Consider the following 60,948-nt stretch of genomic DNA (forward strand, 5'->3'; position numbering starts at 1 on the left):
ACTAAAGTTTTTCTTTTGGTTATTTCAGCTGAGGAATCAGGCTGCCACTGAACTTCAAGCCCTGAAAGCAGAACTAATGCAGAAGAAGTCTCAGTGCTCATTCGGTGGGCTTCCCACAGCCTCTGCTGATCTTGGATAACATCTAGACTCTATTTTAAAATGTAAAGTGGATATTACATCCATTAGTACCTGAGTAGCGAGATTAAATTTGAGCTCTTAAACTTTATTCATGAAGGCAATGAAATCTCCAACCCACTCTAGTTTCTGTGCATCGTCTTCTGGAAGCCAACTAAATTAGGCTTTTTCCTCACACCACAAGAAGTATATAAAGGATGTTATACAGTCTGTTGTTTTAACTTTCAGTCCTCTAAAATTGAATACATGTCTTTATTTTTTATTCAAAAGATCACATTGTCAATCTTTGAATACATTAAAAAAAATTAATGCAAAAAGTGAGTGAAGTCATTTAGATGGTAGGAATGTCTTATTTTCATTTTAATGAAACTGATTTTGATAGTCTTGAGAGATCTCTTTTATTAGACCTAGGCAAAATGAGAAAGAGTTGTAAGTTCATAGGACATTGTCAGGGATGTACATTTTTTTCCAGATGAGTGCATTCCACATTTCAGCACTTTGCTGCTGGGCGACAGGGTCATCGCTGTAGTCGAGGAGATTTCCGTTCCACATGCCGATCCCTCTCAAACTCCGCTGTCCTACGTAGGCAGCCTTCAACGAAATGCTCTCCGGATCATCGTACCACACCTGATGGATGTCTCCTTTGCCATCCTGTAGAATGTTCATTGAGAGGCAAAATGTTAAAGCTATAGGTCACTAAAATGTGTGTTCAATGTGCATTTTTGTATGGCTGAAGTAGACCTTGTAATTGTAATAGGGAGCTTGTTGGATTTCATCCCAAAGCCTCCCAGACATGGAGCTATTGATTTGTTTCATTATAGTGCTGTAAGGGATTTGCTTTCCAGAGGCATCACTGCAAGGCGCTCCTCTAAAAGGCACTTTAGGAATTGTACAGATGCCCTCCTATAAGACAGTAACAGAGGACAATAAATTATTTAAATATGTTTAATAAAGCTGAACAGAAAAGAACATAAAAAATAAATTTAATACAACAGTATTTTAAAGTGCACAAACTGTATCAGTCATTTAGGCTCATTAATAAATAATGCATTTTAATTTTTGGTAAATCACAATGGTACAAGAAGCATAAAACACTTCTGTATATGCTGTTATAGGAAAATAATCCAGGAATATTTTCTAATAATAACATGCCAAATCTGAATTATTTTCTTGTTTGCAAAGCATGAATACACAGCTAACACATTAAAATTTAATTAATATTGAAGCTAGGACAGATTTTTTTTTTCTTACCTGAGACAAATTCAGGCACAGGTAGTCATAACCATACCATGGAACTCCCATGACTAGTTTTTTGGAATCTATTTTCATCCCCAGGTATTGATCATATGCTGTAAGTCAAAGCAAGAAGAAGAATAAATAAGGTTCAGCATTCACTGAGCATTCTTCAAAAAACACAGTTGTGTTTCTTACCCGTCAGTGTTTGATTTAAAGGTGCGTTTGCCGTTGCAATGCAGTCCCCCCAGATCTGACTCTGTTCATCATAAGACATGACAAAAAGCAGGTCGCACGAATCTGCGATTGCTTTGTAGTCATAGCAACGCTTATCGATGCACTTAGGTGACCAAGCCACATCAAATGAGACCTATGATTTATTATCAATAATACTAGATGTTAGCTGGAGAAATTATAGCTGAGATCAAGACATTTCTTTCGTGTTAACTTTCTGTTTTCTACCTGAGAGCCCGGAATTTCTCTATGGAACGTTTCTGTGGCCTCCTTGACAAGGGCTGTCAAAGCATAGTATTCAGGTGAAGACTCCTCTACAGCCTGCTCAATGTCAAGGTTGATTCCATCCATGAACTGGCTTTTAGCCAAATTGACTTTTTCTGTAATCCAAGCTGTCCTTTTGGAATCATCCACAATATCTGAGAGGGGCACATCACCTGGGATAGAAAGAGTTATTACCATTATTTTTTACTTGTTGGCTAGAGCGTATTCATTTGTTTCTGGTGCAGATTAAACAATCACTGGTGTATTTTAAAAAATGTTCTACCTTTCAAAACAAGTCTTGCCCCTTTCGAATGAGCGTAACACATTAGCTCAGCATCATACTTTCCAAAAGCAGCTATTGTCGTCACATGGGACCAGTCATAAAATTTCCATGCCTTACCCCCAACATCAAATACGAATACCTGTGGAAGAAAATAAAATATGTACAAACACTGGGGTGGAGGTATTTGACATACCTTAAACCACACAAACACTGACAAATATTTTAATGTCAAGACTTTATGACCCACTGCATGACATTTATTGTAGGTACATGTGACGTCTGAGTGTCATGTGACTGTAATTCTGAGCTTCTACTTTGTCAAACTTTTAATCAAAGCTCAGCCTTGAAATGTGCGAAATCATATTATAAGCAATTGTATTCTCAAATGTAATCTAAAAACATACATGTGTGTGTGCATGGAATATGCTATTTAATCCACAAAGCCTTTCTGGCTATGGTTTTAAGATGTTTGAAACGTGCGGACCAAATGACCCACTGTGGCGACCCAAAAAAGGGAGCAGCTGAAAGAACAACAACGACGACAACAACAACAACAACATATAATGAGTCCATGTAGTAATCAGAGGCCAAATTGTCAGTTCACTAATGAGAAATATCAATAAGTCTCCCCATTCTGACTTAATTAGTCCTCTAACTAGTCACTGGGCCATGACCTCAACCACATATGAAATCCTCATGTGGTCTGATCAGTTATATTGATAAAAATGATGTGCTCATGCATTTCTGGTGGGTGCCAGCCATTAGTATTCACAGTGATGCCATGAATTTGTCAGCTAATTTTGCCATATATTATTAACATGACCATAAAACACCATTATGACAGTTTGACTGGAAATCATTAAAATAAAAATGATAATGGGGAGAGACATTTTATTTTATAAAGAAGAAAATTTGTAAAATATACATTACAGCATGGCAAAACTTTTTGTATATCTCAGCTTATATACTTTTTGTATATCTACATTTCCTCTGGAGGAATCAGTTGTAAGGGCATTGCTTGAGGAGACAACAGTGTTTAGTGGTGCTGGGGCTTGGACCTCTGACCTTCTGGTCAGTGACCACTGAGTGAAGCTAGATGGCTTTCTGATCAAAACGAGGCAGCTGAGATGGCTGATTATTCTGGTGTCGTGTCACTGCAGCAGGTACGAATAAAATGTGATGAAAGATTTACATAAATTTATCGGCTGTGCTTCAGTATATTAATTACGAAACTTGCTGGACCTGTGCTGGGACAGACGACGTCCACTAGCCGAACTCCTGATGTATACGGAGCAAAAATACTCACTTCAAACTCATGCTGTTGCTGGACAGGCTGACAGAGCTCCTCTTGTTTACACGGACACACTGCTGACGAACCTGAAAGGGTCAAAGCGACTACGAGCGACACTGCCAACCACATCGTCCACCCAAAATCACAACACTGTACAATAATCACGAGACAATCCAGTGTTTCTTTACTTCCTCAATATGGTGCGCGAGAGGGACAACTTTGTAGAGACTGCGTTTCACGTGACTGGGCACTGTGAGCATAATGTCAAGTAAGAAGTATTTAGCATAATTATTAGACTTTCAGTTATTCAAATATAGGACTATAAGATTATTAAATGTCTTTCTAACCTTTTATGACTGCTAACTGATATCACAAATACTTCAATTCAGTCCAAATAATATTTCATACTACAAGCAGTGTTATGATTTCCACATTACGTTTGTTGGGCACTCACTAATAAATTATGCCTGGTTATAATTTATAAACGATTTGGGTCATACGCATTTTTTATATATTTATCTTATATATTATATTATATATATATTATATAATACATATATATATTATTATATATTATATATTTATCTTTTATATTTGTGTCTGTATAAATATTTGAGGAAAAGTTACTTCCTGTTCAATCGCTGTTCAATAATTTGTAAGCTGTTCCTACTAAATTTCCCATAATCCTTTATGTTTTCCCGCCAGTAAATTGTAACTAATCAAGGTTCTTAATCAACAGGTACGTGTCTTGTTTGATGGACAGGTGTTTGGGCTAAAGGTGTAAGGGGCAGGAAAAAGGAGTATTAGGAAATATTTTATAAAGTAATCAAATGTAGGCCCATGTACAGGTGGTTCAAAATTTGAATACAGAATAAACACATTTGATTGATTTAAATGTGATGTTTTAATTACTACTGATAATTCATGGAATTTACAGCAAAGCTCCACTAAATAACAGTGCTAATAATTGGAGGGCGTGGCGGGACGTTGGCGATCAGCACTACAGATGGCCTGTCAGTCTGCTCCATGACCAATCTCGGGCCCTGGGGGCTTCAGCCCCGTCTAGCCCTATTGTTACTGCACCCCTGAGTGCTTGCATTGTTTGAGCGAGACACTCCTACAATTTGACTGAACTGTATTTTTTTTCATGGTATTACTGTGAAGTAATGTGGTAGTCTTATTGGGCTGAACACATACTGATAAGGACACATCTAACTTGTTTTTTTCTTTTGTTGTTATATTTAATAGTGTTTTCTCTGCCACTTGGTCTAAGTAAACCTTGTCTGCTCTCAATTTACCTTGGAAGAACAGTCTGCTAGGCAAAGTAAAGGTTTAATAAAATATAGGTCGAAGGTTTAGTTAATGGTCTGTTATTATAAAACAATTATATTTGTTTAATTATTTCGTATCCATTTACAATAAAAAAAAACAGTACAGAACATCATCGACAGCTAGAGATTATCTATGCTCGTTCTACTCTTTGGTGCTTAACTGGGATTCAGAAAGGGCCATAAAGGGGTTAGATATTCTATATTTAATTCAGAATACATTCTGCCCTCTTTTTCACTGAACAAAATTATATATCTTAACTGGCTGGCAAATGCATTGAGGAGAAGGCCATGGATGCATTGCCATCAAGACTTGTATGGGTTGACCACCCTGAAGGATCTGATCAGGCACAGAGATGGTTATTGTGCATCTGTTGCAGTCCACAGCTAGCTTTACGGAAGAGATGATCAGGCTGATCAGGGAGTTGGGCAGATTAACCACACTTTGTGGTCTGTGATAATTAAATGTGGATCTGAGTTTATTTCCGCGATGATTCAAAACAACTTTGGCGCTTGTCAGAACTCAGAGTCCCCCTCTGAGTGGACATATAGGGTGCTTCTGAAGTCTTCTCCAATGACCTATTATTTCCAAATACTTCCAAAAACGTCACTAATCCATAAAAATAAAATAAAGAAATTTTCTTCAGGCTTGGATGAGAAGAAGCAACTGGCATTATTTTAATCACGACAATCCTTAACAAAAATAACACCAAATGTCACTCAAACACACAGTGTCAGGCCCCTGCACAAATACCCCAGTATATATACATTCTGGCCCAGTTACCCAGCCTTACTGGTTTCATCTATTTTGGGATTGTTTTGACGTTAACTAATTTTTCTCCCTATCAAAAAACAACCCCCCTTTCTTTAACCTTCATCTATAGCTGAAAATCATGTGACATGCTATCTGCAGGCATGTAAAAGGCCTACGTGTTACGGTTTTAATTTAACACGTGTTAGTAGTTGCTGAACTTTAGGCCTTACTAGTTATACCTTCAGAAACTCATTTAAAACCAAAAACATTTAGTTTTTATTACACTTATAACCTACATTATAATGTGTACTTGTTTTTGTGAGGCTCATTGTGGTTGCCTGGCAATTACTTAGGACACTAAGAATTTTCTAAGAACTAAATTTTTACTTCATGCACTACCCCGTATCAGGCCCTAGTTTCACCACCTCTGTGCTTGACTGTCATTCACTCTCTGTCATCTTTATACAGTAAATTCGGTATTTTGGTGTTTTCCTCACTTATTTTAGTTATTACCAGCCACTAGAATGGTTCTTTTTTTTTTTTATACACAGCTTACGGGCCTACATAAGCATCGTATCTCTTCAGCTTCTATTCACTCTGTGATGTCCACCTACACCGTACTTCTGCATAATGTGTGTATAGTGTATATGAATTTTACTTCTAATTTTACATCCGGTTGTTTTGCACCCTCATACTGTCATATGAGTCTTATATCTTATTGTTGTCGTCTCTGCAGACTGTTATGGCCTTCATCTCTCCTATGCTCACTCTGTTCCTAGCTATCTGTCTAGACCGTGTTGACCAACCTTTCTGACCTGTTTTCCTTTCTCGAATTTGCTAGAAACATGGACATTAGATGTGGTCATTAAATATATACTATTATAAACTACTCCTAGTTAGATGGTTAACTTTTGCCATAGCTTATAACTCATAATTATATTGCTTAAGCACGGATTAAGATAAGTGAGATTAATATATGTAAATCAAAATAAGTAAAGATTAGAATTAAAATGAACTCTGGATTATGGATTACATTTGATTTAGCTTAACTGAGTAAATAACTGTTAACTTTTTTAACTTTTTAATCTGTTTAACTGTTAACTTTTTTTTATGATTAAAGTAAATTAGACTTGCCTTAAAGATTAAAGGAAAAGAGTCAGATTTATGAAAATCTTGCCAAGCATTTACATCTGCTGACCCATTTTATGTCTGAGTGCAAAAAGAAGTTCCACATCTGCCTTCTCCAGCTATGAACAAAATAAGCTGTGCTATAAGCATAGTCTCTGAAGTAATCACTCTCACAGATAAAATCTTTCTATGCACAGACTGGTAATTAATTTTGCAGTAATTCGGTAAAAGGAAATGTTTCACTTTGTTTGACCACAGAAATAAAACAAATGTCCCATGGTAACTGAAACAAGCTTATAATTCAGCAGTCTTTGCCATGTCTGTGCTTTTAGAGGTAAATAAAACGCATCGGTCATAAAAACGCATATTAACCAATTCATCAGAACTGACATACCATGGTAGTTCTTTCAGTTGCTCTCCCAGATTTTTCACCAGTGCTTTACATTGCATTATGCTACCTGTTGTCATCGGAATGTCCATGATGTCTTCCCCTGTCATTCAGTAAATTTATTCAGGACATGTTTGTCACAGAACAATGTAATCATTGTCACACTTTTCCTTTTTCCTTGGGCTTCATAAAAACTGCTATGCTGCTGTGCTGCCATTGGAGATTATAGATTTTCCATTTTTCAGTTGTAAAACTGTTCAACAACATTTTTTTTTTTTACAAGGATTGTATCATTAAAGATGACACAGATACACTTGGGTGAAATGTGAAAATACAAAAATTATTTGTGCTACCATGTGTTTTACTGTTTGCTATTTTTGAACAAACACAAGAACAGTACCATAGCATCACTAAGTAGCTTATTTAGCTATATTTATTAACCCAGTCCTCACCATAGTATTGGAACAGCAAGAACGATACATTTCATTTTGTTTTCTAATTAGTTTAAGATATTTGGGTTTGAGATCAAGAGACTTAACATGAGATTTTTATGTTTATTGTATATTAAGTATGCTAAAATAATAAAGTAAGCACCTTTAACCATACCATACATATGTAAAAAAAAAAATACACCTGAAAATACATTTTTGCCTTTTGGATGCTCTTTATTTCATTAATTAATTTCCATATTTATCATCAAATAAGTCAGTTTGTTCGAACATCATTTAGCCATTTCTCAACAATGGCCTGAATGTCAAAATTCTTGAGAGCTGGAATGCTTCCATCCTGTTCAATGGGCAGGGCAATAGGAAGAGGCATGGCAAGCTTTGACAGTGTCATCTGGAAGAAAAAATACATTAACGTGTTAAATATTTAGTTACAAGTATCAAATTGTGCAAAGACTTAATAATCCTTCTCACCTTTGGAGTTCGCAATTGGATGTTGAGAGACTTTTGGGTGGGTAGAGCAAAAATAAGTTTGATCTCCCTTTCATTATTATTAGCTCTATCAGCATTAACTCCAGTGAGGGGAGCAACATAGGGTATGTACTCCATTGCCCTGTTGGTAGAACAAAGAGAGTAATTTTATTTGTAAAATGACTTGGCAGACTGCAATTGATTTGCTGCTCTGATCTTGACGCGGTACCTTTTGACATAGGGGATAACAATAGTTAGGATTCTTGGTTCTCTGTTCCAGTCCCATTCCAAACGAGCAGCAGGATGTGTCTCATGCAGACCGGTTTCAGCCTTGACAGTTACAGAATATTCCTGGCATTGCTCACCAATAGCAAACCTGGCCTAATAGGAGAGTCCATACTCAATGTAAATAATGAAACAGATTTCATATAATGAAAGTGTTTGAAAACTCTTCTCTTAAGAAACTTCTGTAGCAACTTACAGCGACTTTATGCTTGCTTGGTAGAATAGCATCAGCACAGATCTTCCATTTGTCATGTTCAGAGATGGAGGCAAACACAACCTGTACTCTTGAAGTGGGCTTGTCCAAGTAAGCAGCAATCTGGTATCCCAGCTTGCGGTCAGCTCTAATGGCACGAGCGATGATGGCAAAAGCAGGAGGAACAGTATCTCCAAGAAATTTAGCCTGAAATTGTAAACATGGAACTTTGACATTTAAAAAATGTTTTGGGTGTTTATTAAGATGTCTAACTATTAATGCCATATGTCATTTTACCTGTCTCTGTATGGCCTCAATGCTGGATGCACTGCTGGCTTTCGACATAGCCTGAGGGGACAAGTACTAAAACAAATATTAATAAGCATAAGAATTAATATTAATATTTACCTCCAAGAAGTATTAAAAAGATCAGAAGTTAAAAGGATTCTTTGGGATTTACCTGATCCTTATGGAACTTCTGGAACTGACCATATGAACTAGTATTCTAGGTAGAATCATTAAATAAGTAATGAAAATCATATGAAATGATTACATGCTTTTGAATTCCTGCTTCTCACTTATTATTGTTGTTATTAATGTTAATATTGTTTTAAACTTTGCACATGAATGCTGTAAACATTACAGCTGGATGTTATACATTTATCTGTTCAGTGAATATAGTGGATTAAGTATAAGGCCTCCTATCTACAACAGTGATTTGATGAAGTCATACCTTAGACACACGAGCACTGGAAGAACTCCTACTGCTGCTAGTACGCCTGCTGTTCCTGCTACTCCTACTGCTGCTGCTACTCCTACTGTTGCTAACACTCTTGCTGCTGCTGCCAGAGGATGAGGAGCTCTTTGAGCTGGAGCTGCTATTCCTCTGTCCACCCTCCAGAATTTCTCTCAGTTTCAACAGGATGGTACTTTCTTCAGGATTTTCAACATCAACAAGGCTGATTTCTTTCATAAGCTTCTCAGCTGCCTTAGGGCCAACTTGTACCTCAAGCTCCAGTCTTTCAAGGGCAGGACCATCACCTGAAGCATAAAAAACAGTATTTCTTTAATGTCTTTAAACTTGTATGAATTCAACTACAGTCAAAGATTTTGAATTCTTTAATTACCTCTTGCCACTGAAATTTTAGCTGAGTGTTGTCCAATAATATAATACAGAGGATTTGATGCCATAAAGCCAGCATTCTGGGAGGCAATCTCAACACATCCTTTGATTTGAATATAAGGACAAACACCACACAAGGTCTTCTGAAATGAAGCAGGAATCAACCATTGTGCAGCATCAGAGGATGCTGGAGGAGCCAGAGACATGACTCTCTCATTGGGGAGGTCCTCAGTGTTTCTGGACACAGCAACGGTCTCAAAGCTGAGGAAACCACAGAGAATTAGATTTTTGTTGTTGGTAGTGTCTTTTTTGTTTTGTTTGTTTGTTTGCATTTTTGTTTCTTCTTTTATATGAATCCTAATTTTTATTTTTATACTCAGATTGAAATGATCCGTTGTCATTCTCTTACCTGACAGCAGCAATTTGATCAGGAACAGCAGCAGGCAGAACCTCCAGCTTTACATTGCCCTTTGGAAGGTCAGCTCTTATGTCCACTTTTGATGGTATAACAGTTTGTATCTTTCCTCTGGCCATAACAGCAGCCTGAATCAAGGCAGTGTTCACTCCAATTACAGCAAATGTCTGGAGGGCAACGCTGAAAGCAGAAGAAGGTTCCTGTAATGTCATATAATTTTCCCAGTTCTATTGAAAAATTCTGTTTGTAAATTGTCATTTTGAAAGTGTACCTTGGTCTGGCCTCAGCCTGCAACTGGAAATCAGTCTTCATCAACTGATCAAGAGAGAGTGTCTCTGGATCCTCAGGTAAAGAAGGAGTAATAGTTCCCTGAACTGAATGTAAGAAATCATTCTGTCAGACAGATGAATACATTTACATGCTTGACATTTGTAGGTTAAAAATAAGTAGAAAACCGTACCATTGAGAGCTGCAGTAGCAACAGCAGCAGTGTAATAACCAAGCTCCATTGGTACACCAAGAGAACTAGGCAGAATACGACGCACCTCAGCTGCCAGCAGGGGCTTGGCATACTGGAAGGCAATACCTTTCTGCAACGCCTTAACAGCCTCTTTCAGCAGTTCACGACCTTGTGGTCCAGTGGCAAGCTGTAGATTTATTACAAGAATTTAGATTTTTTATTATTAGTTTTTGCAGTTATTTTCAGGGTTGTTCAGACTATAGCTTGTACTAATTATATTTTTAGTTGAGTAAAATATGTGTATGCTCTGATAGTGTTTCCAATGCTTAAATATCAAAAAATTTGGAAAGTATATTAAATTAAATGATCGAAATATGAAAATACCTGTGCTGCTTGTTCGATGATGACTTTGATGAAGGTTTTGTCAATGTTTGCAAAAGCAACTTCCTGTCCAAGAACTTTGACAAAGATGGAGGCCAGTGGTTGATTTGTTGGAAAAGAATTCCAGTCCATCAGCTTGGAGTACAAAGAGAGGAAAGGCATATAGTATAAATAATGTTATAGTTCAATCCTGATGATAAAAGAATAAAATCAATGTTAAAGATAACTCACTGCCTTAAAGGTGCGCTTTATTTTAGTGATGTGATCAGCATTTTCTTCTGCTGCAGGAGTCTTCTGCAGAGCTTCCTGGAGTCCTTCAGTTCTCACACCAACCTGGTTGAAAGAAATTAATAAATGGCAGTTCCAGTTATAGAAAAAGTATAATCTTAATTAATTGAAAAATATTAAATTGAAAGGCATATTTTTACCTCAAGAACATCAGCAGCAGCTCCAGCCAAGTAGGCTCGTGCTTTAGTTATTATGGCTCTGGGCAAGATGGTGGCAGCATCATTGATCATATAAGCACTACCAGCAGCACCAACCATGAAAGGAGCTTTGAACAGAAAATGAACAAACAACTGTAATGGAAGAACTGGTTTTTTGTTTTCTTTCTGAAACATGCACATTTTATACAATTATGAATCAATATTGAAACATACAGATGTAGAGATCGAAATGGATGGCTCTGCTAAAATAGAAACTCAGTCTGTCCAGTTTGGGGCTCAACATCCTGAAGGCAACATTTGCTGCAGCAGCCCTGCAAAATCAGTGAAAATTATTATCTTTGGACTAGGTTTGCTGTTCTGAAGTAATGGTGCTGTAATATAATAAAATATATTCTTACACATGCATATAATCAGGAGCCATGCTTCTGGTCAGAGACTTGATATGAGAATAAACAAAACTGACAACATGCATGTTGGTCTCCTTCTCCAAAGCACCACCAAGTGTGGCCATAAGGGCTACTGATGGTTTGGTCTCGAAGAGCACAATACAAGCAACCATGCGCAGTTCAGGATGGAGAGCCTTGTCCATGAAAAGTTGCAGTGCCACTGGCTGAACCTGAAACAAATAAATTGTGTGATTTAAACTTCTGGAACAGGATCATTTTTAACATCTCTTGTGTTCAGACATCATCACATACTAACCATCTTTGGTTCCTTCTTGGCAATGTTCCTAAGAGCCAGGATGGCATCAATCTGGACCCTCAGGGAAACGGCAGCAGCAGCGTTTCCAAATCCAGGCAGGAGTTTCATGATGGTTTTAAGGCTGGCAGGATGTCCAGCATTGCCCATAACTTTAAGAGCCAGTGTGAGTTCACGGTGATCACCCTTGGAAATAGCCTCAGCAGCACTTTCATGGATTGGCTAATAATGAAAGTTTAGATGCAGAAATTTAGTGTTCACTCATTATACTTATCATATGAACAATTCTTCTATAACTTTAACTATACTCTTTTTTTGTATTCTTGTCTGAGACCAAGGAAAATATTTGAAAAAGAGTGAGACCTGTTAGAAGAGTATCGTAATATTGCAAAAAAAAAATTGTTTAAACAAATGGAAATGAACAGACAAATTTACCCTCAAATGATCAGCAGAACATGAAGGAACTTCAGCACAGTATTTGGCAATCATGGAACCATAGCCGAGCATGATAACTTTACGCAGCACTGGATTTTTCTTGACTTTGGGGTTTGAAGCCAGATTCTGTTTAATGAGGAGAAGATTAAAATAATTTATAATAGTTCTTCTGGACATTAAATACTTTACATGAACATTTTCCACTCACAGCAGTGAGGTGGATAGCATCTTGATTAGCGGTGGCCATGTGCAAAGCAACTAGAAGGGTCTGAGTGAATTCATGGACAGCAAACTCATCAGCTTGAAACTTCGCCTTGATGAATCTCAAAGCTACTGTTGTACCCACAACAGGAAGTGCATCCAAAATCCACCGCCTGCCACAAAAAGGATTTTAGAAAATCAAATAAAACTTTACTTTAAACTTTACTTTTATGGTTATATTCATATAACCTCACCTGTGAAGAGGTTTGGTCTTGTACTGAGCCCAGATGGCTTCAATATTCTCCAAAGTAGCTACACGCATGAGCTGGACAAGTTGGACAAACTTCAGAGGAGCGTCCTCATGAGCCATAACCATGTTATTTGTAACCAGATGCTGCAAGACCTCTACAATCTGTAAGATAATAAACAAGAAAGTATAATAAAATAAAACAAGTTCTATTCTGTAAGTCAGATATAGTCTTGCTCTAATATATCTAATATTGCTTAAATCTAACCTAATAAGCATACCTGGGCCTGTGCATTATTGATCTTCAGAAGTTGAATGGGGGTTTGAAGAATCTCAGTAGCAAATTCATACCGCAGGGATCCACGGCTCAAGTATTCACCTGAATGGGGAGCAATGGGGGCGTTCTGCACTTCCTGTAAAGTCAGCATTTGCCTGAAATGATAATTATCACAGTATTATTGAATTCAAGAGTATAAATATATGAATTATGGAATTATATTTCATAATTGCTGTGCCATGACATAAATAACAGTGTATAGATCATACTTGGTTCTCATTTGAGCTGCTCCAGTTTGTGTGTTTAAGAGTGAGAACTGATGAACCTCTTCAACTGTAGCCTCAGAGACCAGAGCTCCTGTATCAGTGGGCTTCATGATGTACCTGAATGTTGCAGTCCCAGTCAGACTCTTAAGCCTCTGTGATGAGGAAATTACATTAAGAAGTTACAGAAAGTGTTACTGTACCCTTGCAAAGACACACAGGATTCATAGCTTTAGAAATTACCTGCTGGCATTCATCACAGGTTTCAGTGTAAGCTAAACCAATATCTTTCATAACTCTTTCATGGCAGTTGGTCAGGTCTTTGGACTTTCTCACAGCAATCTGATGGGTCTTTACATCCTCACTGATCATGTAGTGGGTCTTGCAGACTCCCTGAGTTCCAGCCTTTGAGAATGAAATAGATTTAGCTAACATGTCAGGTCAGAAATGAACACCACCGATGATGATTATCACTCATGTTTACCTCATGCAGCTCATACACATTCTGTGTGTTCTTGAGGTTGAGCTGAAGGATGTTGAGGATACCTCTGTGCAGATTCAGAACAGTAGCAGAGACTCCAGCAGGGGCAAATATTTTACCTACCACACCGTTAGCATACTCATATTTGATGGGAATGACAAGCTGAGCATTTAGTGCTGAGGTGAGCTTTGCAGCAGGTTTAAAAGCATCCTGAGGCCAGATACCAGTGTACTCGAAGAGCTGAGGGTCCAAGAGCTGTGGGTAAAAGAATTGCAACATTTAGTTTCAGTCTGTGTATGCCTGGCTTGTTAACACCTTCCATCCAAGAAAGAATATATTTACCTTAAGGAGGAAGGTATTCTGTGCTACAGCACTGATGCGAACCTTGCTGCTGATTTTTACACCAGCCTTGGCCAGACCCTCCTGAGGCAGACCTCCCAAGAGCAAACCCTCGTATTTGTATACATAGGTCTTACCTGCAGCAAACTCTGGAACTTACGAAATATTTTACAGTAAATTACTATGAAATAAAGTACCAATGTGTCCCTACTATTTTAAAGCATTCTTAGAAATTACTACTTACCAAGGGTAACTTGATGACTTGCTAAATGGAAATAGGAATAAATGTTTTTACTATAGTCATATTCTAAACTGTTGTGATATCTTTAAGTATTTGAATTTATTAATTTTTTTGGCAAATTATAAGAAAAACAATGGCTTACCCACAAGGGCCACAGTCAAGGCAAGCACAACTGCTCTCATGGCTGATGGTTTGTAATGAATCCACCAAGAACCCGTGTTTTTATTGTGTGAAATTTGCTGATTAAGTTTTACCTTTGGTAGATTATTAACTCGTCTGATATACCGTAGACTAGATATGATTTGATAGCTGATAGAAAGTAATCATTCTGGGTCAGGTTAACTTACCCTTCTGTCATGTTGAGCCAGAACCAATGTCCAGAAATAAGTTCCAGTACTTTTTTTTGGTTTTGTTAATTTTTTGTTTTTCTTAAAATTGCATTTTTTTTTAAATAAAAGAATACCTTAATCAATAGATACAAAGTCATCTCAATCAATTATAGTGAATATTTGTTTGAAAATAAATTGTGTAACTCGCAGCTTTCCTCAGCATACTGTATACAATATTAAATAATAAACACTTGATTTTGAGATACACTAACTGCAGATCCATAGTTAATGAATCCACCCAACAGTCAGTCTCTACCATCACCCTCATAGTGTAATATTATATTGTATATTGTATATATTATATTGTAATATTAACATTTTATTCCAACATTAAGTTAACTGCTATAAATTTAACTATATAATTTTTTAAACATTTGAGCACAAGGTTATTCTGAGTACAAAGTTATAATGTTATTTTGATAATTTGGAATATTTAGAACACATATTACAAAAGGAATAGTGGAGTAGAGTGACCTGAACCTCATAACTAGAATAGCATGACCTGAACCGCACCACTGCCCTGTTCAGTTAAACATTTATACAGTTGCCTAATCAGGTTTTTTTCCACCAGAAGGCACAATTTTCTTCAAATTCAAACAGAATTGATTTAATCATTTTCATTTATTATAACAAATTTTTCTACCAATTAGCCCATTAAAAAGGTAATGAATGATTTGCTAGCTTTCCATGAGGACATCACTCATGTACACATGTAAATGCATGCATCTTAGCCATAATGAAAAATTTAATAAAAGATATTTTTTTGCATGTACCCAAAGGAGAGATTTGAGGCTTTGATGATATTTAACAGTATTTAACGTTAAGTGAATCATTAATTTAATCATCTCAACTCTGCCAAAAAATAAAATTAAAGAAATATTTTTTTTCTTTTTATAGATAATTCTCTTTGCTTTTTTTGTTCACTATATCCTCTCTTATAGCCTGCTAAAAGTAATTCATACACTACCAGTCAAAAGTTTGGACACACCTTCTAATCCCATGGTCTTTCCTGATGTTTATTTCTTTCTACATTGTAAAACAATGCTGAAGGCGGCCGAAATCCACAATAATGTCCTTTGAACAGTTGATATTGAGATATGTCTGCTACTGACGCTCTGTAAAGCCTTCATAACGCCTCTAATCTGAGGTGCTGTTAATTGGTGATTTCTGAGGCTGGTCACTCTAAATGAACTTCTCCTCTGCAGCAGAGGTCAGTTTTGGTCTTGCTTTACTGGGATGGTCTTCATGTGAGCCAGTTTCATCATGGTGCTTGATGGGTTTTGCAAATGCACTTGACAATACTGTTCTTGCAAGAACTATTCCAGAACACCTGACCTTCGTGTCTTAAAATAACAACTGACTGTTTTTGTTGTCATTACATATGGATTACTGAAGTCCATGTGTGTTATTTCATAGTTTTGAAATCTCCAGTATTGCTCTAGAATGTAGAAAATAAATCCCTAAACAAAAAACACTGAATTAAAAGGTGTGTCAAAACTTTTGACTGGTAGTGTCTATGTATTCATCAAGTATTCCCAACATGAATATTGAAAATAGAAAAAAAAAACACACACACAAAAGAATGTTGCCCACTGGTTGAGTTTCTGTATTTCCCAGAGCTGAATGCCTCATTTGATCACTTTAATGGGCAATGCCTTATACAAACAGCATTAGATATAGACCTTTTTCCTGCTGAACAAAGTAAGTATACATTTTCTTTTGACATAAAAGTCAAGAATTCTAAAATGGCAAATTAAAACAAAGTTATGCATAATGTATTGTTGCAAAAACATGTTTAACACAAAATAGAAAATAAACACTAAACTGATATTTCTAATAATTATAATTAATAATTCTTATTAATTGCTGAACATGAACATATGATAAACTTTATGCTTAATCACCAATATCAAGAACACTTATTTCTAAGAAATATGAAAAAAAATTAAAAAAAAATCTTATGATGTAAACTGATGTAGTACACACAGTGTGAACAGATAATACAAAAACAAAGTGTGAATAGATATAAATGAAGATATAAACAGATAGTTTAGATGTAAACAGATATAAATGTAAACAGATTATACAAATGCTAATACAAATTGCATTATACAAACAGAAAATGCAATTGTAATACATGTTAGTGCAAGACACAAGTCTAACAGAAATGTAATTTTTTTTACACAATATAAGAATAAATAAAAACTTTGAAATTAGCAAAAATATGGATTGCATAGCTTCACAGACTCTTCTTAGATTAACACCAAGAATCAAAAAAGACCACAGGCCACAGGGTGCAGAGTGCATGTCTCCATGACCAAGACTCAGATACAGTATGTGCAGAACAGAACTAGCTGGACAGCAAACACGTACATCATGGATGATGCCCTTCTGACCGTTCCCATTCTCTTGGGGTTGGATTTTATCATGAAGACTGCAGCAGTGCTGGATGTAGCTAACAACAGCTATAGACTCCCTGCAGGACAAGGGTATCAGAATCATTCATTTATACACCATCAGGAACAACCAGAGTTAACAAACAATAACCTATAGCTAGATTCAGTAGTGACAGTAGTATTGTGCCATACCACCTGAACTAGTAATTCAGTGCATAAAACCAGTGCCCCTTGTAACATGTCCTCCTCCCAGGGGGATTCCAACAACCAGCAGGAGTTGTTAAGAAGCTAATGGAAGCATGGCCATTCGTCACTTCCAATATACTGGATGAGACTGTCATTGTAAGGCACCACATCTGTACCACTGAAGAAGTACCAATGAAAAGCAGAGCATACAAGGTTTCACCATGATGATGATCCAAGATGGTGGCCCGGCTAACTTGTTTTGGCCACTCCGGATCAAAATGGTGCTATTATTTAGCCTCACTTTTCAAGGTTCACATTATGTGCTCCCTGGACAATAAATTGCACTACAGCTGACTTCAGTGGACCACACGGCGAGAGTTTAGAGACTGCTGTGTCTTTGTGGTGGTGTGTGTATCTACATAAACATGGAATAGTGCAAGAACTCTCTGCTTGTTTCTAATTACTGCTCATCACTAGTGGAATTTGTGACTTCAGGACTGTTTTGAGTGCACTGACTAGCAGATGTTCAGGTAGGCAGCAGTAGAAATGGCCTTAAAACGGCATCCCAGAGAACCCTAGGCCTCAGGTGCTAGGACTCCTTTCTGGCCCACTAGCCCTTAAGCGCTGGCCAGCCACCCAGATTTTACATGGAGGGATTTTTACCTTCTTTTCCAGCCTCAGCAGGCCAGGCATGGGCCATCTACTTTGCAAGCACTGCAACGGCTTAACCTATGAGATTGTAGGCCTTCCCTATAAGGCCAATGTGGCCCAACAGGGCCTCAGTGGAATGCCGACTTTCTCCATGAAGGGTAGAGATAACCTGCGAGTGTCTCTTCAACCCTAGGCATTGCCGAATACCCATGTTCATCAAGGTCCACAATGGCTGAATAGTCAGCAGTGGCTGAGGAAAACAGTCAGGCAGAATAAGGATTATTCCACAACCGCAACACCTCAGTGTGGAGGTATGGGAAAAAGTGAGATGCCTGCATAGAGGTGGAAGGCAGTGTGAAGTTAGTCAGAGACTGTCAAGCTCATAACGGACATAGTGAACACTAAACAATGTACCAAGAGCAAACAAATTCCTTGTGTGTCTGTGCACATCTGGTAAATAAAACTGATTCTGATTCTGATACAATCCAGATTTTTGCTAAATTAAAAGTTTTTATTTTTACGTATATATTTTTAAATATATTTTTAGCATACATACTGACTTATATATATGTATGTATTTGAATACTTACAAAAACTTAGGAAAATGATGAATTAAGAAATCAAATTAATATGCTTACATAATTAATTCAGACATTTGTTTGTTTGTATTAAGTGAAAAAAATAACATTCAACATGTATGTTATAAAATGTACAATTGTTTTTATTATTTAAAGACTATCAGAACTTGCATATGGACATTGGCTCTGACCTGACATGATAGGGGAGCAAGTTAACCTGCCATAAAATGATTTCTGGGTTGCCCAAACAGATTGAGACACATGCACATTAAAAGATACTTAGGAATGAGTTAATAATCCATTTTGAAGCGACTTTTGTCAGCAGAAAAATTCCAATAAATAGTCAGTCTCTCTGTGGAATCATCACAAACCACCAGCCATGAGAGCTGTTGTGCTTGCCCTGACTCTGGCCCTTGTGGGTAAGTCATGATGTGAATTTGGTCATTATATGATAGTGATGATAGATATGATAGTGATTTTATTTTCTAAAATGGAATTAATTCTATTCACTAAGATGAAAATTTTCAGAATATCAATGTGGTATAACGTTGTTCTTTTTTCTTTTTTGTTTAGCGAGTCATCAGATTAACCTTGGTAAATAAAGTTTTTTTTAAATACATGATATGATAGTAATGTAACATATCATGAGACTAAAAATGTTCTCCAATATGATCAGTTCCAGAGTTTGCTGCAGGTAAGACCTTTGTGTACAAGTATGAGGGTTTGCTCTTGGGAGGTCTGCCTCAGGAGGGTCTGGCCAAGGCTGGTGTAAAAGTCAGCAGCAAGGTTCACATCAGTGCTGTAGCACAGAATACCTTCCTCATGAAGGTAAATGTATTGTTTATTGCATAGATGTTGTCGACAAGAAAGGCATTCATTGTAAATCTGTATCTTGAACTAAATGTTGCAATTCTTTTACCCACAGCTCTTGAACCCTCAGCTCTTCGAGTACACTGGTATCTGGCCTCAGGATGCTTTTAAACCTGCTACAAAGCTCACCTCAGCACTAAATGCTCAGCTTGTCATTCCCATCAAATATGAGTATGCTAACGGTGTGGTAGGTAAAATATTTGCCCCTGCTAGAGTCTCTGCTACTGTTCTGAATCTGCACAGAGGTATCCTCAACATCCTTCAGCTCAACCTCAAGAACACACAGAATGTGTATGAGCTGCATGAGGTAAACATGAGTGATAATCATCATCAGTGGTGTTCATTTCTGACCTGACATGTTAGCTAAATCTATTTCATTCTCAAAGGCTGGAACTCAGGGAGTCTGCAAGACCCACTACATGATCAGTGAGGATGTAAAGACCCATCAGATTACTGTGAGAAAGTCCAAAGACCTGACCAACTGCCATGAAAGAGTTATGAAAGATATTGGTTTAGCTTACACTGAAACCTGTGATGAATGCCAGCAGGTAATTTCTAAAGCTATGAATCATGTGTGTCTTTGCAAGGGTACAGTAACACTTTCTGTAACTTCTTAATGTAATTTCCTCATCACAGAGGCTTAAGAGTCTGTCTGGGACTGCAACATTCAGGTACATCATGAAGCCCACTGATACAGGAGCTCTGGTCTCTGAGGCTACAGTTGAAGAGGTTCATCAGTTCTCACTCTTAAACACACAAACTGGAGCAGCTCAAATGAGAACCAAGTATGATCTATACACTGTTATTTATGTCATGGCACAGCAATTATGAAATATAATTCTATAATTCATATATTGTACTCTTAAATTCAATACTACTGTAATATTTCTCATTTCAGGCAAATGCTGACTTTACAGGAAGTGCAGAACGCCCCCATTGCTCCCCATTCAGGTGAATACTTGAGCCGTGGATCCCTGCGGTATGAATTTGCTACTGAGATTCTTCAAACCCCCATTCAACTTCTGAAGATCAATAATGCACAGGCCCAGGTATGCTTATTAGGTTAGATTTAAGCAATATTGCAGGAGCAAGAGTGTATGATAAAATAGTGCTTGAATTGTTGTTCTTGTGGAGTACACAGACAAAAGGATCAATACAAATGGTGAAAGGGACCAGTGCTGTTATAATAAATATTAGAATACTGCATGACCATCCAAATTAGGGGACCAGAGCTAACTGTTCTGAAATCTTATTAAAGGGATTTTCTATTTTGAAGAAATATTGTACTTTATCAGAATAGAACTTTTTATTTTATTTTATTATACTTTCTTGTTTATTATCTTACAGATTGTAGAGGTCTTGCAGCATCTGGTTACAAATAACATGGTTATGGCTCATGAGGACGCTCCTCTGAAGTTTGTCCAACTTGTCCAGCTCATGCGTGTAGCTACTTTGGAGAATATTGAAGCCATCTGGGCTCAGTACAAGACCAAACCTCTTCACAGGTGAGGTTATATGAATATAACCATAAAAGTACAGTTTAAAGTAAAGTTTTATTTGATTTTCTAAAATCCTTTTTGTGGCAGGCGGTGGATTTTGGATGCACTTCCTGTTGTGGGTACAACAGTAGCTTTGAGATTCATCAAGGAGAAGTTTCAAGCTGATGAGTTTGCTGTCCATGAATTCACTCAGACCCTTCTGGTTGCTTTGCACATGGCCACCGCTAATCAAGATGCTATCCACCTCACTGCTGTGAGTGGAAAATGTTCATGTAAAGTATTTAATGTCCAGAAGAACTATTATAAATTATTTTAATCTTCTCCTCATTAAACAGAATCTGGCTTCAAACCCCAAAGTCAAGAAAAATCCAGTGCTGCGTAAAGTTATCATGCTCGGCTATGGTTCCATGATTGCCAAATACTGTGCTGAAGTACCTACATGTCCTGCTGATCTTCTTAAGGTAAAGCTTCTGTTTATTCATGCACATTTGTATAGACAATTTGAAATATAAAATTAATCGTACAGTTATGGAAGAATTGCTCTTATGCTCAAATGCAATAGGAAGATTGTGAGGTTAATTTTGTTTTTTCATTATTAGCCAATCCATGAAAGTGCTGCTGAGGCTATTTCCAAGGGTGATCACCGTGAACTCACACTGGCTCTTAAAGTTATGGGCAATGCTGGACATCCTGCCAGCCTTAAAACCATCATGAAACTCCTGCCTGGATTTGGAAACGCTGCTGCTGCCGTTTCCCTGAGGGTCCAGATTGATGCCATCCTGGCTCTTAGGAACATTGCCAAGAAGGAACCAAAGATGGTTAGTATGTGATGATGTCTGAACACAAGAGATGTTAAAAATGATCCTGTTCCAGAAGTTTAAATCACACAATTTATTTGTTTCAGGTTCAGCCAGTGGCACTGCAACTTTTCATGGACAAGGCTCTCCATCCTGAACTGCGCATGGTTGCTTGTATTGTGCTCTTCGAGACCAAACCATCAGTAGCCCTAATGGCCACACTTGGTGGTGCTTTGGAGAAGGAGACCAACATGCATGTTGTCAGTTTTGTTTATTCTCATATCAAGTCTCTGACCAGAAGCATGGCTCCTGATTATATGCATGTGTAAGATTGCTGTACATTTTATGAGAACAGTTCATTCATATAGGTATGAATCTAAACCACAAGTAACCACTTTTTATGGATTTTGCAGGGCTGCTGCAGCAAATGTTGCCTTCAGGATGTTGAGCCCCAAACTGGACAGACTGAGTCACCATTTTAGCAGAGCCATCCATTACGATCTCTACATCTGTATGTTTTAATATGTTTTTGATTGCATTACATTCAGTATGTTTCAGGGGAAAAGGATTTTGTAAATACAAATGTTTGTACTTTCTGTTTCAAGCTCCTTTCATGGTTGGTGCTGCTGGTAGCGCTTACTTGATCAATGATGCTGCCACCACCTTGCCCAGAGCTGTTGTGACTAGAGCACGGGCCTACCTGGCTGGAGCTGCTGCTGATGTTCTTGAGGTACAAATATCCCTCTTAAAGGATATTGAGTTCATTAAGATGAGGGAATGTTGTCTTTTTTCGACCGCTGGCAATACCATTCATTGGTTTATGTCAACCAGGTTGGTGTGAGAACTGAAGGACTCCACGAAGCTCTGCAGAAGTCTCATGCTGTAAATGAAAATGCTGACCGCATCACTAATATAAAGCGCACCATTAAAGCTGTAAGCTACTTTTAACAATATATCAATGTAATTCTTCTGCTGTGTAGTTTGAGCTATACTAAATGTATGATATATACCTTTCCTCTGTTTGTACTCCAAGCTGAGGGATTGGAAGTCTATGCCAGAAAATCAACAACTAGCTTCCATCTATGTCAAAGTTTTTGGACAGGAAATTGCTTTTGCCAACATTGACAAAGCCTTCATTGACAAAATGATCATTGAACAAGCAACACAGGTATTTCCATTCATTCCTTTTATTTATGCAACACCAAACTGTTCTATAAGATTGCAATGAAAATTAGAGTAAAAATATATAATATAAATGAGTATTCTCTAACTCATATTTATTAGACTTGATGTACAGGTTGTAGTTTGAATACCCTTGAAATAAATAATTGGGATTAAAATTAAATCTGATCTAATGTACAATCTACAGCTTGCCACTGGACCACAAGGTCGTGAACTGCTGAAAGAGGCTGTTAAGGCGTTGCAGAAAGGTATTGCCTTCCAGTATGCCAAGCCCCTGCTGGCAGCTGAGGTGCGTCGTATTCTGCCTAGTTCTCTTGGTGTACCAATGGAGCTTGGTTATTACACTGCTGCTGTTGCTACTGCAGCTCTCAATGGTACGGTTTTCTACTTATTTTTAACCTACAAATGTCAAGCATGTAAATGTATTCATCTGTCTGACAGAATGATTTCTTACATTCAGTTCAGGGAACTATTACTCCTTCTTTACCTGAGGATCCAGAGACACTCTCTCTTGATCAGTTGATGAAGACTGATTTCCAGTTGCAGGCTGAGGCCAGACCAAGGTACACTTTCAAAATGACAATTTACAAACAGAATTTTTCAATAGAACTGGGAAAATTATATGACATTAAAGGAACCTTCTTCTGCTTTCAGCGTTGCCCTCCAGACATTTGCTGTAATTGGAGTGAACACTGCCTTGATTCAGGCTGCTGTTATGGCCAGAGGAAAGATACAAACTGTTATACCATCAAAAGTGGACATAAGAGCGGACCTTCCAAAGGGCAATGTAAAGCTGGAGGTTCTGCCTGCTGCTGTTCCTGATCAAATTGCTGCTGTCAGGTAAGAGAATGACAACGGATCATTTCAATCTGAGTATAAAAATAAAAATTAGGATTCATATAAAAGAAGAAACAAAAATGCAAACAAACAAACAAAACAAAAAAGACACTACCAACAACAAAAATCTAATTCTCTGTGGTTTCCTCAGCTTTGAGACCGTTGCTGTGTCCAGAAACACTGAGGACCTCCCCAATGAGAGAGTCATGTCTCTGGCTCCTCCAGCATCCTCTGATGCTGCACAATGGTTGATTCCTGCTTCATTTCAGAAGACCTTGTGTGGTGTTTGTCCTTATATTCAAATCAAAGGATGTGTTGAGATTGCCTCCCAGAATGCTGGCTTTATGGCATCAAATCCTCTGTATTATATTATTGGACAACACTCAGCTAAAATTTCAGTGGCAAGAGGTAATTAAAGAATTCAAAATCTTTGACTGTAGTTGAATTCATACAAGTTTAAAGACATTAAAGAAATACTGTTTTTTATGCTTCAGGTGATGGTCCTGCCCTTGAAAGACTGGAGCTTGAGGTACAAGTTGGCCCTAAGGCAGCTGAGAAGCTTATGAAAGAAATCAGCCTTGTTGATGTTGAAAATCCTGAAGAAAGTACCATCCTGTTGAAACTGAGAGAAATTCTGGAGGGTGGACAGAGGAATAGCAGCTCCAGCTCAAAGAGCTCCTCATCCTCTGGCAGCAGCAGCAAGAGTGTTAGCAACAGTAGGAGTAGCAGCAGCAGTAGGAGTAGCAGGAACAGCAGGCGTACTAGCAGCAGTAGGAGTTCTAAGAGCAGCTCTATGAGTTCTTCCAGTGCTCGGGTGTCCAAGGTAAAACATGAGCAGATGACTTGGCAGAAAATATATGGCTCAGCTTTTTTTCTTTTTCACTTGCCCTCTATAAGTCATTCATGTCAGATTACAATGTGTTCCATTGGTGAAATTAGTTCTTTACTGTTTTTCCTTAGAACACAAATGCATATCATCAGTTCCAGAAATTCCATAAGGATCGGGTAATTCCAGAGGAATCCTAAGAATTTTTTGTATATTTTAAATGTATTTAATTATTTATTTAATTTACAAGAAATAAGTTGTTAAATTTTATAATAATTAAAAAAACATTTTTTAGTACATCACATCACAGGGAACATCAAAGGCCAGCAGCTCATCTAGCATTGAGACTCTACAGAGAAAGGTAAAATAACATTTGAGGCAGGAGTTAATAGAAATCTTAATAGATACCCTAACTCCTTCTATCATATATCATGATCCATGTTCATGATCATTTCAGTCTAAGATACTCGGAGATGAATTTCCACCCTTTTTTGCCATCATCGCTCGTGTCGTTAGAGCTGACCGCAAGCTGGGATACCAGATTGCTGCTTACTTGGACAAGCCCACTTCAAGAGTACAGGTTGTGTTTGCCTCCATCTCTGAACATGACAAATGGAAGATTTGTGCTGATGCTATTCTACCAAGCAAGCATAAATTTGCTGTAAGTTGAAACAAGTCTTTTAAAAAGTCTTTGTAAACTCTTTTTTTTCTGCATTTAATTCTGTATTGTTTATACTGATCAAATATTCTCTATATTAGGCCAAGCTTGCTATTGGTGAGCAGTGCCAAGGATATTCTGTAGCTTTCAAGGCTGAAACTGGTCTGCATGAGACACATCCTGCTGCTCGTTTGGAATGGGACTGGAACAGAGCCCCATCTGTTGATATCCCCTATGTTAAGAGGTATTAAAAAATCAGAGTAGCTAATGTATTATTGTGTGTTAAAATTGAAACATTAAAAAGTACCATGTTAATTATATTTTAATATTCTTCTTCTCCCAACAGGGCAAGGGAGTTCATCTTTAATGTAGCTCCCCTTGCTGGAATTAATGCTGACAGAGCTGATAACAAAGAGAGACAGATCAATGTAATTCTTGCCCTACCCACTCAAAAGTCTCTAAACATTATTTTTAGGATTCCAAAGGTGAGAATTATGGCTAGTAAAGTCTTGGTTGGTTTAATATTTGCAAATAAATATTTAACATTTTAATGTGGTTTATCTTCCAGATGACACTGTCAAAGCAAGATGTGCCTCTTCCTATTGCCCTGCCCATTGAACAAGATGGATCCATTCCAGGTCTCCAGAATTTTGACATTCAAGCCATTGTTGAGGAATGGCTGAATAATAACAGAGAAAACTGACTCATTTCATTATAAGTATGTAAATTAATTAAATCAAATAAACAGCATCCAAAAGGCAAAAATGTTTTATCGATTTGTGACTTTGTGTCTGTATTTTATTGTCCATTAAGTTGGTCAAACTTCCAAATCAGAGCTTCTCCCCGGTACTCTATAAATGTAGAAAACATTGTGGTATATTTTATGTGCACCAATTAAATACATCATAAGAATGAACAACAATGAAATAAGCATGAACAACTTTTCCAAAACATTTTGACCAGATTTACACAAGTATTCAGACATCTTTCTATTTACATTTCATTCCATTATCTTTGAGATTTTACAATTGAATTAAGGTTGGAATGTGCTAAATTTATTTGATTATATCAATTGCATTCCATTGCTGACTTTTTACAATTGAATCATATTTGCACTGTGATGAAAGCACTTTTATTAGAGTTATTTTGGAAGGCAAAAATCAAGGCAAAGATGAAAGGAATTGTCTTTAATTAACAAAAAAGAGGACTGGATAGTAAAACTAATTCACTTTAATTCAGAGTAAGTCCAAAGTACCAACAAAAGACATCTGAATGTTCTATAAATATGCAGAGACAACAGCAATAAGTAGCAGCTAATGAGTGCACTGGAAGGTGCAGATTTATCACACTCTCTTCATCTGGGCTTTACAACACAATGCATCACTTTGGTATCATGTTTATTCTTTTACTGGCTTGTAATTTTATTAAAGCATACTGTGGGAGTAATTTTTGAATGGTTTAGAGTGTTTAAAGTGTGTTTGAATGTTTTAGAGTGTTTAAGGTGTATATGAATGCATTTTTGTTTGGGCAAGTATAAAACAATTGGAATCTGGGGACAGCATGATTGGGTTGTCAGGCACTACCTCAATTTATTGATCACCTCTGCTTACAGGTTTAATAATGTAGGGTTTAACACAACGTGTGGGATTAGAGGTTTGGGTATGGTCGTTAACTCTGAACATAGATTGCATGGCCTGTGTAGAGTAAGTGATGGTTGGGGTAACCAGTTTGGCAGGCCTTTTTAGTGTTAGACAAAACTTGGAGCTGTGTCCAGGGTCATTGAAGCCAACTATCGGTGTATGGGTACCTCAAGGAGGGGAGAGTTGGGCCCTCAGTCAGAGGTCAGAGGAGATAGAGCTGTGAGTACGTGAGAGAACGCAATTAAAACTGCAGGCTAGTCCAAATGTAAAGAAAAATAGAGCAATAAATTAAACCCAAGCAATTAAAGACAGAGCAGAGGCCCCGAAGCTCAACCATGCTGTATTCAGAGGTGTGAGTGAACTGCTAAATGGAAAAAGCTAGAAAGTGCCACTGATAAGAGCACAGATGTCCATTATTTTTATATGACTCACTGCATGAAAAGTGTGATTTTCATCAGTTAACGACACTGTAAATTGCCACAGAATTTCAGGTTAACGACTGTTCACAGGAATGTGCAGGCAGCACAGATAATTGTCAGGAACTGCCAAAAATTTACGTGAAATAGGCTTGGCAGTTGACCCCCCCATGTTCCTATCACCTTGGCCTGGGTTTAGCTTTCATATGTAAAAGACTACAGTGAGCTATGCAAATGCAAACCAGGGTAGTGTGGGGAGGGGGGACTCACTGATTGAGAGTGGGCTTATTACCCAAATGTAAAGAAAATCTAGTATAAAAAGCTGTCTTATTTTAATTATAGACTTTTAAATTGTTGCTTGAATTTTGAATTGAGATTTGTCTTACACCGTGTCCTAACTACACGCGACGTGATGAAGAGAAACGTGAGTAAAATGTATTTTTTCCATTTTAATCAGTTTTTGTCCTGACCAGCCTAACCAGTTTTTTTTTCTTTATTTTGGTATGGTTGTGTTTAAATGTTGTCTTGTTTTATTTATATAGGAGTGCTGTGAGGATCAGACTATTGTCTTAAAATGTTATACTATTTTTTTTACTTAATGTAATCATTTGCTATATACTTTGTTAGTTGTATACAATAAAAAGTATTTTCTGTTGTGTAATTTGGTCCTTGGAGCCTTAGAGATACAACATTTTGTTCCACTGTATGTTCCTACATGTAATGGAATGACAATAATGCTCAGTTGACTTCACTTTCATTAAATGTGTTAGATAAATAAACTGAATTGATAAAGCATTGAACAAATGTGGATTTTCTTCATTTTGGTATGGTTGTTCCTGGTTACGTCACTTCGCATGTGATGAGCCTCGGCCAATCAGGTGCTAGGTCACGGTGACACAGTATGTTCCTCCAATCACAGACGAGGAAACGAGACAAAGCGCGGAACCCAAACATTCAAACAGATGTTACTCTTTCCTGGAATTCGCTTACTGTTTATATTTACCCCCGCTCTTTATATTTACCCCCGGGCTTTAAATTTACTCCCGCTCTTTATATTTACCCCCGCTCTTTATATTTACCCCTGGGCTTTATATTTACCCCCGGGCTTTATATTTACCCCCGCTCTTTATATTTACCCCCGGGCTTTATATTTACCCCACTCTTTATATTTACCCCCGTTCTTTATATTTACCCCCGGGCTTTATAATTACCCCCGCTCTTTATATTTACCCCCGGGCTTTATATATACCCCCGCTCTTTATAATTACCCCCGCTCTTTATATTTACCCCCGGCCTTTATATATACCCCCGCTCTTTATAATTACCCCCGCTCTTTATATTTACCCCCGGGCTTTATATTTACCCCCGCTCTTTATATTTACCCCCGGGCTTTATATTTACCCCCGCTCTTTATATTTACCCCCGGGCTTTATATATACCCCCGCTCTTTATAATTACCCCTGCTCTTTAGTGAAATGAAACACCGTTTCTCCAGGACCCTGGTGCTACAGAAACATACAACATGGAGTTCAAACACAAGAACAACACAGAGAAAATATTTTGTTGTCACCATGTTGTTGTTCTTAGTCCTGTTTTTGTTATTTATGTGTAGTTATGTTTGGTTGGTTGTAGTTTTTAAAAAACCCATTCATTTTTTTCTAGTTGCTTGCAAGACATACTACGAGACCATGTGTAGAAATTTCCGGTCCAGCCAGAGCTAGCCAATGTGGCTACAGCTAATAAGACCTCAGCCCGGAGTCACCGGAGGAGGAAGAGGGTAAGACAGATTAGAACTAAATTTGTTTTACTTATTTCTGTTGCATCAGTTTAAACTAATAATAATGTACACGTAGCTTATTATATGTAATAATTGTGTTTTCAGCTCTTGGAGGCGAGGCAAAGTGTACTGGCTGCGGATGAAGTGGACTTCTGGAGGGGAATGACCGCTGACATCATGTCAGATGAAGAAGACGGTGCCGTTGATGGAGTCTCGGGGTGGATTGTGAGACCTCCATCGTTCCACAGCCAGGAGTTCAGCAATCTGTGTGATAAGCTGCAGACGAGACTAGAAGCCAGTCCAAAGTGTGCAGCACTGCATCACCGGCGTCTGTGAACTGGGCTTCCGTCTAACAGAACACCACCACATACCTACGACCCCGAGGCAACAAAAAGACATTTGATGCCACACGTGATGCCATGACAATAATCTCTGGCTACTTTTTGTATATTTTCTATGTCATATGTCTATGTAATAAAACTCTTACATTTAATCAGCATGTCTCTCCCAAATGTCTGTTTTCCTAATATTTACTATTAGCCTTTATGACACCTATATTATATCAACAATTTTTATAGATTAATATAATGAATATAAATAAAAATATTATTTATATAATAAATATATAACAAAAGGGAAAAGGGAGGGGTTTACTCAAAACAGTATTATAATTGCCCAGACTGACCAATAGCAGCACATGTCTCAGCCAATCACGGGTGATCTCTCTGTTTTAAAATTTGTGCTTTCATCCAGTAGGTACTGTAGAACATTCAAGGTGGTTTCATTCATATGCTAATTTCAGAGGTTGTTGGGATGTTCATTCGTGAGCAGCTCAATTCTTGTAACCAGCGCTGATTGCAAATAAAACCTTGTATCTGCATTCATCCAGTCTGCATGATTCGTCTTCTTTAGTTAGAGTCCTGCTTGACTGAGCTGTCGGGTCAATGTGGAGTTTGGAGTCAGATTTTAGCGAAGTATTAATAGAGTAGTATTAAATAGAGCATTATAGTTTCAGACAAAAAATATTTTCCACAATACCAACAGTTCATGTTTGCTTGAAATTTCAAAAACAGAAGGCCGAAGAGATCTCCGTCTCACACACTGCTTTATTTATGACTCATTTTTTAGCCCAGAATTCACACATGTACACATTCATACATACGGCTCTGAGTGCTCAGCTCTCTTTCTCACTGCTCTCACTCTCCATTCTTAAATCTATTCCAGCGCTCACTGTTGCGAGAGCAAACACATCATTGAAGAAATTACTCACAGTTGTTTGAAGATTACCGCTTGTTCTCCCAGACTCCACCATCCATTAACAAACCGGCGCTCGCCATTCCACTGCAGCTACATACCCCCACCACCCAACTTAGGCTCCCACTCTCAACTTGATAGGAGGGAAAGTCAGCCACAACCATCTGTGCCCCCATTCTGTGGACCACCAGGAATGCTAGGTACCACCAAGTGATCTGGTATCCTTTATATGGTGGAGCTACTGGAGCACGTCCAAACAGAGGGTGAAAGCCTGTTCCAGGAGATAGTATTGGAGGGTGAGGACAGGCCACTTGATGGCCAGACATGCCTTCTCAATTGTTCTGTACCTCGACTCTCTTACTAAGAGCTTTTGGCTGATGTAGAGCGCAGGGTTCTTCTCCCCCACCACCACCTGTGACAACACTGCTCCCAGCCACCTGTCCGACAGACCGGTCTATAAAATAAAAGGGAGAGAGAAGCTAGGAGAATACAAAAGCAGCTTACCACAAAGAGCAGAGTTAACCTGAGTGAAAGCCTGTTGGCACAGCTCCAGCCACTGGACAGGGTCTGATGGTCCCTTTTTAGTGAGGTCAGTCAGCAGGCTGGTGACATCCAAATAATCACCTCCTTTTTGGTCTTGGGTCTCAGACAGACTGTAATTAGTGTGATTTTAGCAATTTGGAGCCGCACCAGCCCATGACCCAAGTGGAAGCCTGGATACTGTACTTCCACCCATCCAGTTGTGCACTTCTTTTGATTATTTGTGGGTCCAGCCTGTCTCAGGTGCTGCACATGACACCACCAATCTTTAATGAAAATGATGTCATCTAGGTGGAGGAATATTGTGTCTTTGAGCCGCTAAAACATTGGCAGGGCTCCAAAGAACCCAAACAGAAGAGTTTTTTCATGGGACATGGGAGTCAAGGAGATCTGCTAGTTTAAATCCAGTGTAGAATAAAATTGAGAAGTGCATAACCAATTGAGTAGTTTGTTACTACAATGCATTAGGTATGCATCAAATTTAGACACTGCATTGAATTTCTATAGTTGATGGACTTGGGAACTAGGACCATCAGACTAGACCAGTCGATGTGCGACTCCTCGATAACCCTACTTCAAGCATGGCCTGGAGTTCGTCCTGAACTACTTTTCGGGCAGCCAATAGGGGGCAACCAATAGGGGTGGCTGCTTACAACGAAGACTTGAAAACCTCCACGTCATCTTGGTGAGTGGGAGGTGCAGCGTGGTGGCTACAGTGACTGTGGTGGTTAGTGTCCCCTCTTGCTGGAGTAATACACGAAACAGCTTGCACCTGCATCTAAAATACTGCCTGGAAACATTGTGCACCTCCAGGAGCATTTGGTGTTGTGCCTGGTGGAGACTGTCACGGTATTTCATTATTTCCGCCAGCAGCGGGCAATCCACGACAGTGTTAGCCTCCCAAAATCCCAGGTTTGAACACCAGTGTAAGAGTCCCTCAGTGCTCAGCACTCTCTCTCTCGCTGTTCTCAAACTCCATCCTTAAATCTCCTCCAGCACTCACTGTTGGGAAAGCAAACACATCATTTTACTCACAGTTTGAAGCCTACCACTTGTTTTCCCAGGCTCCAATCTCCATTGACAAACCGACATTTGGCCACAACCCCATTTAATTATTGTAATGATTGTTCTTTGTTGAGCTTGAGCAAGATAAATTGGTAGACACTTCAGGGTGGTTCTAGAGCCTTTTTCAATTACCAATATTATCAAAAAGTCTTATAGTTCAGATCAAAAATGCAGGACAGAAACAAAGAAATAAAGTACTCCTCCAGGCTTGGATAAGAAGAAGCAACCGGTTTTATTAAAAAATATCACCGGGAATGGCACTCAAATACACAGAGTCATGAACCGATGCAGTCAAACACACACCCCTTCACAAATCCCCCAGTATATATACTTTCTAGCCCAGCTGCCTAAACTTGCTGGGCTCTATTTTTCTATGGATTGTTTTGACGTTCACTAATTTTTCCCCACCTTTCTGTGGCCTTCATACAGCCCATGAGTCACAAGTTTTAATTTTAACACGTATTAGTTGTTGATCTGTGTAAACTTCAGAACTTATTTAGACCAAAACCACATTTATTTCATTACCCCTTTAATTTATCACTTATACTTTAACCTACATAACCCACATGTTCCATATGTTTGTGTACTTGTTTGTTGTTCCTGTGTGGTTCATGGTGACTGCCTCTGCATTTACTTAGAATCCTGAGGATTTTTATTTAAGGAAAGGGTGCTGCCCTTATTTTACTTCAGTTTTCACTCATTGCCTATGTGGTAGTAAAGGTAAAAGGGGTAAAATGGCTCTGTGATGTTAGTCTAGTTTTTTTTAATTTAGGTTAACTAACGTAGTTTACCTTTAACCTATTTATTTAGTCATTTACTTATTTTATTATTTATGTATTTAGGCTAGGATTCCAGTTTATTTTAATCTAGTTTAATTTAATTCTCTAAATCTTCCATTGCTTCATGTTTTTAAGTCTGTATATTTCCATTACACCTATTCAGCATTTTCTCCCTATGTTTACATTAACATCAGCCACTACAATAATATTTTGCTCGTTTCTCCTGGCGTTTCAATAACATCTTCTCCAAACACACTCCCATCTCGGTACTTATTGTTTTGTTCTTACTTATGCCACAAGGAGTTTTACCAACTTTCCACTTACTACGGTAAGCTACTTTTTATTTGCATAAGATGATAAGATGCAATGGAACACCTGTACATTATATAAAGGTAGCTTTAACTTTAATTTTTCTAAAATAAACACTCAAGTCAGAATTGGGTCAATAAGACTGTTATGGTGTTCTCGCCCTTAAGCCCAAGGATTCTGAACTTCTCGTCATGTTTTCTCGGTCTCAGTGGAGCCAACACCATGATATGGTACGATGTGCTAGCCTATGCCCTTGTGATGTTTACGCCAAAGCCAGAAAGTTCGAGAATAATAACCCACTAACGATGACTCAGCCAGTTTTGCTTATCTCTATTTTTGTGATTTTATATAATTTTTTCCCTCTATAACGAACCACCTGGTTCCCTACTCAAATTCTATGACTACGTTTGTGCTAATTTTATCTATTTATCATAAGTTTAACTGTTGACTAATGATTATGAAAGGTGCTTAATACTGAAAGGATTATTAGATAATCAGATAACCCGTAGATTAGACATGATAATTAGACAGGCAACATTGAATGAAACATTGAACATTGAAAAAATGATTGAAGTAACTTAGTCATATTACCTTAAAATCACCATTTGATTAAGCATACCTGAGTAAGTTTAATGATTAAACACTTTGTCTCGATTTACCTAGTAATGTCTCTGTTAGTTTTAATGATTAAACCTGAATTAGATTTGTCTTAAAGACTAAAGGAAAGAAATCAAGTTTATAAGTTGATTAAGGTAAATTTTAACCTACCCTTACTGATTAGGAATCAAATGTACTTAATGATTAGGTGCATGGAAAGCAAATGTTTCAAAAAATTTTCCCACAAGAGACACAGTGGGACAGCAGAATATACACAGAGCCTACTGTGTGAATATGGATGTCTGTATGTAGTTAAAGTGCTAAAGTAAATGAAAGCACATTTTGAGTTCACAAGCCTGCCTCCAGCCACACTTTCCTGTGGAGACCACCTTTCACTGCCCCAACTCAAGGAGGTGACCAATTCAATTCAATTCAATTTTATTTGTATAGCGCTTTTAACAAAGAGTATTGTCTCAAAGCAGCTTTACATGAGAAATGACATAAGAAAACAACAAACATATAAACAGACAGACAGTCCTAGATGTTATCCCAAGTGAGCAAGCCTGAGGCGACTGTGGCAAGGAAAAACTCCCTTAGATGGTAAGAGGAAGAAACCTTGAGAGGAACCAGACTCAAAAGGGAACCCATCCTCATTTGGGTGACAATTGTGTGATGCTGATACAACATGTGTATAATGTTATGTAAATCAATAAGGAGGTTGTTGTCCACAGCGCTGCTTGAATATCCCAATCCTCACAAGCAGAACCCGGCTGGAGCTGGTCCATCTCTGGATGCCACTGGAGCCGGCACAGTCTCTGTATGCCTTGGGATGGGGAAGGGAAACAATGGAACAGAATTAGCGTAGCTGCTGTTCATAATATTAGCAGCACTAGATGATAATGTGCATTTAATCAGCTGTACCTGGGCACAAGGTTATGGGAAGTGTTAGATGTATGCCAGGCTAAAAAGATAAGTCTTTAGCCTACATTTAAACTGGGAGACTGTGTCTGAGCCCCAAAAACTGTCAGGAAGACTAAAGTTTTGGAGCTAAATACGAAAATGCTCTACCCCCTTTTGTGGACTTTGATATTCTGGGAACTACTAGAAGTCCGGAATTTTGCGATCTTAAAGAGTGTGGTGGATTGTAACGTGTTAGAAGACTGGAGAGATAGGTGGGAGCTAAACCAATTAGAGCCTTGATTGTAATAACTGTAGCTTGTTTATTGAAGATGCAGGACAACCACCTAGTAATGCATTACAATAGTCCAGTCTGGAGGTCATGAATGCATGAACTAGTTTTTCTGCATCAGATACAGATAAAATGTTCCTAAGCTTGGCAATATTTCTAAGATGGAAGAAGGCTGTTTTTCTGATATTGGATATATGATTTTCAAAGGATAAGTTGCTGTCTAATATTACGCCCAGGTCTTTCACTGTTGAGCTAGTAGTAACAGTGCATCCTTCTAGGTGCAAGCTGAGTTGCGAGAGCTTCTGTGTACTAGTTTTTGGGCCAATAAGTAATATCTCTCTCATCAGAATTTAATAATAGAAAATTATCGGTCATCCAATCTCTAATATCTTTGACACACTCAGTTAGTCTAGACAAATTACATATTTCATCTGGTTTTGATGAAATATATAGCTGGGTATCATCGGCATAACAATGGAAACTAATCCCATGCCTTGTAATGATGTCACCCAATGGAAGCATGTATACTGAGAAAAGCAGAGGTCCTAAAACTGACCCTTGCGGGACCCCGTATTTCACTGGCACTACACTGGACAGTTCTCCATTTAAATCTACAAAGTGGTATTGATCAGACAGGTAGGATCTAAACCATTTTAATGCCTGTCCCTGCATACCTATGTGATTTTGTAAGCGATCTATGAGAATGTTATGATCTATAGTGTCGAATGCAGCACTAAGATCAAGCAGGACTAAAATGGAGATGCAGTCTTGGTCCGAAGCTAAAAGCAGGTCATTTGTGATTTTAACTAGTGCAGTTTCTGTACTATGATGGGGCCTAAAACCTGACTGAAATTCTTCATGGATATTGTTTTCCTGTAGGAAGGAACATAATTGGGCTGACACCACCTTTTCTAATATTTTAGATATAAACTGAAGGTTTGAAATCGGTCTGTAATTTGATATTTCATTGGGGTTTAGCTTCGGTTTCTTAAGAAGAGGCTTAATAACTGCTAACTTAAGAGATTTTGGGACATGATCTAGATATAATGAGGAGTTAATAATATTAAGAAGAGGCTCTCCAGCTGCATGTATCACTTCTTTCAGCAATCTAGTTGGAATTGGATCTAGCAAACACGTTGTTGATTTAGCCGCGGTGATAAGTTTAACTAGCTCTTCCTGCCCTATGCTGGTAAAGCATTGTAGCTTTAACTGTGGAGCTATAGGCTGGTCTGGATCACTGGATGCTGTCAATGGTTGAACATCCAATATTTTGTTCCTGATACTATCAATCAATTTTTTTGTGAAGAAATTCATAAAGTCCTCACTACTAAACTGTGTTGAAATACTCTCTCCAGAAATCTGATGCTTTTTTAGTTTAGCCACTGTACTGAATAAGAATCTGGGATTGTTCTGGTTTATTTTTATCAGATGCTCAGATGCTCAGCCCTAGCAGCTTTTAGAGCCTGTCTATAGCTGGCCAGACTGTCTTTATATGCAATTCTAAAAACTTCTAATTTGGTTTTTCTCCACTTTCACTTGAGGTTACAGGTTGCTCTCTTGAGGGCGTGAGTATGACTATTGTACCATGGTACAGATGTTTTATCTCTGACCTTTTTTAGTTGGATGGGGGCAACAGTGTCTAGTGTGCTGGTAAGAATAGTGCCTATGCTGTTGGTTACTTCATCTAGATCATCTGCATTTAGGGGTCTAGTAAGAAGTTGAGACAGATCTGGCAGATTGTTTGTAAATCTGTCTTTAGTGGTCGGAGTTATAGTTCTAGCAAGTTTATAACGTGGAGAGACATGTCTAGTATGTTCTACAGGTAGAGTGTACACTAAGAGGTGATGGTCTGTGATGTCATCGCTTTGAGGTAGAACGGTTATATCAGAAATATCAGTCCCATGTGATATAACTAAGTCTAGTGTATGATTAAAACGATGAGTTGGTCTATTAACGTTTTGTTTAACCCCAAAGGAATTTAGTAGATCTATAAATGCGAGTCCTAATGCATCGTCAGCATCGTCTACATGAATGTGTTAAAGTCTCCTACAATTAACACTTTGTCAAAACTGATCAAAAGATCTGAGAGTAAATGTGAAAACTCATTAAGAAAAACACCATAGGGCCCCGGGGGGTCTATACACGGTGGCCAGAGCAAGATAAAGTAGGGATTTTTTATGTATGTCAGAGAATGCAACATTAAGGACAAGCACTTCAAATGAGTTAAACCTGGATCCTATTTTCTGAGTAACGGTAAGAGAATTTTTATAGATGGTTGCAACACCACCTCCACGACCTGTCTGATGGGGCTCATGCTTATATGAATATCCTGACGGAGTAGACTCATTTAGGCCAATGTATTCATTTGGTCTAAGCCAGGTTTCAGTAAGACAGAGTGCGTCGAAACTATAATCTGAGATCATTTCATTAATAATAAGTGCTTTTGGTGCAAGGGATCTAATGTTAAGAAGCCAAAACTTAAGAAATTGTTTTTCTTTACCTATTTGGCTTTTTTCAGGTTTAATTGTGATAAGATTATTTCGAGATTTATTAATGAATTTATCCTTTAATCTCACTAATCGGGGAACAGACACAGTTTCTATAGGACGAGCTATGTGTGAACTTGTATTAGTCTGGCAAGTTGAACAGTAGCTATTATAGATGTTATCTGAGGAATGACTTACCAGTCAGATGGTGCGTAGTGTCCTGGAGATGTTGTCCGAGAGGACTGCTGCTCCAGCTCTGCTTGGGTGCAGGCCATCATAACGGTAGAGCCTAGGATGCCCCCAGAAAACATTCCAATTATCAACAAATGGTATATTCTGTTCTTGACACCAAGACTGTAACCATTCATTAAATGCAAATAGCCTACTGAACCTTTCGATTCCTTGCTGGAACGTGGGAAGTGGTCCTGATATGATGATCCTCGTCGGGGGCGATGTGGTGCAAACCTTCTCCACCAGGTTCCTGAAGTCCTTCTTCAGGATCTCCGTCTGCCTCAGCCTGATGTCGTTCATGCCAGCATGGAGGACCACAGCTCCGATGTTCTTGGTGAGGATTGCGGGTACCTGTGCAGTGACATCAACAACACGAGCACCAGGAAAACAACGAGTGCTCACCTCACTTTTAGCCGCGGTAGCACGGACGTGCCGGACGATGGAGTCTCCAATGATCAACGCGTCACGCACCGTCTCGTGAAGCGGTTGCGGGTCGAGATCTCGAAGACTGGTGGTGGCGGAGGGGGAGAGGTCCTCGGTCGGGGCAAGGCGCATGTCTTCCGCTGCTGCTGCATCCAGGCTCCGTGGTACCCCGGCACCGGAGTGAACAAAACCTGGGCGGGCTGCCCAGAGAAACACGCAGTGTTGAAGTTGTGGGAGTGATTGTATCACGCCGTGGATTTACCTGGGAATGGTGCGCGTCAGTTGTCGCAACTAGGCTAGCTTCACCTGAAGGTCGCGGATCTGCTTCTCCACGGCCTCCAGCTCCACATCAACCGAGTGCAGCTCAAAGGAATCCTCACCTGCACTCAAAGGCAAACCCACAACTGACATAATGTTAAAATGAAGTAGAATAACAGAGATAATTGGTGAAAAATGTAAAATCTAAACAGCCTTGAGATAGCCGGGCTAGTGGGTTAGCGTGCTAATAGCCAGGCTAACGGGTTAGCATGCTAGTGGGCTAACCAGCTGTAAGAGGGTGTTCAGGGAAACAAATAAATCTAATGATTTAAAAAGCGTTTGGAATGAGAATGTTACGTGACACTATCAGCTAATGAAGATATTATAAAAAGTTATGACCTAGGATAGAAATCTAGAAAAATTAGCGAAATTGTAGGTCAGCTTGATGGAGCTCAGAAAAACACGTCTGAAAAACACGTCTGTATAGAGAAGAGTGTTGGGGATAGATAGACCATGATGCAATGGAAATTTTCAGACATGTTCTCACTGTCACGCTAAACTCATAGACCACATTGAGATACCGCCAGCTGTCGTGATTGCATTGCCTTACATTGACAAACTGCTTGTTTTTACTTAACACTGGATTCAACAAAGGGATGGTGACAGATCCTCCAATGTCTTAAGGAAAAAAAGCCTTTTCCACTCCATTTGGATTTTACCAATTTGTAACTCTTCCTCTTGATTCGTTCACAACCCCAGCAACATTCCAGCAACTCATGGACAGAATCCTCCACCTGCACACTGCATTTGAACCTTCCTATTTAGACAACATCATTATTTACAGTAATGATTGGCAGGAGCACATGCAGGGCTGTCCTAAGATCAGGGCCACAGTAAGGTCCCCAAATTGATAAGACCTCAGCCTGCGGCCTGACCGAGACCAAAAAGAAACTGCCAGGCTTTCACGAAGGTATAAGCTGCACTCTGTGGTGGGCCAGTTCTATGTTCCCCTGACTTCTCTCCCCTTTGTGTTTTACAGACCAACCCATCGGACAAGCAGCTGGGGTCTGTGTTGTCCCAGTCCATATTCTCTGATACAATCTGATGAAAAGGGATGCCACTCTTTGTTCGGACCATACCCAGTGACTCCACTGCATGAAGGATCTGGCACTTCAGCCATTTAAATTCGAGGGGGTCCACAGTTTAAGGGTGCAGATGGCTGTGGCAGATTTCCTAGTACAAAATAATTGAAAAAAGTTAGATGAGAGTGGAATAATGAGGGTGGCTGTTACAATATTAACTGCTGTTTCCCCAAATATCCATATATACACTTAATATACACTTCTGGTTGTATAGACATTTAAACAAGCAGACGCCACCACTCTAATACAAAGTATTATTTGTGTGTACCGAGCCTTGGATTTATCTTTTTTGCCTTTTGTTCTTGACCTGTTTCAGTCTGTGGATTTATGTTATTTTTGGATTTGCCCTCCTGGATTGTTTGCTTTGCTGACTGCTTTTGTTTTTCCCCTGCCTGCCATTTTTGCTCTGTTACCTGGTTTATTAAATATCCTTTCTCTGCACATGCATCCCATTAATCCTTTATTACAGGATACTTCGCCTGCGATGGGTCCAGCAGACGTACCTCAGCTGTTAGCGCAACACGGACAAGCTGTTGAGGCTTACCACGAGCAGGACGCGGCCCTCCAGACCACCAACAAACAGCCCCTACAAGTCCTCGCTAATACTACAGGTTCGCATAGTGAATCCATGCACATAGCACTACCGACAAGATTGATGGCTCTGCCGACAGGTGTAAGGGATTCATAAGACAATGTGAAGTCTATTTTGTGTACCAGCCAGACACTTACAGTGAGGACTCCACCAAGTGCACTTTTCTCCTTACTTTAATTACTGGATGAGAGCTGGAGTGGGCTATGGTGGTATGGGACAGTGACCCTCAGGTATGATTGTGTTATTTTCATATTACTCAGCTATTTTGGGATGTCTTTGAATGGATGTGACATCTGTGTCCAATTGCTGCAACTTTGCCAGGACCATTAAACGGCTGCAGTTTATGTCACTAAATTTTTTAGACTGGCAGCACAAAGTGGCTGTAACATCTCAGTTGAAGAACGCCAATGCCGCCTGCAGTTGTGCTACTACTGCGGTGAATCCGGTCATCATTGTGCCATCTGCTCCGAGAAGACCACCATGCGACGTGCTCAGGTGAGCCTCCCCCTTTCTTTCTAAGCTTTCAATTGCCAGTTCAGATTATCCATGGTAATTGTTGCTTTAATGTCACAGCCCTAGTTGACTCCAGATCAGCTATCAACATCACACATCACCAACTTGTTCAGGAACCACAACTTCCCACTACTTGTTGCAGGTTCCCACTAAAGGTCACAGCAGTGAAAAACCAACCTATTGGAGATTGTTATTAATCAGACAGCACCCATAATGCTACAGATCGGCCTTTTTCATATGGTAGAGCTTACACTGTTTGTCACTTCATCACCCGCTAACCAGATCATCCTAGGGTTTCCCTGGTTCCAGACCCACAATCCTTACATCTCGTGGACTGAGAGAGAATTCACGCAATGGTCCCCTCACTGTCAGTATCATTGTTTCACTCACATGCTCACCATGCCTTATCAGAGCACATCCAGACATGTACCCCCCTGCAAGTATACCACAGAAATACCATGATCTGTGGGAGATTTTTTGCAAGAAATGTGCCGCCCAGCTACCTCCACACCACCCTTAGGATTGTACCATCATTCTGCTGAGTAACACAAGGGGGCGCATTTACCCATTGTCCTCACCTGAGACACTATTGAGCAATACATGGAAGAAGCATTGTCCACCATTTGGCCCTCCACATTGCCAGCAGCCTCAGGATTGTTCTTTGTGGGGAAAAATTACAGGGGCCTGAGGCCATGCATAGACTACTGGGGGCTCAACGCAATAACTGTTGGTCATCCTTACCCCCTATCTCCTACCCATCTGCCCTAGAACAGCTCAGAGATGCTAAAATATTCATGAAACTGGACTTGCGGAGTGTGGGAGGGAGATGAGTGGAAAACTGCCTTTGTTACCAGCAGGGGTGGTTCTAGGATTTGAAAACATCAGCGGCTGAGCCCAAAACATCAGGGGCTAATTAGGGAAAGAGTTTTAGCAAGAATAACATGTTTTGCAAGGGCATTGTTATGCAATATTGTTTAATAATAAATACAAAATAACACAAATATTATGCAACTTTAGAAAATTTCATTCAGTCCCATCTTTTTTCAATATTACTTTACAATAATCTATATTATACTTGGACCTCTTATTTCATTCCTTATTGATGCTGACAGTACTGTATGTATTATTCTTTGTTCCTTTTTTTCTTTTTACAGCCTGACAGACAACTGACAGAACAGCTGAATGATGAAGTCTGTTCTGGCCCATTCTTCGCCTAAGCCATGTATGTATTTGAACTTAAATACTGCATTAGTTAAATAACAGAAAGTCATGACGTTCAGACTGTAAGGTCTTAGTGCTTTCACAGTTTATATTTTATTTAGATCTATCTTTAGGTTTATTTAATTTGTGGCTTTTGTACGTCTTGGGTATGGAATAATATTCCTATATGTTGTGGGAGATAATTTTGTAGTTGAAGTATATATGTATGGAGCGTGTATTTGATGTTGTGTGGAATAACCAGGGGACAGCATGATTGAGTTCTCAGGTAAAGTTTATTCATTAGATCGTTTGATTTTAAGAACAATATAGGGTTTAACATGACATGTAGCTCGGTTGCGGGCCTTGCATGTAGTCTGCAAGGGCTTTAGAGAATGAGCAGCTGTGTCGATGATGTCAGTCTGGCAGGCTTTCTCAGCGATACCAGGCTTCCCAAATTTGGACCAATCAATGTCAGAGATGCACTCTAGATCATCATGGCCTATGTCTCCGCTCGGGCACTCATTTGCATACTTTATGGTGAAGTCGGGGAATAGATAAAGTTTGTATTAACGTATCGTAGGCTCATATTATGCACTTGAATGACCACATGGCCTACACTATTGCTTCTAAAAGTAAAATCGGATCATTTTGATAGTAGACATGAAAGAGACAGTATGAGAGGAGAGGAAACTGGGTATAGGCAATTAAAACATACATTCTTATCTTATAAAACATGTTCTGTTTCATGTAAAACACAGAACAACAGGTCATGAGTGGTAATACAACAATAAAAATATAAAGGCAAAAGGGGAATACATATACATAGGTGTGTTAGGTATGGGTCAGGTAGGGTTTTACTATTGTTTTATTGAAACTTGAATAAAGGAACTCTCCTTATGTGTGTGCATGTGGGGGTCAGGGTGAGCGTTGCCAGATGCTTTGGGTGTGTGTATGTGTATGTGTGTGTGTGTGTGTGTGTGTATGTGTATGTGTATGTGTATGTGTGTGTGTCTTCAGTCATCCCCCGGTCAAGGCATCAATTCGGTTTAGATTAGGGAATTCTTGTTGACTTTTAATGGCCGTAAAACTGCTGGGCGCAGGGTGATTTGTATGGTAAGGTCACAAGTTGATGGTGAGTCCCAGGGGTGTGAGGCTGGGCTATCAGTACTGATGGTCTGCAGAACTCCAACATTCATGGTGGTAGAATTCCTCCTTTGTATCCAGTCTTGTTGGGGGTCAGGAGTTATCCAGAGCCATCAGACATCCCGGAGCTTGGCTCTCATGAGTTACAGCATGTCGGCTGAGGTATAATGAAACGACTATAAGTAGTGATAATTAGTTAATGAGTTAATTGTGTTTTGAGAAGGATGCAGCTGACTCCATGAGCAAGTGATCTGACCTGGAGATGCTACAGTCCCCCCCTTTGGACGAGGAGTAACCTGTAGGGGACATCTTCGGCCAATAGTTGTCGGAAAGGTCGGCTAGCAGGTGGCTCATGAGGGTTAGAGGGCAGGTGGATCAGGATGGTTGGACAGCAGGTGAGATCTCAGTGAGGCTCAGCATTGTCTCCGACGGTGTCTCATGTTTTCGCTGGTACCGCCTAAAATTCCGAGGAAGAGCAGCTGTGCACTTGTCCATGGACACTTGAACACCATTGACTCTCTTGAATAAGATCAGAGTAAGACCCAGGGTCAGTGCGTACCCCATGGCAGTGGCGAGGCACAGTGCTGTGTCAGCAGCAGTCCAGGATTGGACAACAGGGAAACTGATCTTCACTGGGGAGATGGAACAAAGCAACGTCCCTGAGGTGGAGGAAGGCGCCCTTGGGCACCTGGATCCACATGTTCTGGTCAGGCAAGTTGTCATAGGTCAATGTGGCAGTGTGGATGGGAGCGTTGACCAGCCACTGATTTCCCACAATCTCGGCGTGTGTGTCCGTGTCTTGGCTGCGAGGTTTGGCTTCGGCAGGGCAAGAGGTCTCCCTCTGCATGGGTTGCAAACCGCAGATCCCTTCAGTGTTGTCTCGGAGGAATGGCTTGCTGGGGCAGAGATAGTGAATGTCTTTGGTCAGGGTACACATGCGCAGGTTTGGAGCCAGATATAGCTGTGGATTACTGTCATGGTAGGCTACCACCTCTGGGGTGTGTATCTTGATCTGAGTGTTGCCTTTCCAAAACCCGACATTGACAATGTCCTTGAGCCGATAGATGTTGTGGGATTAAATGATTGGAAGGTTCAAGAGGAAAGCTATTTCCTTCTGATCCGGGTCGACATGGAGCAGGATGGACCCTCCCGGCAAGTAGGCGAGGTGAGCTTGAAGCGAGTCAGCTGGACGAGTGGTGGCAGAGGACAACGTGGCTTGTACAAGGCTTAGGGGTACCAGGTATGGGGGAATTCTACCCATGGCTAAACTGTCAATGGCAGTTTGGTTTAGCAGGACACTGTGCATGTTGAGAACCACCAAGGTGCCCCTGAGTGACTTGCCTACAGTCTGCAGGGTTTTTCCTTGCAGTGTAAGTTGTTCCCTTAACAGGGGAATCTTGGTTTGGATCTCCTTCACGTGTTGCCTCAGGGTAGCTAGGCTCACTGTGTTGATGCTGGTCATTCCCAGGTTGAAAAGGGTGCCTACCGCAGCAGTGGCTCCAAGCAAAGCCCCCAGGAACTGTTTACTACGCCTGTTTTGTCCATTTAGTTCCACTTGGGTGACAGTCATTTTCTGTAACTGAGTGAGCATGTGTTTGATATCGGCTTTGGCATGACTAAGGGCATCTTCAGTCCACCAGGCGTCTGCCCAACTGTAGTGTGCAGAAGCCTGGGGATGGTGTGTTCTGTAGACATTTCGGGGGTCAAGTTGAACAAACACTTTCTGGGTGTGAGTCCTGCAGTTGGTGATCAGAAGTCCAGGTTGGTCCCTTAGTACAATGCCTGACGCCGGACCCGGCGAGGTGATATCTAGTTGCGTCTGTCTTCAGGTTGATTGGAGGCACAGCAGGGAGATCCATAGCAGCATCCTGGTACAGAGAGGAAGAAAAGCAGCAGGTCAGTTGGGGAGATTCTTGGCTGGTCATGCCAGTTCTCTTTTTTTGTTTGTGAAGCTACTATGCAGGCCCCCACTGGTCTTTGGTTGTCAGTGGCCCCATGTCTCTTTATCTGATTGCGGTGGACCCACTTGAGGAGGGGTTCTTTATTTCCCTGGCTCAGCTTGATTTGGTAAGCCGAGAGGTTGTCTGAGGTGGCTGTGTGAAACTGTAGTACCAGACCTTGTCACCCAGGTTCAGCTCATTATGTGATGCTTTCTGGTCGTAATATGCTTTCTGGCCTTCCGCACTCTTTTGGAGGTGTTGTTGGGCAAAAGCAAATGTGGATCTCAGATGCAGGTGCAGGTTGTCGAGGTACTGATGGGTGGTGTAGGTTGTTACCAGGTTAGAGTCCCCTGGCTGGTATAGCAGGTGCAGTGGCAGGGTCATTTGCCATCCAGTCATTAGTTCAAACGGAGACACCCTGGATGACTCATTGGGTGTGCCTCTGATGGCCATGAGCACCAGAGGCAATTTCACATCCCAGTTTTTTTGGTTAGCAGACACATATTTCCTTAGCATGCTGACTACAGTCCGATTGGTTTGTTCCACTTGACCTGAGGAGGGTGATGACTGATGTGCAGGTGTGTTTGTATCCCCAGTAGTTTCCAAATTTCCCGCATGACTTCGGCAGTGAAATGGGTGCCTCTGTTTGAATTGATTCTCAGAGGTAGTCCGAACCTGGAGAAAATGTGGTTCATCAGGAGGTAAGCTGTGGTTTGGGCTGTATCGTTGGGTGCAGGGAGGCACTCTACCCACTTAGTGAACTGGCACACAGCTGTGAGGAAGTACTTGTTGCCCCTCACTGACCTGGGTAGGGGTCCCACCCAGTCTATTTGGAGGTCTGACCATGGAAAGGTAACTCCTCTGCATTGCAGTGGGGCTCTGTGGTTTGGGTTCGCTGGCTGGAATTGACAGCAAACGAGGCATCCCTTGACATAGTCTGCCACATCTTGCTGCATACCAGGCCAGTATGCCACTTGCTTTAGTGTCTCATAAGTGGCTTTTGTGCCGTGGTGTCCAGCACATGGTGCGTCATGGGCGTACATTAACATGACCCCCCTTTGGCACTGTGGCACTACCAGCCTTGGCACAGGGTGGTCATCAGGGACATACCACAGGATCCCATCCATCACGCGCAGCATGGGCTTGACCTCATGTAGCCTTCTGAGGGCTGGATCGGCAGCCAGCTGAGCAGCTGTGATAGGGTGGTTGAAGGGGTCAGAGAGGTGGTGAAGGATAGTCAGTATGGAAGAGTCAGATGTCTGCATGTCGGAGTTGTCATTTGTGGAGATTTGTGGAGCCAGTGTAAGTGGCTGTGAGTCGGTTGACTGAGTTCGCCTGTTGCGGGTTATGGCAGTGATGGTAAGGTTTGGTGGTTGGGTTGGTGGGGACCACACTTCACCTTGTAAGGCGTCTGCTTTGGCAAGGGCATCCGTTTGGTTGTTGGTTGCTTGGAGTGGCCTTTCACCTTCTTCCAGTAGATAACCATATTGTGTTTATTCGTGATGTCATCACATGCCTGGAACAAGTGTTGGTGTTTAACTGATTTGTTGTTTGCAGTCTTAAAGCCATTTTGCTTCCAGCTTGTGAGGTGGCATGTGAAGCTGAGTCTGGCATAATTGGAGTCTGTGCAAATGAGTAGGTCTTTGATGTTGTGGGTTGATGCAATATTGTGATGTCTATCTATTGTGATGTTGATTGTGTGCTATCTCAGCATAGTGTGACGATCTAAAGAGTCCTTTGCAAATGATGCTTTGTATTTGTATAGAATTTGACGGAGTTTTTGACGGTCTCCGTCATCCTGGATAGCATCGGCATCTTTCAGAATTTGCTGGACCTGGGTTTCGAATCCTGGGCATGGATCTTCCGTCATTGATTCCTCTGTTCCAGGGACTGTTAGTGGTGTGGTAATATTGTCAGTCTCACATGAGAGATTGCTAGAGACTGTATATACGGAAAAGTGGTGATTCTCTGTTAGTTCGGTTCTGCACCCCTGCTCCTGGACGACTGGCACAACTGAGACAAGGGTGATGATCTTGAAAGGTGCTGTCAACACGGTGTGATCCATGCTTCTGCCTGGGAACATTGAGACTGGGATAGATCCAATTATTGGTAGATTGAGTTCAAAGTCATGGAAGCTGTAACTCACTAGCCAGCCCAGCCGGTGTGCTTTAGGCACCCTGATGTCCATTGCTGTGCAGTTGTTAAACAGGAGGTAAACTGCCCAAGATGTCACTTCGATAAGGGGCGTGGCTTCCAGGGTGAGACCTAGTGCCTCACTCTCGGGTGAGGATTGAAAGAACCCTAGTGTGTGATTAAGTTCTTGACCCCTTTTGAGGTTGAGTCAAACAGCGACACCTTTGGTGTAAGCCGGTACCACAGTCTCTTGTTCACTGATCAGAGTGCAGGCCTTGGGGATGGTTTGTCCCGACAGGAGATTGTCGAGGTGTGTAGGGGCAGTGAGGGGCTTTAGGGTCATTGGGGCTCACACCACCTCGTTGATCATATCCACATGGGCCCTGAGGCGAATTAAAATGTCTGCTCCAATGTAGACATCGTGCGGCAGGTCTGGAAGGATCAGGAAGTAATGGAACAGGCATCTATTATTCCATTTCAAGTTCAGGGCACAAATGCCCTTGGCTGTCATCATGGGGGACAGGCCGGGAGCCAAAAGGAAACGCGTACGCTTGTTAGCAAAAGGAATGTCCATTGTGTGCTCTTTGAGTGTGTTGAATAGCGTGAGGCTCATAGCGGAGTTGTCTGCCCACAGTGCTAATATGGTATCTGTTATGGTGAAACAAAGTCTTGAAATTGAAATCCTCTTCCATTCCTGGCTCATTTCGTGCCCCAAAGTAGGCCTGTCAGAGCTTGTTGTAGTAGGCCTGTGGGGTTTCTAGTTTGCCCTGTTTTAAGTCCATGGCTGCAAACAGTCCGTGTTCTGACTCTGGTTCAGAAAATTCTTTAATTTAAGCTTGTCGAAGTTGCTGGTAGTTTGCGGTGACCGTTTCTGGCTGCCAGTCTAGGAAACTCCGCACCTCCCGGCTGGAGGTGATCCTCAGAAGGTAAAGCTTGTCTCGTGTAGTCACATTGGTCAAAGTTTGCAAATGAAAGTCAATGTTCTGCAGGTAGACGTGCACGTCGTGGTCTCCCATGGGGTTCGGCGTGAAAGTGGGAATATTCCTAGCCAGTTTGTCCAGTTCCCTTGGGGCTACCCTGTGCCTGGGATACGGGGTTCCTTGAAAGGACTTTGTAGTGTATTGCTCACATATCCGTAATACAATGTGCATAGAACGTTCTGTTACTAAATCCTCTCATCCTGGCTTTTTATTATGCGCTTGCGCAGTGTGGACTCATTAAAAGTTTTGCCACTGTTGACAGACAAGCATGGCTATTCCTGTGTCTTAATTTAATACATAACAGTGCTGGCGACAAGGATAAATTAAGGAGGGGGAGAGACAACTCGGTTTACGTATTAAGGAATACGATGGCCTTGTTTGGAAGAATTGATGAGTTTAAGCCAGAGAATGAACAGTGGTCGGCATACATTGAAGGACTGGAACAATTCTTTGAAGCTAATGACATAGCAGCAGGAAAACAAGTAGCCACATTACTAAGTGTAATGGGGGCAGCCACCTATGGACTCTTGAGGAATTTAGTCCAGCCGTTAAAGCCAAAGGATAAAACCTTTGAGGAGATTGTGGCTATTCTCAAAGGACATTTAGAGCTGAAGCCGTTATTGGTGGCGGAAACGTTTCGATTTAATCGCTACAATCAGAAGCAAGGCCAGTCAGTAGCACAGTATGTAACTGAACTGAAGCAATGCGTGGCTAACTGTGAGTTTGGCGCAAACTTGGACTCATCACTATGAGATTGGTTCATAAGTGGAGTAAGAAACGAAGCTTGCCAGAGGAGATTACTGTTGGAAAATGACTTCACTTTCGCAAAGGCTTTTGAGATTGCTCTCAACATGGAAACAGCCGACAGGGATGCACGTCAGCTGAGAGGAGCGGAGAACGACAGTGTTGGATCGGCAAGTGTCCACAAAGTGAAGCAGCACGTAACAAAGACCTGCTACAGGTGCAAGGGAAAAAATCACCAGGCAAGTGAATGTTATTTTAAAGAGACTAAATGCTATAATTGTGGTAAAACGGGACACATTAAAAAAGCTTGCTATGCTAAGAAACAAACTGGAAATGTAAAAATGTCTCACAGCAAATGTCAACAAAAGAGAGACACTAAATATGTGGAAGCAGAAGAGGACACTGAGTTAGAGATGTTTGCTATTTTGACTGTCACCAGTGAGGATGTTGACTGGTATAAAGCAACATTTATTGTTGAGAATGCTGACTTAGTAATGGAAATAGATACAGGTGCTGCCAGAAGTGTGATATCACAGGCAATATACCGGCAGAAATTCTCTCATCTGCCGCTAGAGGGAGCTACAGTTAAGCTCAAAGCTTACAATGGGAGTCGCATTCCTGTGTTAGGGCAAATCACAGCTAAGGTGTCTTTTGAGGGTCAAACTAAAAAATTGCCACTTTTGGTGATTAAAGGAAATGGTGCTACACTGTGTGGCAGGAATTGGTTACAGAAGCTTAAGCTGAACTGGCAACAGATTAAATACTTGAAGGAAAGTAAGGGTGGGTTGCTTAATGAAGTATTAGAGAAGTATTCTGAGGTGTTCAGGGAGGAGTTGGGAACCCTTAAAGACATTAAGGCCTCCATCATAGTGAAGCCTGACACCACCCCTAAATTTTGTAAGCACAGACCCCTGCCATTTGCAATGAAAGAATGAGTTGAGAAAGAGCTCCAGCGGCTAGAAGAAGCCGATATAATATCTCCAGTTAAGCACAGCGAGTGGGCTGCACCCATAGTGCGGGTGATAAAAAGGGATGCATCACTTCGCTTATGTGGGGATTACAAGGTGTCAGTTAATCAGGCAGTTGAGACAGATTCTTATCCCTTGCCTCGGGTGGAAGAGCTCTTAGCAACCCTTAGTGGAGGCAAAGTCTTTTCTAAGATAGACTTGGCAGCAGCTTACTAACAGGTGTTACTGGATGAAACCTCTAAGAAATACACCACCATCAACACCCACAAGGGGTTGTTTGTGTACAACAGACTTCCCTTTGGAATCTGTACCGCACCTTCCATATTCCAGTGGATTATGGAAAATCTAATGAAAGACCTCCCTGTGGTAGTTTTCCTGGATGACCTGCTCATTATGGGATGCTCAGAGACTGAGCATCTCCTCAACCTACAAAAGGTTCTTCTTTGCCTCCAGCAAAATGGCCTACGAGTTAAGCGGGCCAAGTGTGAATTTGGAAAAACTCAACTTGAGTTTTTAGGACATATGCTGGATGAGCACGGCATTCACCCTTCAAAGAACAAGGTGAGAGCGATTCAAGAGGGTCCTGCACCCACCAACGTGAAGGAGCTTCAGGCTTTTTTGGGACTTGTTAATTATTATGGAAAATTCATACCACGGCTAAGCACAGTCTTAGCACCGCTGTACTGTCTACTCAGAGGACAAACAGCTTGGAAGTGGTCTGCTGACAAACAGGCTGCTTTTGTTCAGTGTAAGGAACTGCTCACCAGTGACAAAGTATTGGCCCACTTTGACTCAAGTCTGCCGCTCACTTTAGCATGTGATGCTTCATTGGAGCAGTTATCCAGCACACCATGCCAAATGGAGAGGAGCGACCAATTGCTTATGCCTCCCAGACCCTTTCTCCGACAGAAAGACAATACTCTCAAATTGAAAAGGAAGCCCTTGGACTGATATATGGGGTAAAGAAATTTCACCAGTACTTGTGGGGAAGACATTTTAAGAGACATTTTAAGAGTTTACCTGCACTGGCAGCTGCACTCATTCAGCGTTGGGCACTGATACTATCAGCGTGTGACTACCATATAGTCTATTGCAAGTCTGAGGACCACAATAATGCTGATGGTTTGTCTCATTGCCCCTTACCCAACACTCAAGACATTGGTACGGCAAAGAGCTCTGCTCAAGTTTAGTCCCTGCTGGCAGAGCATCTAATGGAAGCACCACTTAATGCAGCACAAGTGGCTAGGGAGACACATACCAATAGTGAACTTTCACGAATTTACAAATACATTATGGAAGGTTGGCCGTCTCAAGTAGAGGGACCTTTGAGGGCCTTTTTCACAAAAAGGCATGAGTTGTCCACAGAGCAAGGCTGCATTCTATGGGGAACTAGAGTTGTTATACCCCCAAAACTGCAGAGAGCAGTGTTAAAGGAAATTCATTCAGGTCACCAAGGCAGAGTTAAAACTAAAGCCTTAGCTTGTAAATATGTATGGTGGCCAAACCTTGACTCTGAGGTAGAGCAGAATTGTAAGGAGTGTGAAATGTGCCAACTGGAGAGCAAAATGCCTCAGCAGGTCCCATTACACCCATGGGAGTTCCCTGGTGCATCCTGGAAAAGAATACATATCGATTTTGCTGGACCGTTCCTGAACAAAATGTTCATGATTGTGGTGGACGCTTATTCAAAATGGTTGGAGATGTTTTGCATGTCACAAATAACTTCTCAGGCGGCCATCACAAGGCTGAGGAGGCTGTTTGCCTCTTACGGGTTACCAGAGCAAATCGTGACTGATAATGCTACTACTTTCACTTCTGAGGAGTTCCGAACCTTTGTTAAGAATAACGGTATTCTGCACACCAATAGTGCTCCTGGACACCCTGCAACCAATGGCCTGGCCGAGAGATATGTCCAGACCTTTAAGGCAGGTTTGAAAAAGTTGGCCGGAACCACCCTCAATGTGGAGGACAAGATCTCACTGTTCCTGCTGCAATACTGGACTACACCCAATTGTACCACCGGTCAGTCTCCAGTGGATTTGTTTCTTCATAGACATGTCAGAACACGGCTGGATTTCCTTAAGCCGTACACGACAGTGTTGGTGCGCCGAAGGCAGTATCAACAAAAAGACCTCCATGACTGCGGGGCTGCGGATCGGTCTTTTATGGTGGATGATGCTGTTTATCTACGTAACACAGGGGGAGGAGGAGATAAATGGATCCCTGGACTGGTGGTGAAACAGACTGGGCCGGTGTCATATGAAGTCAGAGAGCGGGACTCTGGCGTACTACACAGGTGCCATGGAAACCAGCTGTGAGCCCGAAGCATCCCTGAAACTGTGACTGAGGAAACCACATCACAGGCTGATCAGGGAAATAACAATGACTGTAGTAGTTCCCAGAACGCTGCAGATACTGCTAGGCAGACACCTGACTTCCTTCAACCAGCACCTTTGCCCTTAAGGCGCTCGACCAGAGAGTGTAGACCGCCGCAGCGGTACATGCCTTAAGACGGTAATACTGTTGTTAAATGTATAGGCTTACCCATGTATATACAGACTGAGAATTTATGCTCTCCCTGTTCAGCTCTATTAGAGGGAAGAACTATAGTAAGGAAGTGGAACATAGTTTGGGTTCTACTGAGTTATTTTGCTGTTCTTTTTGAGGCCCTGGGATTACTGTTGTTCTGTAGTACAGTAATGTTTATTTGACATTGACATTTATTTGGGGTGGATGTTGTGGAAGGGTTTTTTTCCCATCTTAACACGGGGGTGATGTAGTGTATTGCTCACATATCCATAATAAAATGTGCATAGAACGTTCTGTTACTAAATCCTCTCATCCTGGCTTTTTATTATGCGCTTGCGCAGTGTGGACTCATTAAAGTTTTGCCACTGTTGACAGACAAGCATGGCTATTCCTGTGTCTTAATTTAATACATAACAGACTCCCACTGTTGTTGGGGGTTCGATGATGCTAGCAGGTGAGGTCTTGAGTAGGGGAACCCCGCCCCCCTTTTGGACAGGGAATTCTTGGCCCGGAGGGTGGAAATCCTTTGAGGTTGAGGGAAATTCTATGGGGTGTATTTCCCTTTCGGAGTCACCTTGCAACTTACATTATATTGCCAAAAGTATTCGCTCACCTGTCTTGACTCGCATATGAACTTAAGTGACATCCCATTCCTAATCCATAGGGTTCAATATAACGTCGGTCCACCCGTTGCAGCTATAACAGCTTCAACTCTTCTGGGAAGGCTGTCCACAAGGTTTAGGAGTGTGTTTATGGGAATTTTTGACCATTCTTCCAGAAGCGCATTTGTGAGGTCACACACTGATGTTGGACGAGAAGGCCTGGCTCTCAGTCTCCGCTCTAATTCATCCCAAAGGTGTTCTATCGGGTTGAGGTCAGGACTCTGTGCAGGCCAGTCAAGTTCATCCACACCAGACTCTGTCATCCATGTCTTTATGGACCTTTATGGTGCACAGTCATGTTGGAAGAGGAAGGGGCCAGCTCCAAACTATTCCCACAAAGTTGGGAGCATGGAATTGTCCAAAATGTCTTGGTATGAAGCTGAAGCATTAAGAGTTCCTTTCACTGGAACTAAGGGGCCAAGCCCAGCTCCTGAAAAACAACCCAACACCATAATCCCCCCTCCACCAAACTTTACACTTGGCACAATGCAGTCAGAAAAAGTACCGTTCTCCTGGCAACCACCAAACCCAGACACGTCCATCAGATTGCCAGATGGAGAAGCGCAATTCGTCACTCCAGAGAACGTGTCTCCACTGCTCTAGAGTCCAGTGGCGGTGTGCTTTACACCACTGCATCCGACTCTTTGCATTGCACTTGGTGATGTATGGCTTGGATGCAGCTGCTCGGCCATGGAAACCCATTCCATGAAGCTCTCTGCGCACTGTTCTTGAGCTCATCTGAAGGCCACATGAAGTTTGGAGGTCTGTAGCGATTGACTCTGCAGAAAGTTGGCGACCTCTTCGCACTATGCGCCTCAGCATCCGCTGACCCCGCTCCGTCAGTTTACGTGGCCTACCACTTCGTGGCTGAGTTGCTGTCGTTCCCAAACACTTCCACGTTCTTATAATACAGCTGACAGTTGACTGTGGAATATTTAGGAGCGAGGAAATTTCACGACTGGATTTGTTGCACAGGTGGCATCCTATCACAGTTCCACGCTGGAATTCACTGAGCTCCTGAGAGCGACCCATTCTTTCACAAATGTTTGTAAAAACAGTCTGCATGCCTAGGTGCTTGATTTTATACACCTGTGGCCATGGAAGTGATTGGAACACCTGATTCTGATTATTTGGATGGGTGAGCGAATACTTTTGGCAATATAGTGTATATGCATGTTTAAGTTCCCTGTGCACTTTGTCAATTTCGTCCTTCAAATAGTCTCTTTGTTTTGACAGGGCATTGACTTCGGCCCGGGCACTTTGCAAATGGCCCTCATAGGCCATAGCCTTGGCGTCTCTTTCTCTCAGTTCAGCCTCTGCTCTTTTTAAAAGGCCCTTGGCTCGCTGGGGTTCCTCGCTGAGCTCCTCTATCATGTCCTTTTTCTGTTGCTTGCGCTGTGCTGTGTTCGCCTGGAGCTGCCCAGAGCTGTCTGTAGTTTCGCTACTTCCTCCTGCAGCTCTGGATCTTGTTCACCTGCCATCTGATGTCGGTGCTCCATTTCGGTAATCAGCTGGTCAAATTGACCGTGAGCAATTTCCAGATTCCTCCGAGCCTCCCCAGCCTGGATCTTTAGTGCTGCTGATTCTTGTTCCAGGCGGGATATGCTTGTTTCACCCCCTTTTGCCTGGAGGAAGAGGTTGTGTGCCAGAGACCTGAGAATTTTGGCCAGCTCCTTGTGGATGTAGTCGTGCGTGGGATCGCAGGCCATCAGGACACTTAAGTTGTCATCCAGCTGCTCAGGGCTCAGGTGTTGTATGTCTCTCGCAGCCTCAGGTAGGAGGGTACAGGTCATGGTGTTCAGCCAGGCCTCTAAAAACGGTGCGAGGACCAATGCAATTCCTTGCCGTACTAGTGATGGTACTACTCAGCTAATATATATCTATCTATATATATATATATATATATATATATATATATATATATATATATATATATATATATATCTGATAATGGGCACAGTTAGCCCTAACGATTAAGATCGAATGTGGAAACTAGGTCAGACCTGACAGTGTAGGTCAGGTTGATGGCGTGATCGCCTAAATACTTTGGTTTCCTTAGATTGTTTCCTTAGATGATTCTCACACACCCAAGTTCCATACACTTACTTTGAATTCAGGTTCAAAACTCGTTTTAAATTAAATTCAAACTAGTGTGAGGGAACTTGAGAGGAGGAGGAAAACGAAACAAAGGGAAAAACTAACTAAATAAGAAAAAAAAACAAAAACAAAAATAAAATAAAATAAAAAAAAATCAAATCAAATAAAAGTAAATAAGTAACTGAATTAAAAATGAATAAAATAAAAATAAAATTTTAAATTTTAAAAAATTAATAATAAAAAAAATAAATAAAATAATAATAATAATAATGATGATAATAAAGTATAAAACCCAAGCTTGAAACGAAGAAAAGGGGAGAAAATAACAAAATGGGTCAAAGATAATAATAGTCAAATCTAGAATAAGAATTAACTATAAATTAACTCAAAATACCAATAATGATAAGATAAGTTAATCAGAGAATGACTGGAGAAGTCAAAAAAAAAAAAAAAATTAAGTAAGCTACAAGGCAAGGAGGTAGAAAGGAAAGACGACCTAGCGGAAGAGGTCCACCAGTTGGAGTTAGTGAGTCCGTACACACTGAGGTTAAGGGTCAGTAGGAGCAGGTGGTGAAGCGTAAGGTACTTATACCGCCTCTAGCGTTACTCGAAGGTATTGCGCTTTAAGTTAAATTCACATGTGATGGGTTACTCTCGGTCACAAATTATGTGATTCGAGACTGGACACGTTTGTGTCGCGAAAGCACAAATGGGGTGTGGCAGGATTCATATATTTCTCTTTTTTTTTCTTTTCCTGCACACAGACAACAACCACTAAATATACTAAAAGAGCTCAATACGACGCAGGGTTCTTCCCTGTGGTTATACTAAGTGGAATGGGCGGGATTCTTTTCACCAGCCAAATTACAAATCACTGTTAAACCAGTTTAATTTACTTGATCAAGATTTCAAACTCCCATTTACATATCATTCGCAACAATAATCTGCAAAGCATTTGCGATTAAAACTTATTAGGTACGCATTAGGTAGCTAGCCTAATGGTTTAAACCTAAGGGAGTGAGTCCATCTAGCTGAATGAAATTGGACTTTACAATAACTTCAGTCTAGCAGTATTTTCAAACAAGGCCTGTAAAATCAAAGGAGCGTTGCTCTCATAAATCTCTGTCGAGCTGAAGGACGATTTCTTCGTTCCAACAGCCGATTCTGATAATATTAAAATGGACAGTAAAGAGACTTCTTTGTCTTTACTGGGCGATTTTAATATTATGGACTGCAGTTTAAATTCTGTCTTTCTTTTTTTTTTCTTATCAGCTACTCAGGCTGCTCTAAGCATGCACGTAATAATAATAATAAACAAAAAAAAAAAACAAAAAAAAAAACACCAGTAAATTAACCCTGAGTGTACTCACAGAACAGAGTTTGAACATGCCCGCATTCTCCACCATAATATGTAGCAAATTTAGCTCAAAATTTAAATATTTAAGTGTAATTATAACTGGTTATAATTAATTGTAAATATTCAAATGGGGGGTTTTAGAACAAACTGTCGGAGAATCAATAACACAATTATTTGATTTGTTCGTCCACCGAACAGACAGTATAATTATGTATTAATTCCAGGGAAAGTTATCTTCCTGGCCACGAAAGAATAACTACTTTATAAAGTTCTAGCTATAATTTAGCAGGTAGCAAGAGCAATGTTCAGGGACCCCGAAATTGTGAGCAAAGCACAGAGACAATCACTCGTGAATAAAATGCATTTAATAAAACAGGAACACACAACACATACTAACTACGACACACGTAACATAAAAGACAGAATAAGGCCTATAGAGAGAGAATATGGAGAGAGAGAGAAAGAGATAAGGAAGTAGAGAAGAGAACAAATATGGCAAGTTTCAAATCGAGTTTTGGTTACACCCATGTGAGAATCGTCAAGGTAATTAGGATTCGCCTTAATAAAGGGGCTTCAGCTTAGAAATGTGGATCTAAAATAATTAGTAACTTTTACTTGCATTGGTTTGTTGATAAGAGTCCTGATGTAGTGGATCAAGGAGGTTTGGAGATTCTAAGTCCTCGGAGTAAGCAAGAGATTCTGCTGGAACGAAAAAGGTTTCGGTGGTGCAAACAAAGTTCTTTGAGTGAAGCTGCCGGCAAAGTCTCAGAAGAAAGTGAAAGTCTTGTCCTGAAAAAAGATCGGAGTCGAGTCGGGCCACGATAGATGGGTGCTTAGGGTTTTTATTGATCCCTTGGTCGTGCCCAGTTGTTCAGAGTGAACAATCCAACACCTGAACTTGTGAAGGGAAAAAGTTTCTTTGTCTCCGCTCAGGCACTCATTTGCATACTTTATGGTGAAGTCGGGGAATAGATAAAGTTTGTAACGTATCGTAGGCTCATATTATGCACTTGAATGACCACATGGCCTACACTATTGCTTCTAAAAGTAAAAGTGGATCATTTTGATAGTAGACACGAAAGAGACAGTATGAGAGGAGAGGAAACTGGGTATAGGCAATTAAAACATACATTCTTATCTTATAAAACATGTTCTGTTTCATGTAAAACACAGAACAACAGGTCATGAGTGGTAATACAACAATAAAAATATAAAGGCAAAAGGGGAATACATATACATAGGTGTGTTAGGTATGGGTCAGGTAGGGTTTTACTATTGTTTTATTGAAACTTGAATAAAGGAACTCTCCTTATGTATGTGCGTATGGGGGTCAGGGTGAGCGTTTCCAGATGCTTTGGGTGTGTGTATGTGTGTGTATGTGTGTGTGTGTCTTCAGTCAGAACTTTGGTCATCCCTCAGTCAAGGCATTGGTTCGGTTTAGATTAGGGAATTCTTGTTGACTTTTAACAGCCGTAAAACTGCTGGGCGCAGGGTGATTTGTATGGTAAGGTCACAAGTTGATGGTGAGTCCCAGGGGTGTGAGGCTGGGCTATCAGTACTGATGGTCTGCAGAACTCCAACATTCATGGTGGTAGAATTCCTCCTTTGTCTCCAGTCTTGTTGGGGGTCAGGCATTATCCAGAGCCATCAGATATCCCGGAGCCTGGCTCTCATGAATTACAGCATGTCGGTTGAGGTATAATGAAACGACTATGAGTAGTGATAGCTCAGTTGTGAGCTGTGTAATAGTTAATTGAGTTTTGAGAAGGATGCAGCTGACTCCATGAGCAAGTGATCCGACCTGGAGACGCTACAATACATTTGTTAGCCGACTTTTATCCACTGTGTTAACATTCAAAATTATTATCTGAATAATAATATTGTTGTGTTTTCAGACCGTTTTTTTTATTGTTGTCACGCTCAAGGGTTGTAAGGTATTTTAGTCACGTGGTGTGTGAGTGTGTATAGGTGTGTTTGACTTAAAGCGGCGCTGTGCAGACCGATAGTTGTATGACATTAAAATATTGCTAGAGTGGTTGTAGAGCATATTTGAGCGCACAATCTTGCGGTATTTTGGGGTCATACACAAGTCGAACACACCTTGTGTGTATGTGTGTGTGTGTGTGCACGCGGAGAGAGAAGTCAGTTAAAATCGTGTACAGTAAACAGCAACAATGCTCAACTAAAACAATCATTATTTAATGAATTCCTCTACACTCCGGTGGCAAAATTTGGGATAAAACATTCGGGGCTAGATTAAAATCATCTGGGGCTCGAGCCCTGAATGACTAGCCCTAGCGACGCCCCTGGTTATTATCAGAGACCATTACGAGTACCTGGGGATGCCGTATGGGTTAACCAATGCACCTGCCATGTTCAAGTCATTTGTTAACGAGATTTTTAAGCACCTCATCAACCACTGTGTGATATTCTTGCTTACTCTAAAAACTATGATGCCCATGTATTACAGATATTGCTCCAACATCACCTCTGTGCCAAGAAATGCAAATTTCATCAATCCTCCATCACCTTCCTGGGGTACGTTATCAGCAACAAAGGAGTGAAGATGGACTCCAGCAAGGTCAGCGCTGTCACAGAATGGCCAGAACCCTCAAGTATTAAGGAAACACAGCGGTTCCTGGGGTTCGCCAACTTTTACTGGCAGTTTATTAGGAATTACAGTTCTGTAGCAGACCTGCTCAATGCTCTGCTTGAGGGAAAACCTAAAAAATTACAATGGTCTGAGACAGCTGCCCAAGCCTTCAAAGAACTGAAGTGTCACTTTACCACAGCCCCTATCCTACATTACCCTGACCCAGAATGCCCATTGTGGTGGAAGTAGATGCCTCCTGTTGCAGCATAGAGGCTGTACTCTCCTAATGCCATGGAGAGTCCAATAAACTTTTCCCCTCTGCCTTCTTCTCATGAATGTTGAGTTTAGAGAACCACATAACTACTCCGCAATACATTTCGGTCACCTTCCCTGGCTACCGATGGGTGCCACCTGCACCCAAGTCCGTACCCCTCGGTGGCTTCCTGCAGGTCTCTCGGTACCCCAATGCCCCTGGACTCATGTGGCAGAAGACTTCGTCACTGATCTCCCCTCCTACCATAGGTTTATGGCCATCCTGGTGGCAGTGGATTGCTTTTCCAAGGGTTACTCATCCCATTGAAAAAATTCCCCACAGCCATGGAGACTGCCACAGCCTAGTTCGAACATGTATTCTGAAGCTATACATTCCATAGTATATGGTCTCTGATCAAGGAGTTCAATTCACCTCCCACGTATGCAGAGTTTTCTGTCACCACTTGGGCATTAATGTCAGCGTCACCTCCAGCTACCACCCCCAGTCGAATGGCCAGGTAGAGAGGTTAAACCAGGAGTTGGCACATTACTTACGAACCTATTGTAGCAGAGAAGAGTTCCATTCCTGGGCTGAGTATGTGCAAAACTTGTACCCATTACTATTCTCTCCTCACACCTTTTCCATGTATTCTAGGCTACCAACCCCCCTTGTTCCCATTGTTAGGAGAGCTCTCTGAGGTACCGGCGGTGGATGATTGGGTTCACCAAAGAGGTATGGGATAGCACTCATATATGCCTCCAACGAGCTGTCTTTCGCCAGCACCTCCAGGCTAACCAAAGGAGACACCCACATCCACCATATCAACCAGGACAAATGCTTTGGCTTTCAAACAAGCATCTATGTCTGAAACTCCCATGTCGTAAGTTGAGACCCCGCTACATTGGCCTCTTCAAGGTCCTCCAACAAATCAACAGGTTACTTACCACCTTAAACTCCCACCCAGTTATTGCATCTCACCCTCATACCACACCTTTCTCTTCTGTAACAACATTAACCACTGTTTCCAATATTCAGCAGAGGGACCCCTCACCCAAGTTTTGACACTTCTGGGTTCTACACTTCCAGCTGTATAGACATTTAAACACACAGATGCCATCCCTCTAATGTGAAGTATCATTTGTGTGTTATCACCATGTACTGAGCCTTGGATTTATTTTTGCTCTATTACCTGGTTTATTAAATATCCTGTCTCTGCACATGCATCCTATTAATCCTTCATTACAGTGGCTTTTTAAGTTCTAAAATAAATTTGCTGTAATAAAGTATATTCAGAACATATTAGTCTATTTAATGTTTGTTTAAACATTAAATAATCCAATATTCAGCAGAGGGACCCCTCACCCAAGTTTTGACACTTCTGGGTTCTACATTTCCTCTTAACCATGCCAAATATTTTTAATTTCAGTTCTATAATATATACCAACATTTGAAAATTTTCTTAGGTTAGTAACTGATGTAGGCATAATATAATATACTTATCACCAAGGAAATAATAATGACTTACCAGTCTGTTGTGTTATTATAGTAAATACAATTGGAAGTAATTCCAGGGTGGTCTGTACTTTCTCACAAGTAAGGTGTTAATTTGAGAAGTTTCTATCCATCAAATTTGAGATGGTATCATACAATTATTAATTATTGAGTCGGTTCTGTGCTCTTCTATAACTTTATGCATTGAGTCAGCCAGCAAATCAGATATAAGAAGACTGCAACGGACTGTTAGGACAGCAGAAAGGATCATTCGTGTACACCTGCCCAACTTTCAGAACTTGTACAACTCTAGAGTGAACAAACGGGCAGGTAACAT

The 60,948-nt window shown here is 40.6% G+C and overlaps 4 protein-coding genes and 1 long non-coding RNA gene across 5 annotated transcripts in view; 3 read left to right on the forward strand and 2 right to left on the reverse strand.

Moving 5' to 3' along the window:
• The window catches only part of spata1 (spermatogenesis associated 1), a 3,688-nt gene extending 3,329 nt beyond the window's left edge, over positions 1–359 (forward strand). The window contains exon 9 of the mRNA XM_058400515.1: positions 29–359. Coding sequence (XP_058256498.1) covers positions 29–139 — 111 coding nt within the window. The 3' untranslated portion in view covers positions 140–359. The remainder of the gene's footprint in view (positions 1–28) is intronic.
• Positions 360–368: 9 nt separating this feature from the next.
• On the reverse strand, positions 369–3,645 carry ctbs (chitobiase, di-N-acetyl-). Its single transcript, XM_058401619.1, has 7 exons — positions 3,456–3,645; positions 2,150–2,288; positions 1,831–2,039; positions 1,567–1,738; positions 1,387–1,484; positions 877–1,038; positions 369–786 (listed from the first exon to the last, which is right to left on the reverse strand). Exons 1-7 carry the CDS (start codon positions 3,567–3,569, stop codon positions 571–573), a joined length of 1,110 nt encoding a protein of 369 aa, XP_058257602.1. The 5' UTR covers positions 3,570–3,645; the 3' UTR covers positions 369–570.
• A 4,048-nt stretch (positions 3,646–7,693) lies between these two features.
• On the reverse strand, positions 7,694–14,635 carry LOC131360831 (vitellogenin-like). The gene is made up of 27 exons (XM_058401618.1): positions 14,584–14,635; positions 14,445–14,465; positions 14,204–14,355; positions 13,865–14,116; positions 13,624–13,785; positions 13,387–13,535; positions 13,122–13,272; positions 12,848–13,005; positions 12,601–12,766; positions 12,393–12,518; positions 11,961–12,179; positions 11,657–11,874; positions 11,472–11,569; positions 11,241–11,365; positions 11,044–11,145; positions 10,816–10,947; positions 10,432–10,618; positions 10,243–10,345; positions 9,966–10,151; positions 9,561–9,817; positions 9,167–9,474; positions 8,894–8,938; positions 8,731–8,796; positions 8,437–8,640; positions 8,185–8,336; positions 7,959–8,097; positions 7,694–7,878 (listed from the first exon to the last, which is right to left on the reverse strand). Exons 1-27 carry the CDS (start codon positions 14,621–14,623, stop codon positions 7,744–7,746), a joined length of 4,053 nt encoding a protein of 1,350 aa, XP_058257601.1. The 5' UTR covers positions 14,624–14,635; the 3' UTR covers positions 7,694–7,743.
• A 4,376-nt stretch (positions 14,636–19,011) lies between these two features.
• LOC131360103 (vitellogenin-like) lies at positions 19,012–26,064 on the forward strand. Its single transcript, XM_058400195.1, has 27 exons — positions 19,012–19,060; positions 19,215–19,235; positions 19,318–19,469; positions 19,567–19,818; positions 19,898–20,059; positions 20,148–20,296; positions 20,410–20,560; positions 20,859–21,016; positions 21,098–21,263; positions 21,346–21,471; positions 21,610–21,828; positions 21,915–22,132; positions 22,221–22,318; positions 22,413–22,537; positions 22,639–22,740; positions 22,841–22,975; positions 23,177–23,363; positions 23,450–23,552; positions 23,644–23,829; positions 23,978–24,234; positions 24,321–24,649; positions 24,787–24,831; positions 24,948–25,013; positions 25,110–25,313; positions 25,412–25,554; positions 25,657–25,795; positions 25,879–26,064. The coding sequence occupies exons 1-27, from the start codon at positions 19,021–19,023 to the stop codon at positions 26,011–26,013; spliced, it is 4,068 nt and encodes a 1,355-aa protein (XP_058256178.1). The 5' UTR covers positions 19,012–19,020; the 3' UTR covers positions 26,014–26,064.
• A 13,256-nt stretch (positions 26,065–39,320) lies between these two features.
• LOC131360671 (uncharacterized) lies at positions 39,321–60,361 on the forward strand. The gene is made up of 4 exons (XR_009205898.1): positions 39,321–40,238; positions 40,371–40,503; positions 41,676–41,743; positions 58,745–60,361. It is a non-coding gene; the product is annotated as an uncharacterized LOC131360671 (long non-coding RNA).
• Positions 60,362–60,948: the final 587 nt, after the last annotated feature.

Source organism: Hemibagrus wyckioides, linkage group LG10 (genome assembly GCF_019097595.1).
Source record: "Hemibagrus wyckioides isolate EC202008001 linkage group LG10, SWU_Hwy_1.0, whole genome shotgun sequence".
NCBI classification, from domain to species: Eukaryota; Metazoa; Chordata; class Actinopteri; order Siluriformes; family Bagridae; genus Hemibagrus; species Hemibagrus wyckioides.

Coding starts and splice junctions, on each gene's coding strand:
- ctbs (XM_058401619.1), bottom strand. CDS start 3,569: ATGTGGTTGGCAGTGTCGCTCGTAGTCGCTTTGACCCTTTCAGGTTCG. Junction 2,040..2,149: donor GGCAAGACTTGTTTTGAAAG/GTAGAACATTTT, acceptor TTTCTATCCCAG/GTGATGTGCCCCTCTCAGAT. Junction 1,739..1,830: donor GAGAAATTCCGGGCTCTCAG/GTAGAAAACAGA, acceptor AATAAATCATAG/GTCTCATTTGATGTGGCTTG.
- LOC131360831 (XM_058401618.1), bottom strand. CDS start 14,623: ATGAGAGCAGTTGTGCTTGCCTTGACTGTGGCCCTTGTGG. Junction 11,146..11,240: donor CTGCTGCTGATGTTCTTGAG/GTAAAAATATGC, acceptor TCTTTCAACCAG/GTTGGTGTGAGAACTGAAGG. Junction 8,337..8,436: donor CAAGCAAGCATAAAGTCGCT/GTAAGTTGCTAC, acceptor CTCTCCTATTAG/GCCAGGTTTGCTATTGGTGA.
- LOC131360103 (XM_058400195.1), top strand. CDS start 19,021: ATGAGAGCTGTTGTGCTTGCCCTGACTCTGGCCCTTGTGG. Junction 19,061..19,214: donor CCTGACTCTGGCCCTTGTGG/GTAAGTCATGAT, acceptor TTTTTTGTTTAG/CGAGTCATCAGATTAACCTT. Junction 22,538..22,638: donor CTGCTGCTGATGTTCTTGAG/GTACAAATATCC, acceptor TATGTCAACCAG/GTTGGTGTGAGAACTGAAGG.